Source organism: Brassica napus, chromosome C6, assembly GCF_020379485.1.
Source record: "Brassica napus cultivar Da-Ae chromosome C6, Da-Ae, whole genome shotgun sequence".
Lineage (NCBI taxonomy): Eukaryota > Viridiplantae > Streptophyta > Magnoliopsida > Brassicales > Brassicaceae > Brassica > Brassica napus.
The window spans coordinates 16865170-16937258 of NC_063449.1; the positions used below are offsets into that span (position 1 = coordinate 16865170).

Genomic DNA, 72089 nt, shown 5'->3' on the forward strand with positions numbered 1-72089 from the left:
CACAGTGCCCGACGCTGCCCTCAGTTCCAAGCAACTCAGCCTCTCATGAACCCGCAACAAGCCACGCCGTTTCACCCCTGGCAACCAAGGGCGAACATGGTGATGAACGCTCCATACACGGCAGAAAACTGGCTGCTCGACTCAGGGGCCACTCATCACATTACCTCAGACCTCAACAATCTCTCCATGCATCAACCATATCACGGAAACGACGATGTTCTCATTGCTGATGGTTCGACATTGTCGATCTCGCATACTGGTTCTTCCTTAATACCCACACATACACGTGATTTATCATTGCAGAAAATATTATGTGTTCCTAATATTGATAAGAACTTGATATCGGTATATCGTCTATGCAATACTAATGGAGTTTCGGTTGAATTTTTCCCGGCTTCTTTTCAGGTGAAGGATCTCAGCACGGGTGTCCCATTACTCCAAGGCAAGACTAAGAATGAACTGTATGAGTGGCCTGTCTCACTGTCACAAGTAACAGCCATGGTTACTGCATCAAACCCCAAAACTTCTCTTCTATTGTGGCATTCTCGGCTCGGCCACCCTTCTCCTTCAGTTTTAAACACTATTATTTCTCAGCTTTCTTTACCTCTTTCATCTACCAAACAGAAACACTTATCTTGTTCTGAATGCTTAATTAATAAGAGCCATCGTTTACCTTTTACACACTCGACTATTACTTCACATCGACCTCTTGAGTATATTTTTACAGATGTGTGGTCTTCTCCCATCACATCGATTGACAACTACAAGTACTACATTGTGTTGGTCGATCATTACTCGAGATATACATGGCTTTATCCACTCAAAAAGAAATCTCAAGTGAAAGAGGTCTTCATTGCTTACAAAGCACTTGTCGAAAACAAGTTCCAGACCCAGATAGGAACACTCTTTTCTGATAATGGAGGTGAGTACATAGCGCTACGTGACTTCCTAGCGCAGCATGGGATCACTCATCTTACATCGCCACCGCATACACCACAACATAATGGTCTGTCCGAGAGAAAAAATCGCCACATTGTCGAGACAGGCCTCACACTGCTCTCTACAGCTTCCATACCGAAAGAGTATTGGACTTATGCGTTCTCCGCTGCTGTCTATCTTATTAATAGACTCCCCACACCTATACTGGACATGAGATCGCCATACTACACCCTCTTTGGTACCGCGCCAAATTATGAAAAACTATGGGTGTTTGGGTGCTTATGTTTCCCGTGGTTGCGTTCATACACAACTCATAAACTTGAAGATAAATCGATAAGGTGTGTTTTTTCTTGGATATTTGCAGACGCAAAGTGCGTACTACTGTCTAGACGATGCTACAGGCCGTATATACACATCGAGACATGTCACATTTGTTGAGAGTGTGTTCCCATTTCCCTTGTCCTCCTCATCGCAACAATCAGCTCATGTAGAGGACCTACATCCCCCTTCGAGTTCTATGTTCACGCCATTCAACAATGTGTCATCGCCAACCCCGGGACACCCAAGCTCGAGCCTTCACCAGCCGTCTCCACCGACTGTTCCAACGACAACATCCCCACAGGTATTTCCTTCTAACCCTCTTGATCTCTCCTCTGCCTCTCTCCCTGAGCCCACTGCTCATTGCTCATTCTCAAAATGAGCCTACAACCCCGGCTCAGACTACCCATCTGCCAACAGAGCCTACTGCTCTACCAAAAAATGAGCCACAACCCCTGGCTCAGCTCACACCATCTTCTAATACAACTCCTACCCCATCTACCTTGCCTTCTCAGCCTAGTTTACCACAAAATCCACCACAAGAACCACCACAAAATGTTCACAAAATGCAAACCAGAGCCAAAAATAAAATTCTAAAACCAATTCAGAAACTCACTCTCTCAGTTGCAGGTCGGAAACGAGTGGATACAGAACCAACTACGATAACTCAGGCCCTGAAAGATGATGAATGGAGAGGTGCAGCGAATGCAGAATTTGATGCTCACATCAAAAACCATACATGGGATCTGGAGCCAAACACGAACCAACATAATATCATTGGCTGTCGGTGGCTTTTTACTACAAAATACTTTCCTGATGGCACCAAGCGTTGCAGAAAGGGCCGTCTCGTCGCCAAAGGTTATACGCAGCAACCTGGAATCGACTATATTGAAACATTCAGCCCGGTCATCAAATCAACAACAATCAAACTTGTTCTCAACATTGCGATCACAAAGTCTTGGCCTATCAAACAACTTGACATCAATAATGCCTTTTTACAAGGTGACCTCACTGAAGTTGTCTACATGATGCAGCCTCCTGGTTTTGTTGACAAAGACCGTCCAAATCATGTATGTCGACTTCGCAAACCAATCTATGGTCTCAAACAAGCTCCACGCTCCTGGTACTTATCGCTCAAACAACACTTGCTCAACACTGGTTTTGTGGACTCGACGGCTGATGCGTCTTTGTTCGTCTCCACTCACAACAACGACATCACTTATGTCCTCGTCTATGTAGACGACATACTCGTCACTGGCAACAACCCGATGATCATCGCCAATGTTCTTGCGGAATTTGCTCAGCGCTTCTCGATCAAAGACCCGGCTGATCTGCAGTATTTTCTTGGCATTGAAGCAATTCGTACAGCGGCTGGTCTTCATCTAATGCAACGGAAATATATTACAGATCTCCTACACAGAACCAACATGTTTGAAGCTAAACCTGTAACCACGCCTCTACCCACCTCGCCAAAACTGACGCTGCATGGCGGAACTCTTCTTAACGATGGAACTGAATACCGGTCTGTGGTTGGCAGTCTCCAATATCTTGCTTTTACAAGACCAGATATCTCTTACGCTGTTACTCGTCTCTCACAGTTCATGCACAAGCCCACCATAGATCATTGGAATGCAGCCAAAAGAATCCTCTGCTACCTTGCTGGCACACGCTCACATGGCATCTTCATACACAAGAACTCCAGCTTCTCCTTACATGCACTCTCTGACGCTGATTGGGCAGGGGATACTGATGATTTTGTTTCAACAAATGGCTACCTCATATAACTTGGCAAGAATCCCATATCATGGTCCTCAAAGAAACAAAAAGGCGTTGCTCGTTCTTACACCGAAGCAGAGTACCATGCGGTCGCAAACACTGCATCTGAGGTAACATGGCTATGTTCTTTACTCTCGGATCTTCATCTCTACCTCGCCGTTCCTCTAGTTATCTACTGTGACAACATTGGTGCCACCTATCTCTGCGCTAATCCGGTTTTCCATTCAAGAATGAAACATATTGCCTTGGACTATCATTTTACAAGAAATATGATACAGGCCGGTCAGCTGCGAGTTCAACATGTTTCCACCCGAGACCAGCTGGCTGATACACTGACCAAGCCACTCCCGCGGACTCCTTTCCAGACAGCTTGTTCCAAGATTGGAGTGATCTCAGTCCCTCCATCTTGAGGGGGCATATAAGAGATATATGTAAATACATTAAGTTAGGACTCTCTATTGTAATTAATAGTAGTTAGTATACCCTAATCTCTCTGCTATACATGTATATATATGATTCAATCATCTAATAAGAAAGTATCATTTTCCATAATCTATCACTACAAGAAAACATTGGTATTCTGACGGACATTCCGACGGAAAATGAAATCCTCAGAATTTCCCGAGGAATTTCCGAGGAAATTCCGAGGAAGCCCAAATTTTGGGTTTCCTCGGAATTTCCTCGGAATATACCGACGGAATTCCGAGGAAACATTAATCCGTCGGTATATTCCGAGGAAATTCCGAGGAGAAATGTGTTCCTCACAAAATTCCGAGGAAATTCCGACGAACAAGTGATCGATCGATGCGTTTTTGGACATATACCCATCGATCGATCACATTGTTACGCTTTGGTCCATCTTAGTGATCGATCGATGCGTTTTTGGACATAAATCCATCGATCGATGCGTTTATAAAAAAACATTCGAGATTTTGAAACCCAAAACAGTAGTTCCTCGGAATTTCCTCGGAATATTCCGAGGAAATTCCGAGGAACACTTGATATCCTAGATCGATCGATGGGATAATCTCATCGATCGATCACATTGTTACGCTTTGGTCCATCTTAGTGATCGATCGACGCGTTTTTGGACATATATCCATCGATCGATCCGTTTTAAAAAAAAATTGACGTTTTGAAACCCCAAACACTAGTTCCTCGGAATTTCCTCGGAATATTCCGACGGAATTCCGAGGAAGAAAAGGGTTTCCTCGGAATTCCCTCGGAATATTCCGAGGAAATTCCGAGGAAATAGGGTTTTTAAACCGAAAACAACGTTTTGCGGTTTGAATAACACATATATAACCCTTATTAAGTGTCTTACGTTCATTATGAAGTCAAAAATTTGTTCCTTACCCTATAATAAACACTTTTCCGATTGTATGAACGAAATCCCCACAACATAAGAGAAACACTTATACACTTTAATGAACGGTAAATGGAATACTTACAATTCGTTTTGAAATTTGTTATTTCATGGTTTATGCTCATCTATACAAAGAATCCTCAATGGTATACATTACAATTGTATAAGAAATGAAATACGGCAAAAAAAATTGATGTTTTGAAACCCCAAACACTAGTTCCTCGGTATTTCCTCGGAATATTCCGAGGAAATTCCGAGGAACAATATAAATTAATAGAAATATATGCACAAGATATTCTTTTTCCTCGAATTAATGAAAATATTCTGAGGAAATTCCGACGGATATTTAAGTGGCCGTCGGAATTTCCTCGGAATATTTTCATTTAACCGGGCAAACAAGCCGCCAAATATTTCGCGAAAATTGAAATTGAAAATACTGAGGGAATTCCGACGGAAAATATCCGTCAGACCGAAGGTTTTATAAACTCAAACTGCATCTTCTTCCCCATTTCTCTCTTCTTCCTCTCCGGCGATCTCTCTCTCCTCCCGGCGTTCTCCACCTTCTCTCGCGACGATCTCTCCGGCGAATCCTTTCCATTCCCTTACAAATCATGTAAGGACCCTATCCCACTCTCTTAGGTCCTATTTGTTAGGTTTTTAAGTAGATTTGATGATTTTAGAAGTTTTTTGATAGATTTTTGTTAGGGTGATTGGGTAGGATTGTGATTTGTTGTGTAATAGGTTTAGAATTGTGATTTGGTTGTGTTGAATTCGATTTTTGGATTTATAAAAGATGATTTCATATTTATAAAAATATTTATATTTATTAAAACTAATTTTGTATTTATAAAACATTTTTTTTATTTATAAACACTATTTTTTTTTTTTGTATTTATAAAAACTATTTTTAAATATACAAAACATTCTTTGTATATAAATTCGATTTTTGGATTTATAAAAGATGATTTCATATTTTAAAATTAATTTTGTATTTATAAAATATTTTTTGATTTATAAACACTATTTTATTATTTTTTGTATTTATAAAAACTATTTTGTATTTATAAAAAGATGATTTCATATCTATAAAAATATTTATATTTATTAAAACTAATTTTGTATTTATAAAACATTTTTTTTTATATTTATAAACACTATTTTATTATTTTTTGTATTTATAAAAAGATGATTTCATATTTATAAAAATATTTATATTTATTAAAACTAATTTTGTATTTATAAAACATTTTTTTGATTTATAAACACTATTTTATTATTTTTTGTATTTATAAAAACTATTTTGTATTTATAAAAAGATGATTTCATATTTATAAAAATATTTATATTTATTAAAACTAATTTTGTATTTATAAAACATTTTTTTTATTTATAAAAACTATTTTATTATTTTTTGTATTTTAAATATGTTTTCTATTTCAATTTTAATTTTATATTTTCGAATTTCAATTTAAAAAAATAATTTTATAATTTTTTTTTTTTAATTTTGGAAATATTCCGAGGAAGTGTATCCCTCGGAATATTCCGACGACATCTTCCTCGGAATATTCCGAGGAATTTCCGACGAAAAAATTCCTCGGAATATTCCGAGGAAATGAATTTCCTCGGAATTCCGTCGGAAATTTCCGAGGGATTTCCGAGGAAAGATGAATTTCCGAGGAGTTATTTCCGAGGACTTTTTTCGTCGGTATGTCGTCGGAATAGCGTTATTCCGACGACATACCGACGATTTTTTCCCTCAGTATGCCGCTGTTTTCTTGTAGTGTATAGGTATCACTACCTCTGCCGCCGGGTGGTTAGTGTCAGATTGGTAAGTAGGTATGTACTTGTGATTCTTTGGATTGGTTTGGGAGCAGTGGATCCTTAGGAAGCTATAGGCACTATGCATTCAAGGCTTGAGAGCGCATTTCTCTCGAGCCCGTGGAAATTGCCTGGCCTTCTCACTCCATTCATGTTTCTTTGATCTGAGCTTGCCTCGTTGTCTTTTGTTGCTTTGGCTAATTCTCGCCTCTTACGAGCTCCTTAGCTTCTATTGCAGCTCGTTTTTAGATTTTATTACCGCTTTATGCTAATAGTTTACTTTGTGAAATTTGTCAAAAATCTGAAAATTTTGGTATAATAAATTCAATGTTTTACAAAAATAAACATATGACAAAATTGTTAACGTAGAAATATGCAGTTTCCGAGTAGTTTATTGATCTTACTTTTCTGCATCATCCCGTTACACTGGCTTAGATTAAAATTCGTTTTCATTTCATGGATGCAAATTCACTCCAAAGAAATAAACAAATAGTAAACACTAAACAACAACCTTATGCGTTTTTGGAGCAATGCTATTAGACCAACACATCTTCCCTCGACTTAAAATTTAAACTCTTCAAAATATTTATATATATGAACAAAAAAATGAATGTGTATGAAAAGGATAGTTGGAAGTGGAACAAGCTGTGTGGAACTTTAAAGAAGTATATATTTGGTGATTAGTCGGAAATGGAAAGGGAATAGAAACTCCAACGTTCGTTTTCTTGAGTTTGTTTTCTTATGAGTCTTTTGGAATTTTATTGCGGAATCGATTCTTGAAGCATTTTTTATATTTTCTTGGTAGGTTTGGTTGTGGTTTCAGACAGTGGCAAAACAAATATTTTCAAATTTATATTTTTTGTAAAGTAGCTAGTTTGGAATTGGATGTATAGTTTAGCAGGTTTCTATTTTATTATCCAAACTGAACCAAGAACTAATTTGAATCAAAAAAATTTCTCGTTTTAATGGATCTTAAATAGCCTTACGTGAACTACCTGATACCAATAAATGATCCAAATCGAATTTCAATACCTAATTAATGCTAAACCTATAAAAAAAATTGCAAGCGATCCTATCAAAATTTGTTATTTATTCAAATATTTTTAGCAGTAGAAAAATCATAGAGAGGAAGCTTTAGGAATACATCTTTGGTAGTGTTGGAGAATAAAAACGACCTCTGATGTTAACGTAGAGTGTTCGTGTTCTTCATATTCTCCCTTTTTGTTATTATTATAATAAATAGAAAAAAGAAGTTTGATACTGATTTAATTAGTACTTCACCAATTAAGGAATAAGGTCGTGAGAAAATATGAGTTTCTTCCCTTTTTTTTTGGTAAAATGTTAAAATGTTTCTTCCCTTTTATATACTTTTATGAGTTTATCGTTTAGTTTGGGCATCTACATACTTTTATGAGTTTATCGTTTAGTTTGGGCATCTAAGTTCGCTAGCTATCGCTTGTCTTATTCATGATCTCTTTCCAAAAAAGTTACATCGAATCTGGCTTCATTGCCAATATTAGAGATTATTTTTATAAACTTTAGACGATGCCAATTAAACCACCAGGAACGAGGACAATATTTTAAAAAAATTAAACGGTATGGCTCATAACCAAAAGATTATGATTTGTAATCTTTTCATTTATCTATGACGGTGTAATCTCCTATATAAGGAACTTCTATGTTATGAATAAAGATAGACTTTTCCATTACTTTTATAACACGTTATCAGCACCAAACTCTAAATCTCTAAGCTAATACCCAAATCGAAAAACTCTAAAACCCTAACCCTAGCCGCGACCCTACGAACCCTAAACCCCGATCGCGTCTCTTGTTCCCGCGTCTGTTCCATCTCGTTTCCCCGATCAGCTTCAGCCCAAGGCGTTCCTGATCCTAGCTCAAACGTTCGCAACCCGAGAGCAGTTCCAGCACGCGATCTCTTCCCCGTTCGCGACAGCATCAAACAGCTCGCGTCCGACGATCAAGGCGTTCCCGATCAGTAACAAAGGACGTCCGCGACCCGATAGAAGCAGCTCAATCCGATAGGAGTCAGCTCGCGTCCCCTTCGTGTTCAGCTCGCGGTTCATCCTCCTTGGTGGTCCGGTTCAACAATCATCTAAGGTTAAAGGTAATTCGAAACCTAAGAACCTATAATCGAATTTGGATTTCTTGATAAAGAATGAAACCCTAAAACCCTAATCTTTATGAATCAAAACCATAGGGTAATAAATAAAAACCTAATTGAGTAAATCGAAGCTCAAAAGTTCGATACCCCAAACCCTAAATCGAGATTGATCTATTGATCAATTAAAATCAAAATCTCTAATGGTTTTGAATCTCAAAACAAACTCCTTTTGATCTAAGATCAAAATCGAAAATCCCAAAACCCTAATTTCAAAATCGGTTTGATTGTTTTGAGAATTGAATGTTTTGATCGAATGTTGTTTGATTGTTAAAACTGAAATTGATAAACCCTAAAATAGAATCTGTGTATTGCATAATCCGAATTGAATGTTTTGAGGTTTCATATTATACTAGGTTGATAGTTTCATGATATAATCAAATGTTCTGAGGTTTAAGATTATTTGCTAGAAGCTGATTGATTGATAAAACCCTAATTTCGAATAGAAACCCTAAACCCTAATTTGCGTATTCCTAAAATCAGATTGTTTGATTCCATCTTGCTAATATCAGCCTTGAAACTGATAAATATCAGCCTTGAAACTGATTAATAAAATTGATAGAATCAGCCTTGAAACTGATTGTTTTGGTTTTTCATGATTGAAACCCTATTTTTGGATCAAGCCCCTAAATTGTGTAATGCTTGAATCCGTTTGATTATTTTTGATTATTGATCCAATTGCTAGTCTTGATAAAACCTGATTGAATCTGATTGTTAGTCTAGCTAAATCTCATACCTGAAACTGATTGATTAATTGCTAAACCTTGATTGAATGTTTTAATATTACCCTTGCACATATAGAATCCGATTGCTAAGAATGAGTGCATCATATCTACTTGGCCGTGTGGCCAGTTTGCATCATATATCATCCTGACCAACATGTTTATGTTATGTGCATGATCTGATTATTATCACATTTGCATGATCTGATTGTTTTAAATTGAGGTTCCATAATTTCACTCCTGTACATATAGAATCAGTATGCTAGGTTTGCATTATAACCATATGGCCACATGAAAACATATAGAAATTGCTTGTTTGGTCGATACCCTTGCTTGATAAATCTGTGTGACTTATTATGCATCATATATCACTTTGGCCGTGTGGCCTTATTGCATTGTATCACCTTTGGCCGTGTGGCTTGTTTGCTTATTAGAAATGTATTGACTTGATAGCATGTCTTGTTTATGGCCGTATGTTAAATATTTTATGAGATCTAAAATTGATTGATATATGATTTGAGATGTCGAAAATCAACTTGGATTTTGCTTCCTTAAATCTCTCAGGAGATAATTATTTGAAATGGATACTGGATACTGAGTTTATCCTAAAGTCAAAGGACTTGGTGAATGAATCACAAAAGGCGATAATGCCAAATGAGAAAGATTGATACATGGCAATATTAATTATTAGCCATCATCTTATTAAGAGTCTCAAAGATCAGTATCTGACTATAGAGAATCCTCTAGACTTTTGGACAAAATTAAAAAAATCGAGATATGATCACCAAAGAACGGTGTTATTACCGAAGGCCCTATTTGATTGGAGAAATCCCAGAATCCAAGACTATAAGTCCGTGGATGAGTCTATTGCCAGCTGGGCAAAATAATGGATTACTGATGAGAAACAGTGAATTGAGACCTCCTGGATTAACCCCATTACCTGATACCAATAAGGCCGCTGAAGAAAAAAATAGGTAACCACGTCCAGAATGATATACCACACGGTCATGGCCGTGGAGGGTGGAAAGGACGTGGCCATGGCCACTATAACACATTTGGCCGTGGGAATCACTATGGCACAGGCCGTGGGTATCAACCCAATTTGAGCCATGGTCAAGGCAGTGGCCGTGGTATATCCTTTAAACCACAAAGCTCAACCAAATCAGTGTGCCATAGATGTGGAATGGGGAACCATTGGGCTAAGATATGAAGGAATCCCAAAGAGAGTCTGAAAAGGAAGAATTCTGAAACCCACTTGGTATATAAAGATGGTGAAAATAATTTCGAACATGATCAAGATGATCTTATGGAATGTGAGATTTATGATTGCCTAAAAGAATCAAGTTGATAATCTGATTCCGACATCAAACTTGTGTGATTGCTTTGCTTGTATGTTTTCTCTGATTTTTATCTCCTTGAATTTATTTCTATTACATTATCTGCTTAGATTAAATGAATGAATGATTTTTCTATATGAGAACACTGAAAAACGTCAATATAAGTACTAAAGCAGGTATCGCCAGTCTGAAAGAAGACTATGGCTAGGCTAATATATTATTGTCTAAGGGTATCCATCTAGAAATCAGTGATGCCTTATATTCACCCAGCTCTAAGAGCAAGAGCAGCCTATTGAGTTTTAAAGATATAAGAATGAATGGTTTCCATAATGAAACAATGGGCGAAGGAAACAAAGAGTTCCTTCAGATATATGTATAAAATCACCCAAGACCATAATAAGTCCTAAAGACTATACCTGCATTCTCTATTGACCTAGACTATGCATAGATCAGTATGATAGAGGCTAAAAGCCTGCGAAAATATACACTTTATGGCACGACCGGATTGGCCATCCTGGTCCAAACATGATGCGAAAATTGATATTCAAAAGTCACACATTAAAAGATAAGAAGAGTTATCCCAAAGAATTTCACGTGTGTAGCATGTACACAAGGGAAACTCATTAGGCCATCACCAGTAAAACGGCTACGAGCCCCTTTTTCATAAATAAAGACTATATGTCTAGATAATACTGGTGAATACATGTCCCAAGCATTTAAATGATTATGGTATGTTCATGGGGGTAAGTGTGGACAATTATGTGATACATGTCCATACCAAAAACGGCTTGGCCGAAATATTTTAAAACGCAAATAGCTGATTGATAGACCATAACTTATGAGGTCAAAACTTCCATTCACAGCTTGGGCCACACGAAATTTACATGCACCTAAGTTAATACGCATCAGACCATTTAGTGAGCATAGATATACCCTATCACAATTATTAACAGGTCAAGAGCCAGACATACCCCATCATAAGACATTTGGATGTGCTGTCTATGTACTAATTGCTCCACCACAGAGAACTAAGATGGGACCTCAAAAGGAGGATGGGGATATATGTTGGATATGATTCTCCCACAATAATAAAGTACTTTGAGCCAACTATGGGTGATTATATTTGAGGCCAGGTACACAGATTAATTTTAGACCAGGAAGAGAAAAAAATAATAAAGTTGGTAAAATAATGGTAAAAGAAATAGAATGGAATCAACCATCAATGTCTTGGCAAGATCCTCGGACTAAAGACTGTGAAATAGACGTCCAAATTATACATTTACAAAGCTAGCTAATCAAATGCCAGACACATTTGCTGACCCGAAAAAGAATGACTAAGCCATATATAAACCAGCTTGTAAAGCACCAATGAATTTGATGTCCAAAAAGAGACACAGTCAAGTTGCTACAGAGTCTAGACAACGTATGAAACGTGGTAGACCAAATAGGTTCCAAAAGATAAGAATCCTCGGAAATAAAAGAAAGGTGCAAAGAATGATAATCAAAATCCAAATCTGAGGTTACTAAGGAAACCATCCCAGACATGGAGATAAGGCCGGTCGGCTCTAAGGTACAGATACCAAACAATGTAGCTTGGGACGCCAAACTGCAAAGTATTAAAGGTCATGATAATAATGAATCTCAATCGATTATATCATGTCTGGAACATAATGGAACCAATAAGGAATGTCGACATAAGATGATTTATTTGCATACAAGGTAGCACTTGAATTTATGAATATAAACGAAGATCATGAACCCACGTCAATATAAGAGTGCGCACTCGTAGAACAGATTGGATTGAATGGAAGCGTGGGGTTAAATAGTTTAAAGAAGAAATGTGTATTTGGCCATATGATTAAGACGCCATATGATGTTAAAACCAGTGGATATAAATGGATCTTGTGAGGAATAGAAATTGTGAGATATAAAGCTGATGTTGCACAAGGATTCTCACAAAGACCAATAATAGATTATGAGGAGACATACTCCCATGTGGTGGATGCAACTACTTTTAGATTTCTCATAAGTCTGGCTATATAAGAGAGAAAATTAGACTTGCAGCAAGTTGATGTAGTGACTGAATATTTATATGGTCCACTGGATAATGAAAGTACTAGAGGGTATTGAGCTGAAAGTACAGCAAGTTCTCGAGAACAGTATTGATAATCATCAAAGTATATGATCTGAATATCCTAGGAACCTCTGGATATAATTTTTCAAACAGTTGAATATCTCAAGAAAGAGTTTGAGATGAGAGATCTTGGAAAACAAAGTTTTGTTTGGGATTACAGCTTGAGTACATTAACAATGAAATCCTTGTGCATCAAATAGTATATATAGAAAAGGGTACTCAAGAGATTTAATATGGACCAGTCTTACCCATTATCTAGTACATGGGCGTGAGAACACTTGTTTTGGACACTGATCCATTCAGTCCAAAGGAGGACGATAAAGAAGTCCATTTAGTCCTGAGATGGACGATGCAGAAGTCTTGTTTTAGACACTGATCTGATTGGTCCATAAGAAGGACGATGAAGAAGCCTTTGATTTTGGTTTATTTTATACTAACCAGCCCAAAGAGGGATTATTTGGTTTTGTTAATTTATTTTCAGACAGGTTATGTTTTACACATGGTGGTACACGCATATCACAGCAACATCATCCAAGATTTTGTGTGTGTGTATTTGAGGTCGATGACTCAATATGTTCGATCAGATTGTGGCATGGCCGATGGTAAAGAAGAACCAACTATCATGTTCGAGGAGGAAACATATTCTGCCCAAGATCTTCATCACCCACGGATTGCAGAAAATTGGAGAGGTCCAAGGGACCTTCAGTAATGTCCAAATCAGGGGGAGTAATGTGTGTTGTACTCTTTTTTCTTCACCATGGTTTTGTCCCAATTGAGTTTTCCTGGTAAAGTTTTAATGAGGCAACATTAAAGCACATTACAAGCTCTAAATGGTTATTGCATCCAAGGGGAAGTGTTATGAACCAGATTGTGGATTGCTCATAGCCAAGAGATTATGATTTGTAATCTTTCCATTTATCTATGACGGTGCAATCTTCTATATAAGAAACCTCTATGTTATGAATAAAGATAGACTTTTCCATTACTTTTATAACAATAAATACATTTTATTCTTTTTGTTCAGCAGTTTTCATCATTCCAATGTTGTACATAATTGTCATTCACTGTTGTTTTATTTTTCTTATATTTCTGTTATACATATCATAAATAAAGCTGTATATAGATGACCTGATATGTTGTAGGTGGCTCACCATTACAAAAAATTATCGGCAGGGCTTTCTCTCCCCTTTCTTAGAGAGAGGATTTTCTCTCTATCGTCCTTGTTCTCAATTTAGATCTTTCACAAGGAATAGAGTTCTGAGAGTTTTCTGACTGGTTTTTGTCTCCGGCGTCGCACCTTCTCCATAGGTGGCCGGCTGGTTCTGTCTCCGGGTAGCGGTGGCTCTTTCAGCACCAGCTTCGCCGGCTTTTGTCTCCGGGAAAAGATGGTTTCATCACATCGTCTTCGCCGGCTCTTCACCGAGGTTCTCCCGGTTCCGTTTGATCGTCGCTTCATGTCCTTCGATCTACCCCCGACTCTCGATTGATCCTCTGTCGCCTTCCTTTCCCAGAGATTAGGTCGTTCCATCTTCAAGCTAATCTCAATCTTTAAAGATGGCTGCTTGTTCAAATAGGAAGATCGGAGTTCTTTCAGATTGATTGAAGACGGTGGTTATCTTTCCTGAAGTGGTGTTCCGGTTGCGTCCTGGCCTTTCGTGAAGACTGCTCAGTTGGTCTTTCACTGAATTGTCTCCGCCGACGGCGGAGCTCCGGCTTGGCTCTTTCCGGAGGAGGTGATGACTCTCTCTTGACGTGTGTTCTCAAAATCGTTTGTCGATCGTACATGTGGTGGACGGGAGTCGTTTTGCTTCCTCGACGGTTTTTCTTTTTGGGTTTAGGGTCCAAAAAGTTTGTTTAAAGTTGGCCCGTTTGTCTGGGCTTTATGTGTTGTTATGTTTCGGGCTTTATCCATTTTGGGTTTTGGTCCCTTTAATAAATATCCCGTGGAAAAAAAAAAAAAAAAGATGACCTGATATGTTGTAGCTGTAAACTCGATATTTAAGGTTCTACGAGATTTAGATATGTAATTCAGGAAACACTCCCACAATTCGTCCCTTAGGCTTTAACCCAATGAAAGTATATAAGATCCAATACATCGCAGTATTTCAGTTAGTTGAATGGCATGAAGCCAGATGTCAAATGTGTTTAACACAGCCGGGTTAGCAAATTGTATTTACTTTTTGTAAGAGAATTAGTTTATTGGAAAACTCGCCAACTTAGTTTAGGGTAGAAGAACATATTTATAAGACTTTCTACCAAGAAACATGCATATACATTGTAGTAACCCAACAAAACTATATCATCTAATTTAAGACGAGAATAATTTATTGAAAAGTATCAGTTCATATACTACTTAAAATAATTTGTCACTTGGAGAAGATGGGTTTTAGAGGTGAAAAAGACCATACTTGAAAACTATAGGCATAGTCAAACAAAATGTGTTTACGCCGGCATTTAATGGTTAAAAGACACATCAAGAGACAAAAACACAACTTTGATGTTGCTTGGCCTATCAAGTGTCCATATATATATATATGCGATATCGAAAGAAAGAAACACAAGGCTGCCCTATGGAATTTGTTAGCCTTTTTATGCTCTTATTGCGGAGATCCAACATATTATTCCTTCTTATGTAGTCAATGGCGAATCCAAACTGATCTTTTCACTGAGTGCACACAGTGTAAAATTACCAGTAACAATATGTGTATATATGAAATTAGGCTCAGTAACACACTATTTTTTTGAAAATAATATGGATGCATATGCACATCCTCTCTCCTTACTAGCTTCTCCCTTAAATGTAGTTCTATTGGGAGTTGTTGAAAGATCCCAACTATGGCCAGCTTTCAAGTTTTAAAATAACTCCCTTAGAAGTTTTTTGAGAAAGTTAAAAAGCCATCAACAATGATAGATGGTTTCTCATTGCTTAAAGTGTCTCTAAAACTCAATTCAGTTTGCTAAAAAAAAACACTCAATTCAGTTAGTTTTATGTGGAGTAAAGAGGTCAGTGGTGAATTATCTATTTGTTTGACGGTAAGTTCAAATTTCTCTTGTGGGTTGGCCAAAGGAGGTCAGTAGACTCTAGACTATAGTGAATTATCTATATTAATGTTTTTAAAGGGGTTTTTTAGTTAACAATATACAAAAGGGACGAAAAGCAGAAAAATAAGATGAGAGCCCAACAAACTAATAAAAAGTACTAAAAGCTCAATCAAAACCCATGTGTATATTTTTTTCTTAAAAAGGCCCAATAAGAAGAATAACCAAATAAGAAATGTCCAAAACCGGCAAATAAACCAGGAGCCAGAACAGTTCTGAGTCCTTTGACGTCTTTGTTTGTACTCTCAAAGACTCAAACAGCTGTTTCACGTCTTAAATAAATCAAAAGTTTTTGTCTTCAAGAAAGGTGCAGATCGAAGACATGGCAAATTGACGATAAAAAAGCGTTCAACGCGTTTAGAGTGATCCATCTCAGATCACTTCGTTTTTAATCTGTCTTTTAGTATATTTTTATGTAGTCCACCCGTTTTGATTGCATTAAACCAAACGGCTCTTTCACGTTATTTAAATAATAATAAGTGTTTCTTTACAGAAAAGTGCAGATCAAGACACTGCAAATTGACGATTTAAAAAACGTTCCACGCGGTAAGACTTATCCATCCCCGAAGTCACAATCAACTACGTGCGCATCCACCCAAAATCTCCGTGGATAGCTTAATAAAAGTATATCTAACGTGCGAGATCCTCTTTCACCTCCATGTGTTAAATCGCATCGTAGCAGATCATTTAAATTAAATTTATTAAAATTATATAATTGCGAAACCCTAAAAGATCTATTTATCCATCTTCTTCTTCTTGCTTTCTTTCCTTAAATCATCTAAATCTTCACGTTACTTCCTTATCTGCATTTCAACTTAACCATGGCTTCGATTGTCTGCTGTTCCGCTCCATTTACGATCCGAGCATCTTCCGGATCCGGGTCTATGAAAAACTCGGATCCAAACCGCAAGAAAACTGTTTCTTGGTGGGCTCCTCTCTTCGGCATACCCTCCGAGCCGGATTACCTCAACATCGAAACCTCATCCTCCGTGGCTCCGGAATCGAACGGGTCGGGTCAGGATCCGGATCAAAAGCTTCGTCGTCGCGGGTGTCTCACGGAGGAGAAAGCTAGGGAGTTGAGGAAGAAAATCGCAGAAGCTTCCACGTTCCACGAAGTTATGTATCATTCAGCGATTGCGTCTCGGCTCGCTTCTGATATCTCGGGTCGGGTCAAGGAGTAAAACGGATCCGGGTCGCTATTTTTCAGATCTGGAGATCAATTTGTCGAATCGAAAATGTTTCCTCTTTTAGTTGTCGTGTTTCTGTAGGTTTCAGACCATCTTCTGTCGGTGCTTGTTTTTCATTGGAACCGTTGGATTGGCTATTGTCTTTTGTGTTGTAAAGTCTTGTTTCTAAGAACCGTTGGATCTTTAGTTAATTAATTAATTACTGTTTTCTTTATAAGGCTGATATTACATTTATGAAAGATTAATTACCGTTAATCTCTGTTTAATTTTCTTCTAACTGTAACAAAAGAGATTAATTACGGTTAATCTCTGTTTAATTTTCTTCTAACTGTAACAAACCGTTTGATCACACACACGCACAGTTCTTGTTAATTAGCTCTTTGAAAAGCCATCACTAAAAAACTATATCTAAGTGATGATCTTAGAGCATTAGTCTAAACCGTGAGTGGATCGCACGTGCAGAAGTTCAAATTAAAGTATGATAATGTAATGTATCTCTCTTTGCAATCACCAATAGTGATTAACCATGAAGTTTATGATCTAGATGTTGACATCCTTGGGTGTTCTGTTACCAGAGATTCCATGCCTCTGCGCATTCATAAGAGCATGATATTAATGGTCTCTTTTTGGAGTTTGTTGTTTCTCCACCTTGTCTCAAGATTCTTTTATCTTGACGTTATGTAGAGTAATGAAGATGCTTTGATTATTTGCAGAGAAGCTCATCTCAGGCTGTCCTGTTCTTGAAGATCTGACTGTGTATATGGATTTTGATGATGATGTACCACTTCTGCGTGTGAGATGAGATCTCAGACTCTTAAGAGGGTTTATATTAATCAATACGTCAGATTATATGTGAAGTTTGTTGCTTTTGATCTCAATCTCATCAGCCAAGTGAGTAGTAATGTCAGGAAGATCTTCGGGCCTTGGGACATTTTTAATCTGTAGAACATTTGTCAAAGGACTTTTCTTTCTTCTCTTGAATCCAATGAGTTTATTCGTGGCTCCAATACTGACTCAGTTTCAACCTTCATGTAATCTTATTTTAATTTCTGTTGGCTACTTATTACTTTATTCATCCATGTAATCACACTGCTTTATGTTTATGTACTAGTTTTTGTTATGAGAGAGAGAGATATATGTGTTGACCCTTCTTCTGTTCATGGTTCTAGTTCTAGATTAACTTGAAAATAGAATTCTGTTTCCCAATCAAAGGAATTTCGCTCATGGGCCAAGAGCATTATTTACTCTGCGTCATATGTTATCTTCATAATCAAGTCTCACATTTGGATTGCTTAAGGACATTAATGTTTTACTCTGTGTGTGTGGTCAATGCTGTGCACTGTTTTGCAAAGTCAATCGGATGTAAATTTCATTTTTAAAAGGTCAAAAACTCTTCTTTAACTAAAGCCAGATAAAAATGATTTTTTTTTTTTTTTTTTGAGAGAAGTGGACACATATGTAAATCTGAAAATATAGGGTCAATAATGTAAGACTTGCAAAAATATAGGAAGTAACTTAAAAAAAAAAAGGCAAATCATGTGTGTGTTTTCAACAATACAAGGTCGTTTACCCTCCCCCAAATCCCTAAAAACAAGTAGTTTCTCTCTTCTTCTTTTGTCTGTAAAATTGTGTGGGGAAGCAGCATTCAACTATAGCTGCAGATTTCTCTTTTCAGTTGCAGATTCGATCGAAGTCAAATAGATTCGGGATTTTTCTCCCAAAATATTTGTAGAAAAAAAAGTTTGATCTTTTTGGTTCGTGTTTGAATCGCTTGAATTAGAAAAACCCTACTATTCGATCTGAAAGGATTTGAAAGTTCTTCTTAGGTTTTGGTTTCTTCCACTGTCTGTGTGTTGGATTATATATAAAATGGATAAGAAGAAGGTCGCCGTTCCACTTGTCTGCCATGGCCATTCAAGACCTGTTGTCGATTTGTTCTACAGTCCCATCACCCCTGATGGTTTCTTCCTCATCAGTGCCAGTAAAGGTAACTTCTTAGTTGGAATAGTTTATGAGATTCCGATTGAAACCTACAACTATAAAGGTGTTTCTCTTTTGTTACAAGCACTCTGTATTACATCAATGTTTTGTCTGTTGGGTTTTATGGATTAGCCTTTTTTGTGATGTGAACTGAACAAATCCTATTCTCTGCGTTATGTGCCTATATTGTTTGTGATGTTAACATGCTTTAAATAATTTGCATTTATTTATGTATGAATCTGAGAATAATCATTGCCTTTATGCGCTTAGATTCACATCCAATGCTGAGGAATGGGGAGACTGGAGACTGGATTGGTACATTCGAAGGTCATAAAGGTGCAGTGTGGAGTTCTTGCCTCGACAACAACGCTCTACGTGCTGCTTCTGCATCTGCTGATTTTTCAGCGTACGTGTTTTGATTTGTTTTGTCTTCTTATATATATATATATATATATAGCTTCTCCTAGAACTTAATCATCTTACTGTGGTACTTTCTCGTTCAGGAAACTTTGGGATGCGTTAACGGGGGATGTGCTTCATTCTTTTGAGCACAAGCATATTGTTCGAGCCTGTGCCTTCTCAGAGGTGCGTTTCATGTTATCTACTCTCTATTTCTGTCATCTAGTGTATGCTGTTTCGAGTTTTCTCAATATACATAAGGTTTTATATCTCCGTAGTTTGGTTTGATCGGAACTATTGTGGCGGGTAGGTTTGTTATGAAACAGCTTCCATCTAGCAATTCGTTTACTTAACTTCAAGTTGAATGCTTCGACGATTTGGTTTCCTACTAGAATAGACTATGCTTAACCCTTAATGTTTGTGGATTGGTTCCTTATCGTTCATACTTATGCATTACTTTCTAATTGATTGCTAACCTTGTCTCTCTCACTACTAGGACACAAAATTGCTGATCACAGGAGGGTTTGAGAAGATACTCCGTGTTTTTGACTTGAACCGCTTGGATGCACCGCCTACAGAAGTCGACAAGTCTCCTGGATCTATCAGAACTCTCACATGGCTTCACAGTGACCAAACAATATTGACTTCTTGCACTGATATTGGTGGTGTCAGGTATGAACTATATATGAAAATAAGAAGCCACTGCTAAATACACAAGGCATGCTTTGATAAACTTTGATCTTATACAGGTTATGGGATGTTAGGAGTGGGAAGATTGTGCAGACATTGGAGACTAAGTCTCCTGTCACTAGTGCTGAAGTGAGCCAAGATGGACGATACATTACTACTGCTGATGGGTCAAGTGTTAAATTCTGGGACGCTAACCAGTAAGCTTCTCATTCCATATATACATATATTTTTAAATCACCTTTTGAAACAATCCTCTCTATCTTTGTCTCTAGTTTTGGACTAGTGAAGAGCTATGACATGCCATGCAATATCGAGTCTGCATCTCTGGAGCCAAAGTCTGGTGAGAAGTTTGTAGCTGGTGGTGAGGATATGTGGGTCAGAATGTTTGATTTCTACACCGGCGAGGAGATTGGTAAGTGACTCTCAAAGTGGTATCTGCTTAGTCTTTAGTAAGACCATAACACCAAATCAGATTGTCTTAAAAGCATGGTTCTTTAAAGGATAAAGCAAAAGCTCGTATGAGGTTTTGGATTGTGCCATCTTTGTTAAGTGACACATAGATTGATTGATTGATTAAGCAAAGTAGCTTTGATAAGGAGGATTTGGTTTCTGATTGTTCCTTTCATCTTTGTCTGCCACTCAGGATGCAACAAGGGACATCATGGTCCGGTACACTGCGTGAGGTTTTCACCAACGGGTGAGTCATATGCATCGGGATCAGAAGACGGAACCATCAGGATCTGGCAAACGACACCAAATCATAGTGTGGATGAAGTTGCTAAGAAGATTGAAGGCTTTCACATCAACAAAGAAGGAAAGACCGCAGATAAACTTTCTGATGCTTAGCAGAACTGAAAGTCTTTGTCTTGGTTCTTCTTGATTTGCTATGTTTTGTGTGTTTGTGTTTCCTGACTGACTGAATATACACACAACAAAAAAAAAAAAAAAAAAAAAATACACAAGGACCTTTCCTTATCTGTTAGTTTTCTGGGGTCTTTTTCGTTATTTATATAAAACATTGGGACTTGTTGTGCAATTTATGATATAACCTGACTTATGTTTGGGCTTGGGCCTAGGCTCTAAAGCTGTAATTAAGGTCGGCGTGTAGGGGTAAAATCGTCAGCCGGTCTACCATAAACCGTCATTCTCGATCTATCGACTCGCGAGCTTCTTCCTTCTTCGTCTCTCCCTTCCTCTTCTGGTGCGATCCATCTCCTCCTTTTCTATCTGCGCGCGGGTGTGAGTGAGACTTTTGGCGGGAAAATGTCGGGGAAAGGAGCGAAAGGATTGATAATGGGGAAACCTAGCGGTAGCGAGAAGGACAAGGACAAGAAGAAACAACCCATCACCCGTTCTGCTCGAGCTGGTCTTCAGGTAAACTCCTCGAATCTTATAAGTGGCGGATCGATTAGATTTTGATTTATCAGATATCGAATAGTGACATTAGCTGATTGATATGGACCACTTGGATCTCTTGATTTGCTATGTGTTTTTCTCACATCGCCCATAGGACTAGTCTTTGTTGTTGTACTCGAGTGTATTTCAAGGTCGTACCAACAATAAAATAAAAAAAGCTAACTTTTGTTTCGTTGACCATCTTTTGGTGTTGAAGTTTCTCATTGGTGGGTTCTAGCAATGGAGATTTGAGTTTTTGTTTTCATATAGGATTAGTCGTGGCTATGTTATTTGATGGTACTTTAAGGTCGTAACAGCAACAACAACAACGCTAATTTGATAACGTTATTTGGGTGAGGTTTACTCATTAGTGGGTTCTTCAAACTGTATAGACTCTTTCTAATGATCTTGTTCCATTGTTGTGGCTAATTGGTTCCTTTTGTGCAGTTTATGGTTGACATTGACTGCCTTGATTTGCAGTGTCTTTTGCTCTTTCAGCATATCTTTCCTCTTGTTAGCAGCGCTTAGCTCTCTTGTGTCGTTGTTGTGGTACTTGTGAGTATTTTTTTGGTGTTGAAGCTTGTGAAGTATCTCATTGATGGGTTTTAGCAGTGGGATATTTGAGTTTTTCATCTAGGACTAGTCATACTTGGGAATAGTTTAAGGTCGTAACAGCAACAAAAATGCTAATATTGATTATCAATGTGTGTTTTCTTGAACCTTCTTTTTTTTTCTGTGAGGTTTTCTCATTAGTGGGTTGAGTTCTTCAAACTCTTTGATGTTGTGGCTCAGACCTAAAGAACAATCCAAAAACCCATGCTTTCTAGTGGGTTTTTGGATCATGATCTTGTTTCCATTGTTGTTGCTAATTTGTTCCTTTTCTGCAGTTCCCTGTAGGTAGGGTGCATAGGCTGTTGAAGACTAGGTCCACTGCTCACGGAAGGGTTGGAGCAACTGCAGCTGTCTACACAGCAGCCATATTGGAGTATCTGACCGCAGAAGTTTTGGAGCTTGCTGGGAACGCGAGCAAGGACCTGAAGGTGAAACGTATCTCCCCCAGGCACTTGCAGCTTGCGATTCGTGGAGATGAAGAGCTAGATACTCTCATCAAAGGAACTATAGCTGGTGGTGGTGTCATCCCTCACATCCACAAGTCTCTAATCAACAAATCCGCCAAGGAATAGTTTCTTACCACTCTTTGTTTCTCTGTTTCTTAAGTATTTCGAGAGAGAGTCTGTGTTTCATAAAGAAGACGCTAGAGTGCTCTTTTGTAGGAGTCGTTTGTTATTGTTCCATCAGCGTACTGTGTTAGAGACGCTTGTTGATTTATCTATCTTTATGCATATGTATTCGATGATTGTCTAAACCCCATTTCTGACTTACCTTCTGGTTTGCTCTTACCAAAGTTGCATTTGCATATCATCGTTGTTGAAGCTTGAAAAAGCAAATCTGTGGTTTGAGAGAGTGGAAACTAAGTTAAGAGGATGTGAGTACTTACTGAACTGGTAAGTTTAGAAGCCAGAACACTGAACTGGTGAGTTTAGAAGCCAGAACTTGTGCGGATTTCAAAGGAAAAACAAGAGCATCCTCAGCACCAGGAAGATCTCCCATGGACTTTAACAGACTTGATGTGACTTGTGGTGAAAGGATAATTGATAAGCTAGCAGTGCCTCTGGCATTTGTTCAGAAGAGGTTGAGATCGAAGAGGGAACAGAAGAGTGGCTAAAGAGTGATGAAGAGGAGAAGGAAAGACTCCCTTTGTGAGAAAGGGTTAGAGTCAGAGCATTATGAAATAAGAGAATACGTTGTCGTTTTTATTATTCACATTTACTACTTAAGTCTGAGCCTTGTAAACATTTACGGTTATCAAAATTGATCACAACAATATCTTATCTTCTTATCCTTTCTTCTAAACTCTCTCCCCTTTCTAGTTACAATCGGATAATCCCACATCTGGGTTTATCAATAATCTCATCCGATAACTTGCTTATCTCACTGAGTGCTTCATCCCAAGCTTTTAATCGTAGAGGAGCCTGAAATGTTATATAATCCACGAAAAGGTCATTAGATATAAGGTAACTTCTTAATCCTAATATGCAAATTTTATTTGGTTATAGAGTGAGACTAATGGATTACCTTGTGGAGCATGATGACATCAGTGGTTCCATGCACGCCGGTACATCGATTGGGATATTTCTGTTCGCAACAAAGGACGGACCGACAGTCTAATCTATGGGGGTAGGTAGGCATACGAGCGAACCAAACCAGGGGTATGTGAAAAAGTGACTTATCCGACATGGACCAGGTCGGGTCGGATCCTCGCACCAACTTTCCGCACTAACTCTACTGACCCCACCAACCCCTATCGACCCCACTCCAGCACAGTTGGTGAGCTGAATAAACCAATCATATATCTCTCTAGTTTAAATAAATAACTAGGATACTACCCGATATTTTTCATTTTATATGTGTATATTTTTGGTTTCTAGTTTTCGTTTGCTCTGCTTTTTAGGTTTAGTGATTTCAAAAGTTGTTTTCTTCGATCTACTCGTGGATTTTGTGATTATGTATACTATCTAATAAGTAAGTTCGCTTCTTAGATTCTTCGTATCTTTATTGCTCGTCTTTTATGAGATATTTTTTTTTGTTTTCCAAGAAGGGAAAAAGAGCAGTTGATGCTAGTGACAGTAGTATTAGCAGCGACGAGGAAGATGAGAAACCTGTTGTTCTAACAATGGTAGACGTAGCCAAGTTGTTCTGGATAAGGATATTGATGAAAGCACATGCTTAGTTATTTTGGGAGACCATGGTAGTGATTCAAAGGAAGAGAAAGGAAATTTCTAGTGCTCCAAAGCTCAGATGTGACCATGGAAGAGATCATGGGTGGTGTTCAAGTGATTACAAAGAAAGGATGGATGACTAACTTCTTTGCTCAATGGAGATTGTAGCCTTTTAATTCCTCGACGACCTATAACAAATATGACAAGTAGGTCGAGGCATTTTATACAGGACCCAAAAACCCGAATCGGAACCGACCAAAAATACACGACCCGGAACCGAACCAAAAATTTATAAGTATCTTTTGGGTCTAAATTTCTTTTACCCGAAATAACCGGAACCGAAAGGAACCGACCCGAATAGACCCGGATCCGAAAAGACCCGACCCGAACAGACCCGACCCGAACAGACCCGATCCGATAAGAACCGATTTGGACCCGACTTAAAAACGAGTTATTCTTGGGTTCACCCCCTAGGGTGGACCTCTAGATTCACCAACCAATAGGATTTCATTATTTCAAATTCGATATCTTTTAAAAAATGAAACAAAATATTGTCAAGTTATATTATGTTTTTAAAAAAAAAAAGTAAAAAAAAAGAGTAGTTACGGAAAAATAATTTAAAAAAATATATATTTAACGTCATCAGCAAAACACTAAACCCTAAATCCTAATCCCTAAACCCTAAATCCTAAACCCTAAACCCTTGGGTAAACCCTAAACCCTTGGGTAAACCGAAAACCCTTGAATAAATCCTAAACTCTAAATAAAAAAACACTAAGATCCTAAACCCTAAACCCTAAATCCTAAATCTTAAACCCTAAACCCTAAACCCTTGAGTGTTTTAGTGTTTAGTGATTTTGATTTAGAGTTTAGGATTTATCCTATAATTTAGAGTTTACCCAAGGGTTTAGGGTTTAAGATTTAGGGTTTAGAGATTAGAATTTAATGTTTTGCTGACGACGTTAAAAATATTTTTTTGTAATTACTACTGTTTTTTTATTTATTTATTTTTACCTTTTAATTTCAAAAACATAATATAATTTGACAATATTTTGTTTCCTTTTTTAAAACATATCGAATATGAAATTACACAATCATATTGGTCGGTGAACCTAGAGGTTCACCCTAGGGGGTGAACCCAAGAATAAGTCCTTAAAAACATGTATATCTAAAACTATGATTTTTTGTGTTCTATTTTATATATATTATTTTATGATGTAGTTGAAATCTACGTTACATGGAAACGGAAACGGGTACACGGAAGCGGGTACGCGGAAGCAAAAGCGTATGGAAGCACAGAAACGAGGTTTTTTGAAAAATTAGGAAGCGAGTACGTATTGGAAGCGTATATCCATATGTATATATATATATATATGTGTATATATATATATTAAAATATAAGTTTAAAAAAAAAATTAGGACTAAAAATTATATGTTATAAATTTAAATAAATTATTTATTCATTTGTAATAATTTTGTAATGATTTCATATTAAAACTGTGAAAATAAACATAAATTAAGTTTAAAAAAAATTATTATATTAATTATTGTTAATGCTTCATAAATAATTGACACAATATATTTGAATATTTGAATATATGATATATGTTTAATAAAAACCTCAATACATAAAGATAATTTATAGTATTAATTTTAATATTTATATATTTATATCCTCTCTATTCATTACTATTAAAATTTTGATTTTACAGAAATTAATAACTACGATTATATTTTTATTGATATTCAACCTTGTATTTTTTTTAAAGAACGGAAGCGTGATTCCAAAACGGAATCATAAGCTTCCAACGTGTTTTTAAAAAGAATATTTTGGAAGCGTTTTGGAAGCGAGATTCCGTAAGCTTCCACAATGTTCCGATTCCGATTCTGGTTCCGAAGCGGGAAGCGGACGTCCGATGAAGCTTCCGTGCAACGTAGGTTGAAATATCTTTTGTTAACAACATTTGTTATTATTTCGTAAATTTTTTTAAGTAATATGAAGCTTTAAAATGTATTAGAATTTAAAAATGTTTTATTTTAATTATTAATAGTTTCATTTAAGTTATTTTGTAAAATTTTAGATATATATGACAAATATCGACTAAATTTGATGGTGTTGGATATGCTATGTCCTTTTTAGATCCTAAATACCCGAACATGACCCGGACCCGATATGAGCCCGAAAAATTACGGATATTTTATGGTTATTTTAATTATAAACCTGAACCGACCCGGACCCGAGAAAAACCGACCCGAACCCGATCTGAAAATTTCTAAGTACCTATTAGGTTTAAATATTTAGGACCCAAAAGATCCGGACCCGAAAAGAACCAGCCTGAACCCGATCCAAAGATCCCAAGGCCCAGGGCTGATGAGAAGTTTGTATATATTTGTTTAATACAAAAATAATTAAATATTTTATTGACAGTTTGATGTAAGCACAATTTTTTTTATATTAGAACTATCTCATGGCGGATTGAGCGCATCATCTGGAATTTCAAAAATAGTATGGCCGATCGAAGATGGTTCAGGCTGTTTCTTGCGGACGGCCTCTCCTGACAAATTCTGGCTGCTCTTGTTGTTGGTTTTGTGGTTTTTCATGATTACTGTCTTCTCTTAAATTCTTGAAGTTCTTTTTCGCAAGTTCTTGTGTTGCTGTACCTGCAAGAATCACACTATTTCAGAAAAAAATGGCATTATAAATCAAAGAGAGAAAAAATTAAAAGATAAGTGTCAATTGTACACAGTGTCTACTGAATTGTATTCATTTCATTGTCATATTAAAAACACATCCCCTAAATAAGAGAACATGGAAAGAAGCAAGATTTATCAGAGAATGACACTTATTCAAACACTAATTTGACATGTACTCAAACTGGGAGACAAATTTAAATTTAAATAGACCAATAGTTACTTCAAGTTAAACACAAGTTCTGAAACAGACGAAACATAACATGCACACAAACAACACCGAGCATTAGTTTTCCCGAATCCATAAGATGCCAAGTAACAAAACTTTCTGTAGCTACCAGAGAAACTTAGCATATGACAAAACAAAACAGGAGCAAACTCAAACGCATCAAAAGCATCCAGGACAGAACCTGCACATAAAGTTCAGAGCTAAGCATTGAGGAGTTGTCTAAGGAAAAGAAGTGCCTCAAATTGTTCAAAACTGGAATAAGCTTCATCACTAATTTCATCTGAGTTTATGTCGAATATGAAATAATTGAGTAGCCCATAAAAAGAAAGAGTCAGAACACAAACTTTAGCCACGAGAGGATGAAAAGACATAAGTGAAGGTGAAGAAGAAGTCTTAGCAGCAGCAGCAGCAAGTGGGAGCGTTCTCTGCATTGGGAACAACATAACTGATTCAGAAATTTCCAAATTGCTCCACGAGTCTTTCGTAACTTCTCTATAACAGCTTCTCTGTCAAGAATTCATGGTAAATCTTGGTAACATTGGGATTTGGGAATAGCTCTGGTGAGATCTACAGAGATCCAACGGAAAATAATAACGGGAAGGTCTCGTTCTGCGTCCTGCTCGCTCCGCATCGCAGAGCTTGATAACATTGTGAATGGCTTTTGGGATTTTTAAATTATAATTAATCAGAACTGGTCGCTTACAAAATCAACCCAAAATATAATCAACATGGATGTGATGGTGGTGGTAAATGGACGGTTGTGATTGAGGGATTATGTATGGTGGTCGGAGATCATGATGATGGAACAGAGGAAGATGACGACGGTCATGGATAATTAAAGTTGGATGGATTTCAATATTAATCACAAACTAGACCTGGATTATGAATTTTCGGTTTTTGATTATTTAATTTATTAAATGATCTATTTGTAATATTTAATTTATTAAATGATCACTAAATAAATATTTTTTTGCATCTTAAACTATCTATTTTTTGACGAATGTGCGATATCATATAAAAAATTAAGTATATAGAGTTAATTAGAAAAATTGTAAAAACATAATTTTTTCTTTCGTGCGCGATATCATATAAACAATAACCCGCCCAATTAACAGAAATCATGATTTCTTTCATGCATGATTTTTTTTATTTGAATCATTTCGTAAAAAATATATGAAATTGTTCATATTTTAATTAGAATATTTTTAAATATCTTTACCTTTTTATTTGAAATGCAACTCAATATTTTTTAAACAACAAATGAGTTATATTATGCTAAAATTTTGTTTAAATTTATACTACCAATAGGAGCAAATACCATATAATTTTTAAAAAAACATATCCATTCTTAAATATTTTTTGAATAAATAATAATTTTTAAATTTAATAATACTCGAACGATTATGTGGGTTAAAATCTAGTTTTATTGATGCATGTTATATATTAGTGCTGCAAGTTTTAGATAACATTTTAATGATGCACGTTTTAAAAATCTCCATTATTAAAATTATGCACGTAAAGATAACTTAGGAGTTTTTTTTGTTGATTAAATGACATTAAGTCCAAATTCATTTAAAGATATTTCATTAATGTAACTGAAAAAGACAATCAATAAAATAGGTAGTTTAAATTCATTTAAGGATATTTCATTAATGTAACTAAAAAGATAAGAAATAAAATAGGTAATTTAAATTCATTTAAGGATATTTCATTAATGTAACTGAAAAAGACAAACAAAAAATAGGAAGTTTAATTAATAAAGTAAGTGTATTTTCAAATGGATACTTCTCTTTTAATAATATAGGTAGATGAGATGACCTAGATTAGAGTTGGTTTAATTTAAGTATGTTGGTTACCATATCCCCTATATATTAATTGGGAAGCATTTGAAAAATTAGAACTTTAATTTTGTATTAATTAAAAAAACTCCAAATCCTAGGTGGCACTCTAAATGCCTTCTAAATTTCATTTCAAAGAATTCTAAAGCATCTAATATAAAGTATAGTTTAATCTAATGGTGTCACATTATTCCATAATTATATAACACTAGAAAACATTATATTAACCTAAAATATAAGAAGTGTGTATTCTTTCCTTAAATAAAAGCTACGGAATTACCTAATATGATTTACATATATATGATATTTAATTATTATGAATAATAAAGATTTGATAACAATTTTTGCATCCTTCTTCATTTTTATTTAAATTTATATTATTAAAAATAATTAAATAATCACATTACCCATATAATAAAAAAATTAGATTTTTTCTTATAAGTTATATTTTTCTATTTTTAAAATGACTTTAAATTACAAAAATGAGGAAACCTTATATGTTATATATTTTTTTTAAACGACTTTAAAATACAAAAATGAGGACACCTTATATGTTATATTTTTTTTATATATTAGAATTTTCTTATATGTTATATTTTGAATTTTTTTAAAACGACTTTAAATTACAAAAATGTAAGTTTTCCTTAAGTATACGACTAAAAACATTAAAATGACATATATACATTCGACGGTTGATTTGAAAGCTTCAAAACCATATGGAAGATAAATGTCAAAATAATTTAACTGTGGAAACAATACTGTTCACTTTTTTCAAGAATTTGTCGAGGGAAAAAATAAGGTTTTTATGTCATAATTTGTTTAATGTCCACTAGAGAACATTATATTAATCTAAAATATAAGAAGTGTGTATTCTTTCTTTAAATAAAAGCTACGGAATTACCTAATATGATTTACATATATATGACAATTAATGATTATGAATAATAAAGATTTGATAACAATTTTTGCATCCTTCTTCATTTTTGTTTAATTTTATATTATTAAAAAAAAAACAGTCACATTAACCATATAATAAAAAAAAATTAGATTTTTTCTTATATGTTATATTTTAAATTTTTTTAAAATGACTTTAAATTACAAAAATGAGGAAACTTAATAAGTTATATTTTTTTTAAAACGACTTTAAAAAACAAAAATGAGGACACCTTATATGTTATATTTTTTCTTATATGTTATATTTTGAATTTTTTAAAACGACTTTAAATTATAAAAATATAAGTTTTCCTTAAGTATACGACTAAAAACATTAAAATGACATGTATCTGTTTGATGGTTGATTTGAAAGCTTTCAAAACCATATGTAAGATAAAAATGAAAATAATTCAACTGTGAAAACAATACTGTTCACTTTTTCAAGAATTTGTTCGAGAGAAAAAATAAGATTTTTATGTCATAATTTGTTTAATGTCCGTTAGAGAACATTATATTAACCTAAAATATAAGAAGTGTGTATTCTTTCCCTAAATAAAAGCTATGAAATTACCTAATATGATTTACATATATATGGCAATTAATGATTATGAATAATAAAGATTTGATAACAATTTTTGCATCCTTCTTCATTTTGTTTAATTTTATATTATTAAAAGAATAAACAATCATACTAACCATATAATAAAAAAATTAGATTTTTTCTTATATGTTATATTTGGAATTTTTTAAAATGACATTAAATTACAAAAATGAGGAAACCTTATATGTTATATTTTTTTTTTAAAACGACTTTAAAATACAAAATTGAGGACACCTTATATGTTATATTTTTCTTATATGTTATATTTTGAATTTTTTAAAACGACTTTAAATTACAAAAATGTAAGTTTTCCTTAAGTATACGACTAAAAACATTAAAATGACATGTATCAGTTCGATGGTTGATTTGAAAGCTTTCAAAACCATATGGAAGATAAAAGTCAAAAGAATTCAACTGTGAAAGCAAGACTGTTCACTTTTTCAAGAATGTGTTGGAGGGGAAAAATAAGGTTTTTATGTCATAATTTGGTTAATGTCCAATCCGATCAACCCATGATGTATTAATTATAATTTTATTCCATCATTTTTAATAAAAATTGATTTGATCCATAGGAAAGAAATGATATAATAACAACAAAAAATATTGTATATATATATAAATAAAATTATCAAATATATAAAAAAATTATCGATAATATATAGAAATAAACTCACCCTGCGCAAGGCGCATGTCTTATCCTAGTAAATTTGTATATGAAACATGTTTTGATATTAAGTCACGACATTGTTTAATAAGTCCAAATTTAAAACATGCCATAGTAATTTCAAATAGGATTCTATTTTAATAGAGTAAATAGTTTATTCATATAACCCATTTAATCCTTGAACAGTCGCGAGGAAAGCTTTTGTTGCATTTGACCACACGTTCTAGTTGAAATTTTAAATTTGCATATTAAATATGTGACGAAAATTATTTGCCATCATTTCATCTTTCCTAGAACAATATTTTTCTTAGTTTAAGATTTTAAACTTTTCATTCAAGTTTATATCGATATGCTTCAAAGAAGTATATATTAATATGAAATAAAATTAGATCAACCTTTTAATTCATCTCTCACTGTCTTGAGACTTTTATCACTTATACTTTTATGTACGTCCATACTTTTTATTGTTTTCTACCACTGTTTAACTACTAAAAATGAAGGGAATGAAACCCACCGACTTTTGAAATATATTAATTATCGTTTAATCACGTTTAATTAATATTCCATATATATAAACTCATTTGTCTCCTCTTCTCTTCGGGCATCAACCAAATTTCCGAAAAACAATCCAAAACGATGTCGTCTGAGGCGGAGACAGAGGCAGACTCAGGAGTAAATATGTGTGGGGTCAAAAAGAATTAACGATGACACTGCTGGGTTTTGAACCTGGGTTTTGAAAGGGCCGGTCACTATATTTTACCAACTCTGGTACTGAATTTTTAACAATTTCTTATACGAAAACAACTTATTATCATATTTCTTTGGTGTCAAGTGACCACACTAGCTATAATGTGGGTCCGCCCCTGGACGGAGATCCCAGTGAATTCATCTCCGACACAGAACTTCTGGGAAACATGCCGGAGGAAGAGTACTACACTTCGCAAGTTGTACGTAACAGAAAATCCTACTTCGAAACACCCAAGGAGAAGCTCTTCACTCAGAGTTTTCTTCCCTTAGAAGGTGAAATCAAAGGCACTGTGTACTGTACAGGGGCGGACGAACATGTACGTCTACGGTATCACGTGCCCCCTACTAATTTTTGTTTTTTCTTGTATAATCTATGTAAATTTTACTGAAATGTTCTTATTTGAGTGAATAATTATGAGAAGTGCCCCCGGTTAAACAAAGTTTTGGTTGTTTTTAGTAGTGTGCCTCCGATTGAAATTGTTTCTGGATCCGCCCCTGGGTGTACATGTATCACGGCTACGGTTCCAACACGAGCTGGATGTTTCAGAAGATCTGCATGAGCTTCTCCACTTGGGGTTACGCCGTTTTCGCCGCCAATCTTCTCGGTCACGGCCGCTCCAACGGAATCCGCTGCTACATGGGTTTGTTTCTTTCATTTTCTGTTTTTGTAACGTTATGCAAAATTGGGTCTTGGGTTTTGGTTCGGTTTTGATATGCTCTGGTTCCCTATATAGGAATATTAGGATAGTTATGAAATTCAGTCCAGTTTCAATTCAATTATATTCGTTTGTGGGTGGTTTAAGATAACAAACTTAAAATCAACTAATATTTGAGAAAAAAATTGAATCAAATTAGGTATAAGTTCGGTTCTAGCTTTCAAATAATTTTGGATACTATTTGTAAAAATGTTAGATAATTCTTTTTTTTTTATTGAATATCTCCAGTTACACATAAAATAACAAAAAAAATTAAATAATTTTAAATATTCTGAACAAAAATATTAAGATAATTTTATTCTTTTGGATAATTTAGATAATATTTTCTGGTAATTCGGCTCTCTAGGATAGATCGCTTTATAAATAATAGTAATTTAGAGTGTTTATTAATTTAAATTTAAATATAATTAAATTTTTAGGTATATAAACTATATTTTAGATATAAGAACCATTGGGATATTTGTAAACATCAGTTAAACTGTTACAATTTTTCGGGTTGATTTTTGGTTTTTTGTTTAAACGCCCAAGGCTAGTCAAAACAGAGAGATTACTTGAGATTCATGTCTCGCTGCAAATTAGGGTTTTAGGAGGAAGAACTGAATATCTTTTTTTGTTTGCTTCCTCAGGTGATATGAAGAAAGTTGCAGCAACATCGTTGTCTTTCTTTAAGCATGTTCGTTGCAGTGATCCGTATATACATCTCCCTGCTTTTCTCTTTGGTGAGTCCATGGGGGTCTTGCTAAACTTCTCATGTACTTTCAGTCTGAGCCTGATACTTGGCTCCTCTATTTGTTATCCCGGTTTGATATTCTCGGCTCCTCTATTTGTTATCCCGGAGGATATGAAACCGAGCAAGCCTCACCTTTTTGCATACGGTCTCCTCTTTGGCTTGGCTGATACTTGGACTGCAATGCCGGATAATAAAATGGTTGGCAAGGCAATCCATTACACAGAAAGGCTCAAAATCATTGCATCTAACCCGCAAAGGTAACAAAACAAAATTTGGTTTAGTCAACCAAGCCAATTGTGGAAAGTCTAATAAAACATTCGAATTAGCCTCCAAATTTTAAAGAGCTAATATGCATAGTTTTATGGCCTAACAATTTAATTTTATTAATGTTACTTTAAAATTGTTTCTGGCCCCTTCAATTTATGGGACGACCATGTTAATAATATAATCAGGGTATCATATGGTCTCTCTTACAAGTTGGAAATCAGTGCTCTTTAAACCAATACTTTGAGGAAAAAGTCTGGATGTTGTTGCTTTACAGATACACCGGGAAGCCTAGAGTGAGAACAATGAGGGAGATACTAAGGAAGACCCAATACGTGCAAGAGAATTTTGGGAGAGTGATTATTCCGCTAATGACGGTGCACGGGACATATGATGGAGTAACATGCCCTTCATCGTCAACGCTACTATACGAAAAGGCATCGAGCGCTGATAAAACATTGAAGCTTTATGATGGGATGTACCATTCCCTGATTCAAGGAGAGCCTGACGAGAATGCTGCGATCGTGTTTAAGGATATGAGAGAGTGGATCGATGAAAAGGTAAAGAGATATTGATCTAAGTAAACCCGCTTGAAACCTACATTTGTGAAGAGAAGTGTACATTGATATCATGATCTATGCTTATGTTTGTTTGTATTTCGTCCAAGAACATGACTTTGTGAACACATTGGCTAACTACAGATGTATTATCATTAAAAAATGTCTTTGGTCACAACAAGTAAAAAGCTACAAACCTTGTAACTGAACGCCCCAAAGACAGTGATGAAACTAATACATGTGTAAAGGATCAGTTTTGGCATTTCCTTTGGAGTTTTGCCGTTTGAGTCATGATGAGATGACGAAAAAGCCTTTGGACCGTTTTCCATCATCGCTCATCAACAGCATAGCTCTCATAAACTTCTATGCAGCCAAGAAAAAGCCGGGACGCCAAGTCGACTCTCAAAGCGTATTGTGGAATCTAAAAAGCATCTATACAAAGAAAGATTGATGACCAATGCGATAATATTTTACAAATCTGAATCCCGTTGATCAAAATGATAATGTTTAAAAAATTGGAATGTTATCTGATTAGTTCTCTACATACAAAGTTTCATTTAGTATAATCAGTTCAGATTTTTAAAATTTTATTTGAACCAATCAAACTGTTCTCTAAGTATATTACAACAATAAGAGTGCGAAATTACCGTTTTTCTACATTACAAGGATTTAAAAAAAAAGTGTCGCCAGGGACCATAGATATATAGTGAGACCTAAAATGATGATAAATGTTATTTAAAGAATCAAGTGGTCTTCAAAACCTAACATAAGAACACATAGAGAGACATCTAAAACAGGACAAGTTTCTAAAAGGAGAAACAATGGTTAGCTTGGAAACCACTCTTGCTCTTCATCTGCCGGTCATCGATTTCGCAAGTCCAAACCTAAAACCAAGAACTATTGAATGGGACTCGGTGAGAGGCGATGTTCGAAGAGCTCTAGAAGAGTATGGATGCTTTGAGGCCTCATTCTATAACTTCCCAGTCAAACATCGAAAGGATGTTTCTAAGGAGGTTTTCCAGCTACTTTTAGAGACCAAACAGAGAGTTGTGTCAAAGAGAAAATAGAGAGGATGTGTGTGTCAGATTCCAACGTTACTTCTGTTGGAAGTCATGGGCGTTGACTTTCCAGACAAAAATGAAGATAAAGTCAACGAGTTTACTCATAAGCTTTGGCCCCAAGGAAAGAAAGTTTCATGTAGTTCTGAATGGTCGGGTTCTTATCAGTGATGAGGATGGGAACGAACACAAGATTCTCTGCTGGGTTGTTTTCTTTATTTTGATAGATATTACACCGTCTATGCCGCTTTCAAAGGAGAGCAACACACCGTTTCTCAAACCATAACGTCTTTTGAAAATAAAAAAAATAAATCCGACCTGCCGGAATCGAACCAGCGACCTAAAGATTTGCTGTCACAGACTACAGTCTTCCGCTCTACCAACTGAGCTAAGGTCGGTTGTTAAATTTCTAGTTCACCTATTTGTACATATCTACGTTCGGTATTGATTACCGTTTACTAATTAAGTTTATGAAGACTCATTGATTACCAACCATGTTTGATTAATGATTTTATATATAAAAATAAAATTACTTATGCGTTGTCCTCCAGTTAAATATAGTGTTTTAAGAACTGAACATTTTATGGGCATAATATCATCATTCAAAAGTAAAGGGAGAAGAAATTTCTATTACTTTCAGGTTTGATAAGTGAGTATTTTTGTGACGTAGATAAAAGCCTAAATTAATTCTTTTAATTTTTTGCATATACCACAAATCATGATGTTATAATTCACCACTTTTCGAAGAACGCAACATCTTTGTTGCATCCAAGATCATTATCCATGTTAGTGTGAGCCACACGTGACTCCACACTCGTCTAGGTTCGGCTATGATACCATTTGTAAGACCTAACCGCATGTGCCTAATTGGCCTTCCACACATGTTTCCTCGCCCGAGCCTCATTCAGTGTGACAAATGATGTATTAATTTTTTAAAGCTCCAAAGGATGTTATTTTTAACGTCTACAACAAACATTCACACTGGTTTTTATTTCTTTTAGTACCTACTGTAGATAGGTTTTCAAAAAACGTACGTATAAAAAAGTGAAAAGATGGTATTTGTAAGTCTATAACAAACATTTTCGGTAGTATAAGACCATCAGTATCGCTAAAAACTGTTCATGGTTTTGTAGGCAAATTTTTTATTTTTTGTTTGAAAAAAAATTTTAAAAAGCGAACCAATCGTGGGCCGCACGTTTCGGTGGGGCCCGCAAACAGTGCAAAAAATCTTCCACAATCGTTTTTTAATTCATGACTTTTGAGATCGGTTTTTACAAGAAAAGGGAGATCCATCACCTAAGAAATCCACTAAAGACTCCCGTTAATTATGTCCTAAAGAGATAATGTTTTTATATTTATTGAGCTTACAAAAGCATAGCAATTACGTACTAGACCCTTAAAACAAAAAGAAAAAGAAAAAAGCAATTACGTACATGGAACACACACAAAAGAATTACAAAGAATAATGGAGATTATAAATCCTCATAAAAAAAATTGATGTCTCTTCTATATATCAACTATCGATTTCTTAGGATATACTGTATATATATGCACGAATGAAATCAATTAAATTTATCAATCATGGGAAACTAAAAAAAAAAATATATGCTTGAGTGAAGCGTTTGATTTGGAGTTAATTAAAGTTCCGCCAACGCCTAAACATCTTCATCTTTAGCCTCTAACTCCACCAACCTCTCAACGATAACATCCGACGCAATTGTAACAACCTCCGATAAATTCCTATAATGTGCCAAAAAGAAGAAGAATAAAATGTGAGTTTAATCAGAAGTTTTTATATAACATTCGTTTATATAAAAATGTTATCTCAAAAATTACCCTTTACAGGAATCGAACGCAAGCCCAACGGTATCTTTAGCTTCTTGAAGAGCCCATCTAAACCGTTGTATTTCATTATCAGAACATGTCACCTTTTCGATCATAACATCGAGTTGTGAAGGGTTGATGTCGAAAAATATCGGTATGACCCTTTTCTTGGACTCCATTATAAGAGCAAGCTCGTGCAAACAGAAATAAGAATCGCAGTAGTTTGGAGAAAACACGGTTACGGCGACTTTAGAAGTGAGAATGGCGCGGTTTATATGATCAAAAAGCTTATCTCCAGGCTTCATGTTCTTGCTATCCAAGAATGGACGTAAGTTACGGGCATTGAGATTGTCGTAAAGCAATGTTGCGATGTTTCTCTTTGTGTCGGATCCTCTGTGGTTGATGAACACATCATGCAAAGCTTTTGGTTTGGTTGATGATGAAGAAGGGAGAAGATCGAGGAATGATGTGTTGTTTAGTTGAATGGACGATTTAGATTTCTTCATGAAGTCAAAAACCCTAGAGATCATGATTTTTTATGTGTAATGAAATAAGACAAGATCGTTGGGATGATGAATAGGAGTTTTGTAGTGTGTGTTGGTAGATGTAGTTATGTATTTATAAATATGAGGTTGGAAGTATAACTGTCGTGATATAATGGGCTTGAATACGAGAAGACAAGAAGAGAAGTGGTGGATTTTGAACAGCACAAGAGGAATGTTTACTAGACGTTGTCCGCGTCAGGAAATTGTTTTGACTAGTATACTATAAATCAGTTTTGACAGGAAATATATCATAAAATATGTATAATTTATAATTTCCCATGAGCGAATATATATCATCATCATCAGTGTACAAAAATTATGTTACATGACCCGTTTTTCTCAATAAGACTTTGCCATATAAAGTTTAAATAGTTAGAGTTGTAGTTAAGTAAACTTCTTATCTCTTGAATCTTGATAAAAAAAATCTTATTTATTTTTCAAATTAAACCTTTAATTAATCAATTAATTATTAGGTTCTAAATAAGTAATTAGAAAATTTTAAATAATTGTTTTGGGGTAAAATGGTAAATTTTATACCAATTTTTTTTTTTAATTTTGACAGAAAATAAAAGAGAATACTAATAACAAAATGCAAAAAAAAAAAAAAAAAAAACTTTATTGAAACAAAACTACGCACCACTAACAAAGGATAAGACTGAAGGGAAATACAAGATATGAAGCTAAGTGGTTCAACAACGAAATGATTATGAATGTACAAACTCTAGGAACTAGATGAGAAGATCAGGCGATTGCTTGCCGTAAGCTACCGAGATATGGGCATCCTCAAACCCTGAATGCAACATTGCTCTCGAACCCTCAAATATTTTAAATAATATTTTGATCAATCATAAAAGTTTAAGACACAATTTTTCATGTGGCCAATACTATATTGAGATAATAGTAAATTTAATTCAATTTTTAACAGAGAATGACCTAATAGTTACATATAAAATTATATTATATATTACAGAATGAGAAAATATAATGTATATTGTTTATATAATGTAGAGTACTGCTCGATAATCTAAAGCTAGATATATGTCTATGCTAACTTAATAATTAATAATTTAATATACAACAATAGGTAGAATAATGTTTAAATGTAAGTTATAAAGACGAATGTGAAGAACAAGAAAGGTTTACTAGACGTTGTCCGCGTCTGGAGAAACTGTTATGACTATTAGTTTCTCTCTAGTAGTATAAATTAGTTTTGACAGGAAATATATCATAAAATATGTAACAATAGTTTATAATTTCTCATGTGTGAATATATCATCATCACCGTCTATCTATTATTATAAAAAAGAGTTTATTCTCTTCTCATTAGGACACATAGAATTGCACCTAGGAAAGTCAGTTCATGATGTCGCGCCACGTGTCCACCCATTCAAAACGCGCCGTACCACTTGAACTGAGCGTGATGGCTTCGTTTTTGTGTGTTTTTGTTTTGTGTTTCAAAGTGAAACCGGCCCATAATGGTGAAACGATAAACCCTAATTCGGCTTCACCGAAAACACAAAATCGTCCTTCTTCTTCTTCGACACGACAGCAAGAGGGGACTTTCGCGATTCCTCTTTCGATCTAAAACGGTGTTATTAATGGCTGCATGATAAATCGAATTGATTCAACTCTCCACGATTCATCTTTAGTTCTTGGCTTAGATGTGAAAGGCGGTGTGAAACAATATAAATAGATGTGAGTATTGCTCTTATTGAACTCAACCTCTCTTTGTATCTCTTGAATCTATCTAATTCACTCTGACATGGCAAATTCGAGGGTTTTCTTTTTCGATGAAGTCCGGCGGCAAGCGCTCATCCGTTGTCGAGGCTAGACTTCTGCGATACTGGGAGGCCCGGAATGTCAAATGCGGCGGTGATCTAATGTGGGTCGACATGCTGATGGTCGACGTTAATATAAGTTTCTTTTTCAGTTTCTGATAGTTCTCTATTCAGATATAATTCCGGCGAGACTGTTCCTGTTTGTTTTTTTTCCTGTCTGGATGTTGTTTCTGTGATGTTTCCTGTCTGTTTTTTTCCCCTAAATCTTCATTTGTTTGGATCGTAATACTCAAAATATGATCTTCGTATAGAATGTGCAGGACATTGAATTTTTCTGCACCGATAAAGTTGTTCGACTTAACGTGGATAAGGGATGGTGTTATGTTGTCTGCTCCAAATGCATAAAAAATTGCAACGTACAGTAAAACATCTATAAATTAATAAGGGCTTTTTGCAATATTGACTCAAAACTCAAAGTCAAACCTAAAACTAACTCATGCTTTTTTTGGATTTTTCTTTTGTCCTATTCACCCCACAAGTTCATAATATTCACGAAAATGCCATCAAATTTTTTTTATTTTTTTTTCCGAAAATGACATTTTTACTCTCTCACCCTCATCATCTTCAAGTAATTACAAGATTGCCATTGTCATCAATACTCCAACCACCATGAACAACCAATTTGAAGCTCTTAATGCACCTAAAATCGATTTACACTCTCTCTTTCTCACTTGTTATGAACTAAAAACAACATCTCTTTCACTTTGTCTCCATATTCATCCAAAAAACTCAAGCTTTTGATTCAAAATTTTTTATGGTTGATAGAGCCATTCAAGCATACTATTCTTGGTGGGTTACTTTCGTTTGAGATTCTGGGTGGTTGGAGAAGACTTTGTGTGCTAAGGAAGTCATCTCACTAGTTTAAGATATGAAATTGAATTTTTTTCCAGATCTGTTTGTGTAGAAGACTTACCCGTAAGTAGTCTGCCTGTAGAAGACTTACGGGTAAGTCTTCTGGTCAAACGGATGACTTACTTTTAAGTCGTCATCTTTGTTTGTTAAAAAAAAAATCTAGAGAATATCCTGATAAGTCGTCTAGGATAAATGGGTTAGTTTTGCATTTGACCAAATTGTGTCAGATATTTGACTTTTCCTGGATGACTTACCAGTAAGTCGTCTCCGGGAAAACAAAATTTTCAATATTTTATTAAATCTGGACGACTTATCTGGAAGTCGTCTCAGGTTACTTTTGCAATTGGAAAATAAAACTTAAATATTTAACTTTTCCCAGACGACTTACGCGGAAGTCGTCAAGTAAGACGACTTACTTAAAAGTCGTCCAGGATAAGCAAAGTTGTCCAGATTTATTTCCTAGTTTATGGTCAAACCTTGCTTATCTCGGACGACTTTCTCGTACGTCGTCTGTCTGGACGACTTTTAAGTAAGTCGTCTGGGTAAAGTTAAATATTTAAGTTTATTTTTCGAATTGCAAACTAACCTGAGAAGACTTACAAATAAGTCGTCTAGCTTTAATAAAATATTGAAATTTTTGTTTTCCCGGAGACGACTTACTGGTAAGTCGTTCAGCAAAAGCCAAATCTGACACAGTTCGGTCAAATGCAAAACTAACTCGTTTATCCTAGACGACTTACCAGTAAGTCGTCTAGGTTTTTTTTTTTAACAAACAAAGCTAGACGACTTACTTGTAAGTCGTCCTATTTAAAATTCAATTCCAAAAATGACCTGTTTGGACGACTTACTGGTAAGTCTTCCAGACGACTTACTGGTATGTCGTCTGCGTCAATGTTTAGTAAACTTTCATTTTCTCTATGTTTACTAATGTGTTTTATTTTGAATTTTTGCAGATGATGCGTCAGTTACATGCAGTGGATGGAGAATGGTTGTTGAAAGATTACCGTTGGGATTTTGTGGTTGATAATGTCAAAGGTGCGAGAATCATTTTTTTGGGAGAAGGTTCGACACATGCTGAACTTCTTGCAATGGCTCAAGAAGATTATAACCTGGACATGAGCACAGAATCTGTGGAGATAACCTACTCATTAGTAGCAGAAATGATGCAGGCTCCAGACACCCCTCCTATTCATGTTACAAGTGATAGACAAGTTCGAAACTTGCTCGAGATAACCAAAATGCATGGAGTACGGCTTTGTGTATCAAGCCGTAGCAAGGTGGAAACGGTTTCAGAGTTCAGGGAAGAAGATGATGAAGCTGATGAATGTTTTGAAGATAATGATGATGATTTGGTTGAAGATGGAAATCATGATGGGGAAGAGGACGATGGGGATGAGGATGCTGGTATCTCTATTGTTGCTGAAACGGACGAGAATGGTGAGGATTACAGTGTTTATGGAAAGGTTGAAGATGAGGATGAGGAAGATGATGATATGTATTTTGAAGATATCAAAAAGATTGAAGGAGGAAGATCAAATGATAACAATATCTATGTCAACCAGAGTTTTGTTAGCAAGGATGCACTGCTTTCAGAGATGCGGTTGACAGCAGTGAGGTTTAGGTTCTCCTTCAGAATATACAAGTCAACGAAAACTCTCCTTGTGACAACATGTCCGGTTAGTGGTTGTCAATGGAAGGTCAGAGCGAGTGTGAAACATGGGACAAACACGTTTTGGGTAACAAAGTATGTGGAAAAACATACATGCTCGGTGGGAGACCGACTCGCTCAGCGGAGACACTGTACTCCGAAGTATGTTGGTAGGCTTTTCATTGATCGTGTTGGAATCATTGATGGGTTGAATCCGCAGCATATCACTGATGCAATGAAGAACATGTTTGGCATGACGCTTGATTACACCACTTCATACAGAGCACTTTTATATGCACAAACATTGGTGAGAGGATCAGCAGAAGATGGGTATTCGCATCTGCCATCATATCTCGAGCAAATCTCCTTAGCAAATCCCGATTCTATCATGGCTATAGAACTTGATTCTATCAATAGATTTATGTATCTATTTCTCTCTTCTGGAGCTTCTATCAAAGGTTTTAAGTATCAGAGAAGGGTCATTGTGGTGGATGGGACTCACCTAAATGGGAAGTATGGAGGTGTTATGTTAGTTGCAGCCGCACAAGATGGGAATTTTCAGATATTTCCATTGGATTTTGGGATCGTAGATGCTGAAGATGAACCTTTTTGAGAATGGTTTTTCACAAAATTGGCTAGTTGTGTATCTGATGAGAAGCCTCTAGTGATAGTCTCTGACCGGCACGCGGCAATTAAAAGGGCGTGTGATAAGGTGTTTCCTTGGGTAACCCGAGGAATATGTTATTATCACCTTCAAGATAACATTTTCAAAAATTATAAAGGGAAACATCTCTTGTACTTGGTGAAAGGTGCTGCTTATGCTCATACGGTTTCAGATTTTGACCGGTACATGGCTGAGATACGGAGTGCAAACCCGGACCTTGCAACGTATTTGGAGAATGCCGACATCAGCCTATGGTCAAGGGTTTATTGTCAAGGGGACATGTATAACATAAAGACAAACAACATCACTGAATCTATTAACTCCGCTCTGAAGCGAGCTAGAGGATTTCCGGTTCAGTTCATGTTGGAGTTCATAAGGGAGAAGCTAGGAAAGTGGTTTTGGAAAAGGAGAGAAGATGCTTTGAGTCTCCCAACTCAACATAGTCGAGGTGTTGAGTACTTGCTTGCTGTTCGATCGGAGATAGCGGATACGATGACGGTACAACCAATTGATGGATGGCGATTCTTTGTGAAAGGTGGGAAAATGGACTGTGTGATTGATTTGGAACATGGAAAGTGTGATTGTGGTGTCTATGCAGTGGAGAAAATACCTTGCTTTCATGCTATAGCTGCTGGAACATCTGCTGATTTGCATATCTCCACACTTGTATGTCCAGTATACTCAAAGGATTTTCTGTTTGTAGGATACTCAGAGAATATATATCCTTGTGTTGGACAACAAGTTGAGGAACGCCCATGCTTTCCTCCGGATGTAAAGCGTGGTCCGGGAAGACAGAAGAAATCAAGATGGCAATCTTGGTTGGAGCTATCCAGGATGAGAGGACGCAAACCCCGGAAGCAACACAGGGTTTATAGATGCTCAAAATTCAAGGAAACTAGCCATACGAAACCATAATGTAAGTCATCCAGTGATTAGTCTTCCAGAAGACCTTCCATTAAGTCATCCAGACAGTTGTCCAGTTAGTCGTCCAGGGTTTTTTCTTCCAGAAGACCTTCAAGTTAGTCGTTCAGTGATTAGTCTTCCAGAAGACTTTCAATTAAGTCGTCCAGTTAGTCGTCCAAGGTTTTTTTCTTCCAGAAGACCTTCAAGTAAGTCGTCCAGAAGGTCGTCCAGTTAGTCGTCCAAGGTTTTTTCTTCCAGAAGACCTTCAAGTTAGTCGTCCAGTGTTTAGTCTTCCTGAAGACCTTCAATTAAGTCGTACAGAAAACCTTCAATTAAGTCGTCCAGAAGACCTTCAATTAAGTCGTCTGGTGTTCAGTCTATGTACTAAAAATTTGTGTTATGAACTTATCTGTGTCAACTTCTTTGTCAAATTGCACTACCAAACAAATTTGATATGATCTTGTCCTTTATATTATCCGAAATATAGTTACAAAAGGTCACTGCTCAGAAGACTGCGCAGAATATAGTTACAAAATAGGGATCAAGTTCAAATATAAAATAGGGATCAAGTTCAAATACACACATAAGCCTAATCTATCATACAAAATAATCTAACGTGGCCTGTTAATCACCCGTCATACGCATCCAGGTTGCCATCCATGTCCTTGTTTTCGAACTCATGCGCGTCAGGAAGCTCTTGAAATATATCCACCACCATCTTATCCCTCATACTCTTCCCGTTGGCCTTAAGAAAGTCTTTTTACTAAACTCTATCCCAAGAGCATGACATTCAATGTACTTTAGAGTGTACACGCCACAATCACCAGCTCGGGCTGGAGGTATATTGGTCGGTCTCTCATATGTGAATGGCTCCAGGCTGTATTGGGTATGTTGTTCGTCTGAGGAAGCACACTCTACAAGCAGATAAGGGACCATGTAGAGAAAATACTCCATTACCACATCGAGTTCTTCTGGGGAGATACTGGAACAAATGCTGTCAAAGACGACTATGTGCCTCTTAGGGATTGATATCCACATAGCAATCCAATGAGTGTCGGTGAAGCTCACTGGCGCATAGATATCATCAATATCCGTCCCCCAAACCTTGTTCGATTGGAAAAATGATGGTATAGTGCCTGCATAATAATTCCACGCGCCACTAGGGAGTATTCTTCCTAAACCGTTCTGATCGGACTCTGAGTCCTTAAAATCCTTGAAGTTGAATCTCCATTGCTAAGCAAAGAGATGATCAAGGAAGCACATTATCTCGCTCCTGAAATGTTGTGGGTTATCGTCGTACCTCTTCCTCAGCACATTAATCCAAGCATCAATATGCTGCATATAAAATAGAGTACAAGTCAGAAGATATCAGACGACTTACCAGACGACTTACAAGTCATTCGTAGACGAATTAAGTCGTCTGATAAGTCGTCTACGTAGACAACTTATCAGTAAGTCATCTAAGTCATAGCAGAAGACTTACACAGTCCTCCAGCAACTCTAAGGAGGTTCGGAGGATTTGATACCACCAAGTTCTACTTTTACGTGGTTTTTTATCGAGTGTTGTTCTATAATGACTGCAAACACAAAATGTTGAAAAGCAATCAGTTTTTGTAGACTAAAGCAAGATATTATGGGAAAAGCAAGCTATTGTGGGAAAATCAAACACCTACGAACAAGTTTTCAACCAATCAGCGAGCTCCTTCAATTTCTTCTTGTCAATTGGTGCAAAAGGATTATAGCCTGGATAAAGCTTTCTGTTTGAAATGATCACTCTGGCCGTGCTGTTTGCCGTATAAGGAGATTGCTGTGAGGCAGCAAGTTTCCTTGTTCAATCACTCTTTGCACGACAAAGTGCCAAAGCAGCATCCCTCTTTTCCTGATATCTAGCATCCTTCTTCTGTAAATCCGAAACAGTGGGTTGATTTTTGTCCAATAGAGCAAGGCTCGGTTCTGGAGCTTTATCTTTCGAGGAACTAGCATCTGCGGGCACAGCTGCGGGCACATCTTGACCTTTATCCTCCGCCAAGCTCTTCCTTCCCGCGTTCATCCCATTAACACTTTCACTATACAAGATGGGTTTATACAATAATAACCAAAGATCCATTTCAAACAATAATAACCAATGAGTGTCTTCAAACATGAAACAAAATACATATATAAAATCCATACACTATAAACAAAGCACACATGTTCTGACATACAAGAAACAAAGCAAATGCAACTTTTCAGTTCTTATTCTTAAGACTTTGTCTAGTCAATCTCTTGTTGGGAGAGGATTCGTTACTAACCCCAGGTTCGAGCGTCAGTTTAGGTGGAGAGGTAGTGTTTTGAGATGATGTCCCTTTCCGTTTTGTGGTGATACCAACCTTCTTCTCCACAGCTTCCACCCTTTCCGACAGATACTTGATTTCCTTAAGGCACGTCCCAAACCCTTCCCTCATGGCATCATCAATGTCATTGAACATGGTTTTAATATCCTCTTTGGTCAACCCACCAACAGTCGTAGTCACCTCTTCACTAGCCTCTGCAGCTGCCTCTTCACTAGCCTCTGCAGCTGCCTCTTCACTAGCTTCTGCAGGTGCCTCTTTACGAGCTTTCTTTCGAGGTCTTGGACTGTCTTCCTTCACTACCTTTTTCTTCGCTGGACTCACAATCGCCGACTTTGTATTGACCCAAGTACCGGTGACTTCCCAGTAATCCATGGTCCACTTCCACGGTTTCTTCACAAACATGAGTTTAATTATGTTCTCCGCGAGCGTGTCCTCAACATCAAACTCCCATTTTGGAAACATTTCACCAGTGTCCTTCTGAACAAAGTTGATCACCCTAGTCTGCAGTAAATAGAAGATATGAACTTAGATATTTGATGGATTAAGAAAGATAAAAAGAAAAGACTTCACAGACGACTTATAATTAAGTCGTCTGGAAAGTCTTCCAGATGGACGACTTAGTAGACGACTTATAATTAAGTCGTCTGGAAAGTCTTCCAGCTGGAAGACTTAGTAGAAGACTTATAATTAAGTAGTCTGGATAGTCTTCCCAGACGACTTAATTATAAGGCTTCTACTAATTCATCCAGCTGGAAGACTTTCCAGACGACTTAATTATAAATCTTCTACTAAGTCGTCTAAGTGGAAGACTTATCAGACGACTTAATTATAAGTTTTCTGCGAAGTCGTCCAGATTGAAATAAATACCTGACTGAGGATAGCCTCTTTAAACTGTCCGCGTCCTTTGCGACCCTTGTAAGCCAGTATCGGTGGAGACGGATTGTTTGGGAGAGGATTACCAAAAGTAGCACCCAATTCCAGAAGAGTTGTGTACACCCAAACCAGGAGAGCTTGCGCAAACCCATTAATAGTGTAACAACCCGAAATATCTATGCCCTTCACAGAGTCCATCAGCACCTTAAACGCGACTCTCCCCCATGGATAATTCTCAAACCGTTCTAGCTCCATCACTAGCCTTGCCAGACTAACCCGTGTAGGGGTTGAATACTTTCTCCCTTCAATGTATCCAGTGAAGATGGCAAGGTACGCGAGCCGCTTGCGATCATCCTGAGACCACCCTTTGCATCTCTCAAGTGCTTCTATTATCTCCTGAATAGATGGCCCAGGTTCGACATGAACTCCCGGCATCTCTTAAAAAGAAGTCAACTCCTTTGTAACAACAGAGTGAGGTCTCTCAAGGTCCTCGATGTACTCGTAGTTTAGACCAGTGAGGTTTTCAAACTCTAACAGTGAAAACCTCACAGGTTCTGAACTAACGAGACTCCACAGCTCATACTTCTTCTTTATGTCCAGCTGGAAACCTAGCATGTAGTGAACCAGCCTTGAAGCCCAATCAAATCCCAGCTCTTGAAACTTGATGAAAACTCCCAACTTCGACTCCTACAGCTCTTCATATTCGTCATCATGAAGAGCTTTCTTTAAAGCAGCATGCAACGTCCAACAAGTATGATATGAAATGCTATGCACTGGGGGGGGGATCTTCCCCTAATGTATATATCCTACGGGGGAGTTTTGGCATCTCCATTTTTTTTGCCTGCAAAACAATCAAAGACAACCATCTCAAACAATCAAAGACTTATAATTAAGTCGTCTAGCAAGTTTTCCAAGACTTCCAGTTTTATGTTCATCGTTTCCTCAATCAATGACTCGACAGTAAGAGATATAACTTACCGGCGGCGGAGTTCAAAGAGACGCCTCTGAGATAATGCGCGCTAGGGTTTCCTCTCGGATCTTAAATAGAGGAAGCGGCTGTGAGAACGGTGGTGAGAACGACGGTGATAACGGCGGAGAGATAATCAGCGGTGAGAACGATGAGAACGATGAGAATGATGGATTAGAGAGAATCGACGGAAATCGCCTTTGAAATCGCCTTTGAGAGAAACGGCTTTAGGGTTTTCTGATTTTCGATAAACAGTGAAAAAAACACCTTATATATGGCCGGTAAATAATCCAGTTAGGTTTAAAAGTACATTGTAAAATTAAAGGTTTGGTCCGGTTTGGACGACTTACTAGTAAGTCGTCTGTTGAATACTGTACATTAGACGACTTACTAGTAAGTTGTCCCAGACCCTAAATTTAACCCGTAAACTAAATTGACTAAATTAACTAACTAACCACGTTATAAACCCGTAGTTATACTTAAATAGTGTTTACTATACACAGAAATAAACACACTTAGGTAAATTTTAAAGTTTTCAAAAAAACATTTATGCATTCCAAAATCTAACACTAAGAACACATACAATACTAAAACATATGTTGGCAAAACCTAAACCAAAGATTATCATGACTCACTACTTTCACTCATCTATGTTGAAAACAATTAACTTTTGTTATATTTTAATTTATATCTCTTAAAACATATGTTAATTACATGATTTTAATTTTTCACTTATCAAAATATTTTTTGCAAAAATTTTAAATTATTTCTAAGTAGAACTAGTCCAGACGACTTACGGGTTAGAAACGTAAAAAAATTTCGGTTTTTTTGTTTGTTCAAAAGGGGTTGGTTGTAATTTCAATAGCCTTTTAGGTTACTTTTGCATTTGATTCAAGTTTGGGTTTACTTTTGTGTTTGAAATCAAGTTGTGAGTCATATTTGGCAATTTTCCCAATTAATAATGTTGAGACTTTATAATTTTATTAATTTATAGAGATATTAATTTACAAAAGTTTTCTTTTTAGATTTTTTTCTATTTTTCTATTTTATTTATAAAATAAGAAAAATATTTGATTTTACCGTATATACATTATTTAAATTTTATAAATTTGACTTTCATATTGTTTTATTATCTTATTTGGTGTATATTTTTATGTTTCAGAGAATTATTATGTGGTTTTCGATATAATTTTACTAAATATTATCAAAATATATTGAAATGTTAAGAAAAATAGAGGTGTTTTCATTGTGAATATAAAATCAACAATATAATGTTTAGTTTGTACTTATATAAAAAAAATATATAGATTATTAATTTATATTTGTAATGGGACTATATATTTACATGAGAGTTTTTAAAATATTATTATTTTATTATCTTATCGATTTGTGTTATATTTTACATCGGCCCAAGTTGGGACCAATGAAATTTATTAATTTATCGAGATTATTAATTTATAGAGGTTCCACTGTACTGTCTCTGCTTTGGAGTGTGTGCGATGCAGTAATACTAATGCCGTCGGAGTTCTCCAGTATGTATTGTAAACTATTTATATAAATAGGTGTGTCTGTAAGTATTTACATGCGTATCAGCACTCTAACTTAGAGATTGTTTATTTTTTTCCCATTACATTTGTATCAGTACTCTAACATAGAGTTTGTTTATTTCTTATCTTTTAGTTATAGTGTGGAGATGGCAATTGTGGATGATACTGTTGAATGTGTGTTCTTTTTTTTTGATGGTGTAATGACTAAGCTGCACAGAAAGTGAAGCCGGTCAAGTGTTGGTAAGATATGCATTAGCCTTCTTACATGGTTATTATATACAGCTGCTAACGTACTGGTGACTTCAATCTGAAAAATAGGCTGACGAAGGAGTAAATCCTGAGGACTCTAGAGTGCCTCCGTTTATCACAGACATGGAAGGAAAAACATTCACTTTCCAAGTCAGAGTTAGTGCATATAACTTCACTGCGCACCATCAGACATTCACTATCACACGCATCATCAAGCGTGTTCCAGTTCCTGACTTGTCGTCAATGTAAGAATGACTTTAATAGTCTTTGATTATCTATTAATAGCCTTTGTCGTCGATGTAAGAGTTATTTTAGTAATCTTTAAAACTGACCAAATGGACTAGGGAGGAGACGATACTGATGATGACGACAAGCCAGAAGGTATTCCATTTCCTGTTCAAGTTGAAACTGGAGAGGATCCTGACGAATAGCAGTGATGCAGTTAAGGATGCTGATGAGAAGGCAGATGATCCTGAGCCTAAAAAGAGGATCCATTCATCTACCAATGCGGCTAAGAAAGCGCGTGTTGTTTGAAATGAAAGTCCAGTAGTTATGGTTTCATATGCTGGGTCTAAATAATGTTTCTTATTACTCTGCAGTTTCATCGAGTCTTTGATTATCTTTGTTTTAGTTTCGTTATGTTTTGGTTACCAGTTATTTGACAGTCGGTTTCATTATGATAAAAAAATATTTCTATTTGTTTCAACTCATATATAGATATTTAGCTTTTTGCTATATATGTAGATGAATTTTGTATATTCAATAGATTTTGAGAGGAAAATAATCATTATAATTATGATCATATTAGATTGAGCAGTGATAAAGTAATTCCATCCACTTTGACATTAAGATTCGTGGTTCGATGGTTTTTTGTGTAGTGAAAGAGTGTACTATTAAAATGTTTGGTAGTTTCAAACCTTCCAAGATAATTACGTAATTACCTTCTGTAAAATTCCAACCAACCACCTCTGATTTTGTTATTACCTCTAAAATAGCAATTTTAGCTATTTGTTTCAGTTACTGAAAAAGAAACTTACATTGACGTCGACCATCAGCATGTCGACCTACAGTAGATCACCGCCGCGTTTGACATTCTGGGCCTCCCAGTATCGCATAAGTCTAGCTTCGACGACGGATGAGCACTTGCCGCCAGACTTCAGATCGGAAAAGAAAACCTTCAAATTTACAAAATCAGAGTGAATTAGATAGATTCAAAAGAAACAAAGAGAGGTTGAGTTCACTAATAGCAATGCTCATATCTATTTATACTGTTTCACACTGCCTTTCACATTTAAGCCAAACATTGAAGATGAATCGTGGAGATGTTAATCACTTCGATTTATCATGCAGCCATTAATAACACCGTTTTAGATCGAAAGAGGAATTTCGAAAGTCCCCTCTCGCCGTCGCGTCGAAGAAGAAGAAGGACGATTTTGTGTTTCTGGTGAAGCCGAATAATTAGGGTTTATCGTTTCACCATTATGGGCAGGTTTCACTTTGAAACCCATAACAAAAACGAACAAAAACGAAGCCCATCACGCTCAGTTCAAGTGGTACGGCGCGTTTTGAATGGATGGACACGTGGCGCGACATTATGAACTGACTTTTCTAGTGGAATCATATGTGTTCTAATGAAGAGAGAATAAACTCTTCTTTTTTTAAATAATAATAGATAAACTATGTAGAATAAATGAATTTTGAATAGTAAATAAAAAATTGATATTAGATAAAGTCGTGCAGGGATCAAAGTAACTCTACACACTCTTTTTCTGAATTGTTGATAATTTAGAATACTAATTGTTTTTATACAATATTCAGGAATACTTGAGTATTAAACATTGCTTAACTATTGAGTTAATTATATTTTTCCATCTCAGCAAAAATCCCTACTTATCACACACAAAAAAAAAAGAATGAAGAACAAGAAATGTTGGGTAACTATTGTAGTCGTTTTTTTCAAAAAAAAAAAAAAAACTATTGTAGTCGTTGAAAGAGGGCTGACCATTTCCCGTCAAAGAAGGTACCAATGTGGTTGAAAGTTCTTTTCCTCTTCTACGAGTTAAAAGAGGAAGATCGACGTGACCATTTTTGTTAATTTGTTGTTGTCCTGACTGTACACCAAATAGTGTCACACAATATGTGTACTTTTGGAGTGGATACAAATTGAGTTTGGATCTATTAGGGCAAGTGGAGTCCCCTTCAATATATTTAGGTTATGAATGGAGACTTGGTCGTGGTGCGTATTTGTAATAACGAAAGATAATAACGAAAGACAAAATTCAGAAAGTCACCATTCACACAAATACTCTAAAGCGGGACGTATTTTACTTAAGAAACACACTTGCCAAAAACAAAAATAATTTGTTTTTTTGTTTGTTCACCACTTGCCAATAACGCACTTGGTATTGTAAATTCACTCTTCATCTACCCGAAAGTATCTATCTAAACTAAAGTACGTTTGAGAAACAACTATTCTTTCATATTAATATTATAACTTATGCCATTGAAACAATAACTATTAGGCTAAAACCCGCGCCTTGCGCAGTATGAATATGATATATATAAATGATTTTCTGTATTATATGTTTTTACATATTACAAAATAATAAATATATATTGAATAATTAAAAGTCATTAACTATTACATATATAATTAAATTGGAACAAACATATAAATAAATTTTATTAATCCAAACAATATTTTTATTTATTTGATATGATATATAATTAAATTTAAATGATATTAACATACATACTATATTTTTAATATTAATGTCTATTACATGATAATTTCTACTCATACGTTTTTTTGATCATTTGTATCGTTAATAGAAAAAACTTTAAATTACTGATATAAAATTTTATTGTGGGATTGATAGTTTTAGTAATTTTTATATATATTTTAAATTAAGTTTTTCAATGTTCGTTCAAAGCTTTTATCAAAAATATTGTTCAAAGTAAATTTCGAAACTAAAATGTTTATATATTTTATATGGGTTATAGTTTAATTTAAAACGGTATATGTATATCAATCTTTACAATTAACTAAATTAAAATTTTTACTTATATGATTTTGTAATCATTTGTATTTTTTCATAACAAAATTTTTAAACCGTGGATCACAAAATTTGAATGTGTGACTTTTAACAGACTTAGTAATTCATAGTCGTTTTTAAAAATTTTAAATATAACATATACAGAAAAATCTAAATTTTTATTATATGATTTTTTGTGGTTGTTTAATTATTTAAATTTTTTAAATTAAAAAAAAATATGATTGAAGATACACTAATTTTCATCAAATCTTTATTATTCAAAATTATTAATTGACATATATACTTTAGTCACATTAGGCAATTTCGTAACTTTTATTTAAGAAAATAAAGAACATTAATAATGAATTTATGGTTAGTTTAATAGAAAAATTATTATATAATTAAATGAACCAACTTATTTCTCTAATGATTCTAATAATCATGCTAGTGATGACATGACTACAAAAAAAGTTATAATGTTTTTTCAATTAATATATAGGAGATTAATTAATTAATCACTAATCATTTATTTTGTTAGATTTTTCTCTATCCAAGCTTACCAAATTTAATTAATTAACCACAAATCATTTATTTTGTTAGATTTTTCTCTAAGCAGATGTACCAAACTTAGACTTTGATTGGTAGAGCATTAGCATTAACATTATGCTCTACATTATCCAATCAACAATTGTTAGAAAAACATTTAGAGAAGCATTTACTAAATGCTAATGCTCTCCAAATGCTCTGTAGACAATGCTCTCATATGAAGCTTTTAGAAAAACATTTGCATTTATAATTTATAAAATTAAGGAAAATATATAATTAATTCATTTATTTTATTTAATAATATCATAAAATTATTTTATCCAGAAAATAAAATTTTGATTTCTAAAATTAAATAATAAAAATACATTTTTAAAAAATAGTATTTCACCTTTAAAATATAATTTAATTTATATAATTTATTTTAAAAATAGATATTTTAATTATAAAGTTTATTTTAAAATAATATTTTTCGATATAAACATAATTTTTAAATTATTAAATAAAATAAATCAATTATATAACATTTTAATTTTATATGTTAATATATTTATATATATATTAGAAATATATTCATTAAAAATAAATATATTATATATAAAATAATACTTTTTTTAATAATTTTAAATAGCATACTCATACTGCTCTACCAATCATCTAATTACACAGTTTAGCAAAAACATACAGCTCCTGCAGCATACTACTTCTATAGCATACTGCTACTGCTAATGCTAATGCTCTACCAATCAAGGCCTTAGAGTTATTTTCTAACTAGATTATTCTCTAACCAAATTTAGCAATAAAACTAAACAAATTTATTTAAAATGTGACTACAAACTTGAGATGTTATATATTCACGTATATTATTTTTGAATATATGTTAAATAATGTGATAATTAATATATTTTACAATTATATTTGAATTATAAGAATACAACAAATAAGTTTCAATTTAACATTCTCAAAAATAAACATAGAAGTGGAATTTATCTAGCATATAAAAATTTAAAGACATATCTACCTATCTTATTAAAAAATAAATAATTTAATTTATAAATACATATTTATTAATATACATAAACATAATTGGTGTTTTAATTTTTAAATAAATACATCAAAAATCGTTATCAAAGCTATAAAAATATTAATTGACAAATATATTTATAACATTATTTTGATTGGTTCAGTATCTAGCCGCAATATGAAAAATTAATAAATTACACTTAATTAAAAATCACTGATCTATCAGAAATATTATATATTACAAATCGAACGTCACATGAATTAAACTTGTTAATAATTATGAAATATATTTTATTCCAAAAATTTCTTGTTTAATTAATTTTCTTAGTTTATAAATATATTATTCAATTTTTTAATATTAATATATTTATACTGTTAACTATTCATAAACTGGATAATTTTGTTTGATGTTTCAAATTACTGATAAAAGAATATCCAAAATATTTAATAACTCAAAAGCCCAAAATATAAAACTAAATGAATCATTCAATATTTTATGAACCATCTAGAATAACCAAAATAAACCAAAAATCAAAAATAAACCAGAATTATATTGAATATTTTTGGATATTAGACGGTTATAGGCTTATTTAATGAATCAAATGAAAACCAAACAAATTGAATCAAAATCACTTTCTGATATTTTTTTCACCAATCAAACACAAAATGTTAGTTATATTTAATTTTAACTTGTGCTTTAAAAACTGGATCGGATCAGCCGGTCGAACCGCGACTCGTTCCTCTAAATGATAGTTTTTATTATATTTAATTTAATTTTATTATATCTATAATTTTTTAGATGAATTTTGGTATTTAAAATTTATAAATAATAATGAAAATTTGACACAAATAAAACTAAGTAGACAATTTCAATTTTTACTTATATTAATTACATAATATATCTATTTTAATATGAAGATTAATAATCGAACAGAGGATATACTAAATCCTTTCCAGTTTTATATTCACGATTTTAAGTGGTTTATAGCGTATACGACCTTTAGTATCTATGTCAAGTACAATATCTATATTTACGTCTATCTATTTATTTATGAGCTAGGATAAGGCATGCGCCTTGCGCAAGGTGAATTTATATGAAAAATATTTAAGCAATATCGTATGAAAAATAAAATTTATATTCTTGATCGAATTAATATATTTGACCCTTAAACAATTTTTTTAAATTTTTTTTTGTTAATTATATAATTTGTTTACTGATGAGCTGATCCCATTTTTAAAAGTATTTTAGGTCAAAAAATCACTTATCGCATAAGAACCTAACGTTTAGGCCGAAGAAGTCATTTTTTGTTAATTACATAATTTGTTTACTATGCCAGCTCGGTTTTATATCATGATTTAGGAATTTAAAAGTTAATTATGGTTATGAGAAGTTAACGTGACAATCTTATCTATCTTCAATATTTTTATCATTTTTGTGTCGTTTTTCTTTTTGGTTATTGTTCGATATAAATATTGATTTTTGAGTTTATTCTCATTTTGTTATTTTGTTTAGGTCTGAGATTTAGAAAATGTTTAAGAATTAATTTTATTAAAGCGATACACTTAGGTTAAGATCTGCACCTTGTGCAGAATAAATATTTTATATTTATTACTTATTTTATGTTTTGTTTCATATTATGAAATAATAAAATAATTATTATATATTAAATAACTAAGAAATCAGTTACTAATGTATAATAAATTTGTGTGAGCGTATAAATCAAACGACCGCTCTTGTTTACAATCATTTTAGGATAAATAAATCAAAACAATCAATCTTATCTATCGCATATGATATATAATTAAATTTAAATGATATTAACATAGATATATAGTATATTTTTAATATGGATATTTATTAAATGAGGTTTCTACTAATATGATTTTATGATTATTTGCATATTTGTGTAAATAAAATGTACACCAACGATTTTTTTTAATGTGGAATGTTTAGTGGTTTCAAAAATTTATAATCATTAAAAAAAACAATGAAGATTTCAAAATTAAAATAATAACTTTTCAATATATGTTCAACGCATATATCAAAATATAAGTATGTATTTTCAGATGATGTATAGTTTAATTTAAACGATATGAAATATATATATATATATATATATATATATTAACATAAACACCTATTAAAATAAAATTATTTATTCATATGATTTTATAATCATTGTATTTTATTATAGAAAAAAATTAAAACTTTGATCACAAAAGCTTATGAGAGACTTTTAACAGTTTTAGTAATTTATACTCGTTTTGAAAAATTCAAAATACAACATATACAAAAAAAATTAAATTTTTATCATATGATTAATTTAATTGTGTTATTTATTTTAATAATAAATAATTAAAAAACGATAAAAAGTATATACAAATTGTTAGCAAATCTTTATTATTTAAAATCATTAATTACCATATATATCTTAAATTTTGTATATTTCATTTAAGGAAAGAATCTATAATAATTTCAATTTGATAAATGAATGGTTCATGATGGACATACTATATAATATAACATTTCCTAGCAAATTAATTCTGGACTAACAAAATTTTCAATTGATTCTCAATCTGCCACGTAAGCAAAATTAGCATTCTAATTACGTGACAACTTAACATGACACTTTTTTAATCAGTACAAACTACGGATTATAAATTTTTAAATGTTTTTCTATTAATATATAAGGGAGTAGATGCATTTGTCGGAGATTCATAACAATCTGATGTCACCATTCTATGGAATGGTGCAAAATCATTTCGTAAATATACTTTTGGGGAAATTTCGTAAATAAAATATGACAAAAATATAATTGTATTGACATGCTTTATATTCTTGAAAAGTCCAGAATTTTAATGCAAAATTTGATCATTGTGTTGAAATCTCTAAATTATATAACAAAATTAATTAATATGTAAAAAGATAAAATTACACCAAAATTTAAATGTTTATCCTAATTTTCATCTCCTAATTACTAAATTCTAAAGTCTAAAGTTTAAACTTTAACGACTAAATCCAAACTTAAATACAAAATAAGTTTTCGAAACCTTTTGGTTAGTGTTATTTTGATTTTTTTTTGGTATACGTTATTTTTAGAATTGAAATATGTTTTAGTCATATATTTTTGTTAAATTTGTTTTTTTTTATATTGAAAGAATTTATGTTAAAGTTGTTTTGTTTTTGTTATATTATATGATCACTTGACCGGGAGCTTGTGGTCAAGTGTAAAGGAAAAGGTTTGGGATGTCACCACATTTCAAGTTCGATCCACCTACCATGCGAAACTAAGTCACATTTTCCTGGTCACCTACACGGATATGGGTTATTGCATTTCGGTCCATTTGAATACCCGAGAGAGGATCTATCCGTGGGTTGTACCTCCCATTCGGGGGTTAGATCTGTGTCTTTAGACCTGGGTTTAACCCTTTTAAAGTTCAAAAAAAAATTATTATATGACCACTCTTATTATATAATAATTTAGCGACAAAGGTTGCATACTTTCCACAAATACGCAGAGAGTCCAGTCACGATGGAGACAAGAAAACATTTTTTCTTACTATTTTCTTTTTCTAATCACAACGCATGGTCAGTTGAATAAGTCCAATCGTTTGATAAAACAACATACGTAATTTTCACAAACCCGCTTTTCTAGAGAACGATGAGTCAACCGATATACTTGTCCTTTGAATCGGACAGAAAACTGGATTGGGTCAAAAGACAAAAAAAAAGCTAGACAGCAAAACAATCGAACAAAAGAACTTTTTGAGCCGAACTTACTAAAGCCCATTTGGTGTTATTATATCAAAAGAACATTGACGACATGGACCAATACTAAAATCATGAAAATCCAAAACTTTTTTTTAGAGCACCTCCAACGTCGATCTGTAAATATCAGAGCTAAATAAAAAAAAAAACCCAGAAAAAAACAGTAGATGAATTGTGTCAGAACCGATTCTAATAAAAAAACTTTTGAAAACTTGCTAGATATTATTTTTGACAAATGTTAATTTATAACTGGTTCATACTAAAAAGTAAAACAATTACATAATAAATTTAATATAAAATATTATTATTAGTTGTCAGAAATATTGCTTTCGGTATGTACTGATAAATTGATAACGCTGCTCTTATGTTTATTACTCTGTTCGGGAACGCGCTAGGCGCTAGTTAGATGGTCGGGTTGGACCTAGCGTTTAAAGAGAAAATTGGAGATTAAGCAGAAATGATGCGGGTGAAATTTTTAGATTGTTTACTATGTTACAAAACATGTTAATCTTTAATTGTGTATAATATTAATACATTTTCATGTTTAAGATTATATAAAACAGACAAATAGAATATATAAACTTAATATAGTGTAATTTTCATCAAAATTATGAATGCAAATGATATTTATAAAATTTTAAATCAAATAAATAAATAAAAATATTATTAAAAAAATAGATTAGGCGGCCGCCTAGGCGGCTAGGCGGTCATTTAGGCGGTCTAGGGGGAGAAAATCGGATATCTAATTTTTTAAACCGATTTGGCATAAATCTGGACGAAAAAGTGACGCGTAGCGTCCAGACGGCCGATTTTTAGAACATGGGTTTATTATGGTTGTGATTGTTTGTTAGATATAGCAAGATATTTTAAAAGTAAACATATTTACTCTGATTTATTACATAATTTCACCAGTCAAATAAAAATATATATACTTTACTTTTTCGTTGACAATAGTCAAGAAGGAAAAAATTAGTTGTGTTTTTTCCTTTTCGTTTGTGTAAATAAAATGTTACGCTAAAGTCCACTTTTTCTTTTTCTATTTCCTCTATTATTTTTTCTTTTATTTTCTTATCTTTAATTAATCTGAGTTACTATACTAATAACCAATCAAACTATATAAAGTTGGACTTTTAACTTTAATTAGTTCTGATCATCATGTGATATCTATCTTATATTTGAATCCACCTTACTATTAGTGAGACCCTCAGACAAGAAAATCATAAACTTTGAAATTGTTTGTGCTTTTAAACAAACAATCAAATCCGTGGCAAAGCAAACAATGAAACCCATCTAACTCAAACAAGCAAATAAATCAAACATCTCAAACAAACAAATAAATCAACATCTCAAATCGCAAACAATGAAACCATCTAACTCAAACAACTAAATGAATCATCATCTCAAAATATCAAACCAATCAAAATGCAAACAAGTAAAACAAATCAACATATCAAATCGCAAACAAGTAATACAAATCAACATATAAAATTGCAAACAAGAATATGAACAAGCAAACAAGTAAAACCCGTAGCAAACAATGAAACTCGTAGAAAACAAACAAGAAAATGAACAAGCAAACAAGTATATGAACAAACAAACAATGAAACCCATAGCAATCAAACAAGAATACGAACAAGCAAACAAGTAAACAAAGAAAACCTGTAGCAATGAAACATTTATGAAACATGTAGCAAGCAAACAATGAAACCTGTAGCAAACTAACAACGAAACCCATCTAACTCAATGTAAACGAATCAAAACAAGCAAAACGAATCAACATCTCTAGTCTCAAACAAGTAAACCCATCTAAACAAGTAAAACAAATCAACATCTCAAATCGCAAACAAGTAAAACCTATCAGATCACAAACAAGTAAAACCCTTAGGATCCTCTGCATGTCTCTCAAAATCAACAATATATGAGCAAACAAGTAAAACCCATCGATGTTGAGACAAGAGGAAGATGAATCGAAAAGTTTTGGAGAGATCGACGAGTCGACGGAGAGAGTCGAGAGATCGACAGACGAAGATACGAATGATGAAGGAAATCACCAAATGAGTAGTTAAAAGAGAGAATTTGGAAGAAAATTAGAGAAAACTACGAAACAAAATTTTATCCTCAAATGACAAAACCTTAACTTTTTGTGTATTGGGCTAACTATGCCCGTCCACGGTAGATCAATTGGTTTATAATTCTTAACCAATTAAAACCCATATAAAAAGCATATAGATGTAATGAAAATAAATCCAATTATATTTGGATATGGACAACCAATGATCAGCCCCAACATTTGACACAAACCATATGAACCAAAATAAAAACCATCATAACCTCAGCTACAGATCCAAACCTCAATAACAGCCAAAAAATCGCATGACCCCGCAAAAATTGGTATATCAGGGCCACCAATGGCCATCACATAGATTTAGATGGGCGTTTCTGTTACAATGCTGATATGCTTATGGGCCGAGTTGGTGTAGCCCGTGAAGATATTTAAAGCCCATATGAAGAGGAGAGTGATTATAAAGTAAAACCCTAGCCACTCTCTTCCTCTTCTATCGTTAGAGGGAAACAAAAAAAAAGGAAAAGAAAAACGCAGAGATGGTGAAGAAGGAGAAGAAAGCTAATGTTTCCGGCAAACCCAAGCATTCGCTCGACGCGAATCGTGCCGATGGGAAGAAGAAAACCACCGAGGGGCGTACTTCCGCCACAGTCCGCCGTCTCAAAATGTACAAAACGAGGCCGAGGAGAACCCCCGGCGGTAAAATCCTCAGCAACGAGTATCAATCGAAAGAATTGCCGGACACGCGAATCCAACCCGATCGGAGATGGTTTGGTGCGTTTTCGAGTTTCGTAATGCTTCATATACTTAGCTGAATCATATGCTTTATCTCCTCTTTGATGTATCGTATAGGGAACACGCGTGTCGTGAATCAGAAGGAGCTTGAGTACTTTAGAGAAGAGATGAAAACTAAGATGTCGAGTAACTACAATGTGATTTTGAAGGAGAGGAAGTTGCCTATGTCTCTTTTGACTGATAACAAGAAGGTAAGGGTTGTGACTTTATTGCAATTTTGATCATCAAGTTTTGATTTTTTTTGATTCTCTGTGGTGCTTCTTTGTAAAGCAAACGAGAGTTCACCTACTCGATATGGAGCCGTTTCAAAACACCTTTGGTAAGAAGACAACGAGGAAGCGTCCCAAGCTTGTAGCTTCTGATTACGAAGCCTTGGTGAAGAAGGCAGCTGATTCTCAGGGTAAACATTTTGATTTTGATTTTTTTATTTTTTTATTTTTTTAGAGAGTGTTGTAACGAAATCATGTGTTCATTGAGACTTTTGGTTTTGAAGATGCGTTTGAGGAGTTGAATGGGGCAGGTCCTTCTGGTGAAGGAGGAGAAGAGGAAGACGGGTTTAGAGACCTTGTTAGGCATACTATGTTTGAGAAAGGACAGAGTAAGCGTATCTGGGGTGAGCTCTACAAAGTCATAGACTCCTCTGATGTTGTTGTCCAGGTATGTCATGATTCAAGGAATGAGCTTGTGAAGGAGTCATCTTTCTTTTCGACTTATCTGGTTGTTGTGCTTTACAGGTTTTAGATGCTAGGGATCCACAAGGTACTAGGTGTCATCATTTAGAGAAAACTCTGAAAGAGCATCACAAGCATAAACACATGATTCTATTGTTGAACAAGGTTAGTTGTTTTCATCTTTTGGATACTCATCTAGCTCTAATTTAGTTTACTGTTCAATGTTGAGGAAGTTTCTTACTGGTTATCTATTTGTCTTTCGTGTTTGTGCTTTTAAGTGTGATCTTGTGCCGGCTTGGGCTACGAAAGGATGGTTGAGAATATTGTCAAAGGAGTATCCAACTCTAGCATTCCATGCAAGCGTTAACAAGTCATTCGGAAAGGTATTTTTTCTTAATTGATTTCTGTTTTCTGTTTGTGAAGTATTGTAATCATCATAGTTGTTCTCTTGATATATCTTTGCCTTGTTATCGTTTATTACAGGGGTCTCTTCTCTCGGTTTTAAGGCAGTTTGCTCGTCTGAAAAGTGACAAGCAAGCCGTATCCGTTGGATTCGTCGGGTATCCAAATGTTGGGAAATCATCAGTTATCAACACATTGCGTACCAAAAATGTAGAACTTTGCTTTGTTAAATTCCTGGATTGTGAATTTACTTGTTGTTCTCACTTTTTCATTTTCTTCTCTCTCTCGTACAGGTTTGCAAGGTTGCTCCAATTCCAGGGGAGACAAAGGTTTGGCAATACATCACACTCACCAAGAGGATTTTCTTGATTGATTGTCCTGGAGTTGTATACCAGAGCCATGATTCTGAAACAGATATCGTCCTCAAGGGAGTGGTATGCTTCTTGTACTTTTAGCCGGTTCTTTCATGTATTAACATATTTGTGATACTCAAAATGCTTGAAAGATTTGGTTCTCTTTTTGTCAAAACGTCTAGGTTCATTTTTTCTCACATGAAAGTCGTCTTATGATTGAATGCTTTTTTGGCCCATCCTGTTTGGTTCTCTGCAAGTAATGCATTATCTTACTGATTCGATCTTTTCGATATATAGGTAAGAGTTACAAACCTGGAAGATGCATCTGAGCACATTGGAGAAGTCCTGAGGCGTGTCAAGAAGGAGCACTTGCAGAGAGCCTATAAAATCAAGGACTGGTAAGAAAAAATTCACTTTTAATGCTTCATCAAGCGTACTTTTAGAGACGAAGATTTAATCCGGTTTTGTTATATATAGGGAGGATGATCATGACTTTCTTCTTCAGCTATGCAAAGCGTCTGGCAAACTTTTAAAGGTTTGTACAGTTGGAATAGGCTGCATATTTTGCATGGTAACTTAAATCTTACTCTTGTTTTCGTTGCAATGACAACCTTGACTTTGATGGATTTGTTCAGGGTGGAGAGCCTGATTTGATGACAGGAGCAAAGATGATACTCCATGACTGGCAAAGAGGTCGCATACCATTCTTTGTACCACCTCCTAAGACAGAGGACAAGGCTTCAGAAGTAGAAGCAGAAGTCACAGTGCCAGGTATAGACCAGGAAACTATTGCTGATAACAATCAAGCAACTGCTGCATTGGAAGCTATCGCTGGCATCATGTCTTCCCAACAACAGAAGGATGTTCCTGTCCAACGGGATTTCTTCGACGAGAAAGACCTCGAGGGTGATGATAAAGCGAAGGGGTCGACTGAAACAGACGAGGAAAATGGAACAAATGCTCCAGAAGATGAGGACATGGTCTCAGAAGATGGAGAGGAAAGTGACAATGATTCAGATGAGGATCTGGAGTCGGAAAATGAAGAAGAGAACGAGTCAGACTCTGCCGAGTAATGAATGTTACAAAATTTGGTTTTGATACTTGTAGCTTTGTGTTAACTGAAAATTGAGAGTCTTGGTTAAACCAAATCTTTGTTAAACTATTTATTATTCACAGAACAAGATATTATTAGGATGATGTCTAATGATTATTACCGAAGTTGGTAGTTTGAAACGTGACGAGTGTTAAATTTGTGGCCCTCACGTCATAACGTTAACGGTGGAAGCCACCACCAATGCCTTCATCAGCACTAGGGCCTTCACCACAGGTACCGCATGCGACACGACCAGGTCCAAAAAATCATAGTCTAGACTTGTGACCTTTCCAAATTTCCCGTTGCCACTGAAGTTAAATCACTATGGGATTAATCTTAAGCACAAACTCCATCTTCAAGTTCCAACTCGGGAAGCTCATGATCTTTCTCGCCCACCATAGGGTTTAGTACTTTAATGGCACAAACCCAGTGAAACACTGGTCTTGACCTCCAAAATTTAGAAAGTGACTTCAAGGCAGTAAAGCCTACAAAAGTCACACTATTAAGTTGAGTTGATTATGTATGTTTCTGAGAGTGAAAAGACCACTCATACTTTTCTAGGTTAGAGAAATGAGCATAGTGATTCCTATGACCGCATAATGCTCTGCTAAAAAATGTGCACAAAAAATGGGTTCAGTGAGTCGTGCACATCGCATGGCCGCCGATGAAGACAGGAGGAAACTCGATCGCGGCATCAAAAATATGTTGAAACGAATAACTTTTTCCTATTTAGTAAGAAACATGATCAAGAAATGAAGATGAAAAACGAGTCTTAGTTAAGTCAAAAGTGAGAATCTTACTAAACCATTTTGTCATTTACAAAACCAAATTTATTAGAATGAATGTATTGAAAAATGGTTAATTCCGACCTCAACAATTTCCGTCGTGCCTTTTTTACCTGAAATTTGTTACCGTGTCTATTGCATCACACACTAACAATTATTTCAAATAAACCACCTTAACTATCAAACTCAAGCTGAAATCTAACTTTGACTGAAATAATGTTGGTCAACCATCTATACATATAAAAAAACATTCGGATAGCTTGTGAACACTAAAAATCAAAATATACCCGAGATCCATGATAAATTTGGATAGCTCGAAAACACTAAAAATATATAGAAAATCAAAATATATCCAAAATATGTGATAAATTATAAACATCCAACATCCCAAAAATATATCCAAAACAAAAATTATATATGAAACTCCAAAATACGAAAAAATTGAAATACAAAAATATAATGTAATACATGAAAACATCTATCAAATATACAATTTATTATTATTTGAATATACAAACAGTTTTTTGTTAGGAAAGAACATAAACGATATCCAAAAATCTGAGAATACATGACCTATGTTCACATGTGTCTATTTTACTCGATCGAATACATAAATAATCTAATTTATTACATACTTTTGGTATCACAATATATTTTAAAATTTTAGGCTTTTTATTTATTTTCGTTTTGGGTATATTTTGGTAAAAACCATTTTTGTCATTACAAAACAAAATTTATTAGAATGATTTCATAATGACACCAAAGTTTGTAGAAAGAAAGGAACGTGACGAATAGTTAACAGACTATTGCATCTATGGCAAGGGAGATGCAACAGGTTGCCTCGTTATATTCGTGGTCCCTTTGTCTGATTTTCTTCCCTCATGCCCTAACTTCAACGGTGGAAAGTAGCCACCACACCGCTACCTCCACCAGCACAAAGAATCTTGATTTCTGTACATGACAAAAAGATAAGGGTTAATTTGCTGTATGTCTAAATTTTAAATGGAAATTAAAATAAGAAAATGATTTTGACATAATTAATTCAATAATATTTAACCCTTATTTGAGCCGGTTTTACTCTAACCATTTGCACATAGCTGGTGAAAGAGGGAGTGTGTGGATGACTTCGCCGGTTGTAGATATATACATGAGTGAAACACTACTATTTATTATTTTATCATATTATGTCATCCACATCACATATTTATTTACTGCATATATATGCATTGTAAACAATAAAATGGATAGTTAAAAACAGATATGGTGTCATCTCAAAAGAAGAATGACATGAATTCGTGGTATCTAAGAATGTGCCTCAAACGTGTATGATTTGAAATTTTGGAGTATTCTAATCCATATCAGCGACGTATTATACGACTTCAACCCCATCCACAACCCCTCAATATAAACCCTACCCCAACCCCAACCCCAATCCCAACCCCTAAATACTAAACCATAGACTCAAATATAAACTATAATATATAGTTATGATATTTTAAATAAAATCAAAATATGAGAAAACATATAATGTTTTGTAATGTTTTGTTTTTTCATATAGAAGATATAGTAAGGACCCTCTATAAATGGTACATAAAAGCGAAGATGCCGTCGATGATGTTTTAAATGTGCAAGACAATAATATACACCCTATAAAAATAGTATATAATAGAAGATGAGATGATGGAGAAGGAAATGGAATTGTATGATAAACAAATCATATTGAACTTATTTGTAACATTTGTCCAACATTTGGATTAAATGAATCTCATATTAGAAGCAATCACACAAAATTAAATAAAAGATAACTATCAAATTTGAAAGTATAAAAATATGCTCTGTTTCAAAGAAATACTATAGCAATCTTACATAAATAACTACAGTACATAACATATATTATATTATAACTTAATTTTATAGTCTGCGAGTCCATATTCTTCACCGCCTTCTCTTTTCCAAACATGGCGACACTCATTAGCCAATCTACCGTCAATATTCCTTATCACCATTTATTGTCGGCGAGTTATCTTTTTCATTTCCTCTTTTTATCGACACGGTGACATCCATTCACCAGTCCGCCATCGTTATTTCTCACCACGAGATTTGATTCATATCTAGAGTCAGCATTGATTCAACGATATATCCAATCTGCTTTGCAAGATTCAAAATCAAAATAGAGTATGAGCTGGGTTGTGATATTCAGTGATCTGAGAAAGAGAAAAATGGAAGATAAGAGAAAATAGGAAACAGTTGCAATCGGTAGTTTTAAAGTGTATTTTGAATATATTGAATATAATGAATATTATTTTTAGCTAAATAGTGAATATTAGTTTTATTAGTTATACCATGAAATTTCCCAAAACAATTAGAAAACTGTCACTTGGTCATGTATGGACAAGTTATTTAGTTAAACGGTTTGGTATTGAATTATGATTTTGTTTATATCTTACGAATATAGATGAAAAGAAAATCTGGAATTGTTGCAGAGTGTCTAGCTCTTTTTGACTCACAAGTTGCAGCTATTCTATTGGGTATCTCCTTTCAGAGAGTTGGTCTTTTGATGTTCCTTGGATAATATTCGCTATTCGATCTCTTATCCTGTCTTTAAAGAATTTATTTGTTCTTTTGTTTTGTTGTGCTTGTAATATGGCAACTCCTTTGGCTAGTTGTGCCTTCCTATCTTGTATGTCCTCTTTGAATGGAGTTTGAACTTTGGAATGAATGAAGTTTGGTTTGATAAAAAAAAATTCTGGAATTGCAGTGAGTCACACAAAATGTCATAGTTATTTGGTTATACTATTTATTTCTCTTAACTTGCTATGGAAATTGATTATGTCCACTAAACCTTCACTCACTTATAAATGTATAATAACCGTGAAGATACTACTTTAGCCATTCATCCGAAATCAAATATTTTTATCATTACTATAGAAATACGTAAGATAGGGGTTTTGGGATGAGAGTCGATTCAAGAAGACTTGGTGTTATTGGATTCACACAAGGGAAAACTAGAGGATTCTACAGATCAAGGCAAACTATGGGAATAATCAGAAGGAGTATGGTCTTCTGAAGGAAGTTCAAGGATACGAGATTCGATTTTGCGGTATCAAAGGAATCAATTTCGAGGGGATTAATGTTCGGTTTCAATGGATTTGTTGGGGAATCTTCGGTTCTCAGATCAGATCATAAGATGGGAAGAACATGTGAGGCTCGATCCGTGGACTATTTTTTTCCCATAATGTGGTTTTTGAGAGACTCAACTTGCCACAATAAACAACACATGACTATATGAGGAATGCGAAGTTTTCGTATACAAGAATGTTGAGGAAAGAGGTAGAGGTTGTAATATTTTTTACCTGGTGGGATTTAGTTAGGATTTCGTGGATATTGGTTAGAATCTGTCCAGAACAAGAACATGACTATTCTCATTTAATAGTGATTAATGATTCTAAGGTTTGTAGGCTCCTGGTAAAGGGTTTGAATGATTTTATGGAAGGACTCTTAGACTCTTTGAGCTTTATCATGATCTTCTTGATGGAGAATTAGGTGGTTTAATTTCTTTTAACAGAAGTGTAGCTTTCCTCTTTGGTATTTTTCAGTTGGATTGTGACGTCGATCTCATTAAGTTGAGTGCGTCCGGTGGGAACAGAAAAATGCGTTCAATGCTATTGAAGCAAGGAGGTATTAACTTATTGATTGGTACAAGCGGTCGTTCCATGGGACTAGACAAATGCAGAGGATACTATCAAGCTTCTTTGGTTCTTGTCTGATCATTATGGAAACATGGATCATTATAACTGTAGTTCACCTACAAGGGATGCGTCCTAGGGGAGGAAGAAGCTTGAATGATGTCTCATTAAACACATTCGAAATTTTCAAAGTGAGGTTCTCCCGTTGCAGCGGAAAGAATATTATAGAGCACTCTGGGAGCATAACAGAGTTGTGAAAACGAGGAAACATGGGAACATTTTTTTGGTGACACTGGATGAAGGCTTCTTCAATAACGATGTACGGGGGTCCTGGTGGGTCTTTTTAAAAAATGGTGTATATTCACAAGGTATTGGTTTACTGATAAACAGATAGGGACCCTTATTTTTAAAATGTAGGAAGAAATCGTGCACAATAATTGGACACATACAACATCTTCCTATCTTAGTCTCATACTTATCGGTTTCACTAAACCCATGTGTGTAGCTCGACAGAGCATTAATTCATGATTTTATGTGGATACTAAGCTGGAATTGTAAAGGGCTCAGTAGTAAAAAGACAATAAGTTATCTCTGTGAAATTTGATATAAGCACAACATAGTTCTTACTTTTATCGAAAACCAAGCAAGATTTTAATTTTATCCAAAGTTTTCAATCTCATTTTGGCTATGACAAGTTGGTAACGGTTGACCCACAATGTTCGAGTGGAGGGTTGGTTCTTTATTGTAATGATGACCACAAAGTCAATATTCTATTCATAAGTAATAGGATGATTGATGTGGAAGCGGAAGTCTTAGGAAAAAAGATTTATCTCACTTTTTTTTATGGGGACCCAATAATAAAATTGCGAAAACAAGTTTGGGAAATGCTAATGAGATACGGTTTACAACGTACGGAACCTTGGTTTATAATTAGAGATTTGAATGAGATAACGAGAAACCATGAGAAGATGGGGGAGCCATGCGAAGCGCAGCCTCCTTTATGGCTTCTAATGATATGATCATAAATTGCGGTTTCATTGATTTCTGGGCATTGGGTAATACGATGTCCTGGCAGGGACGTAGAGGGAAACAAATGATAAGATGTAGAATAGATAGAGCTCTTCCAAATGAAGAATGTCACACTTTGTTCCCATGGTCCTTTACGAAGTACTTAGGACTTGTAGGGTCGGATCGTAGACCGATCATAGCAACAGTAGAAGATAAGGTAATTAAGAAATGGCGAAAGTTTTAGTTTGACAAAAGGTGGATTGGTCAGGACGATTTCACGGAATCAATAACTAGAGGATGGGAAGATTCTAGAGGACATAGCAACTCAGATTTTGTAACTAAATTGGGGATCTCCGACATAAGATCGCCAAATGGAGGAAAAATAATCCACCTTACGGGAAAGAGAAGATAAATGAACTTTAGAGAGCATTGGAAGAGGTTAAAACTGATGATAATAGAACTCAAAAAGAAATTTTGGAAATTTCAAAAAAAATTACAAGAGGCATACAACGATGAGGAAACTTATTGGCACCAAAAAGCAGGAATATGTGGCATACGGAAGGAGATTCAAATTCTAAAATTTATCATGCTTTGACTAAAAAAAGAAGAGCTCGAAATAGGATGTTTGGATTACCTGATGGAGGAGAACAATAGATAGCAGATGGAAAAGGTCGCAGTCGATTATTTTGACAATCTTTTCCAATGTACTAATCCCTCATAGTTTGAAAGTTTCTTACAGTAAGTATTACAGATGAGATGAACAGTATTTTAATGGCAGCAGCAACAGAAGAGGAGGTTCGGAAATATCTGTTTATGATTCATCCAGAAAAAGCACCAGAACAGATGGGATGACCACTCTATTCATCGAACACTCATGGAATTTAATAAAGGTGGATGTACTGGAATTAGTGAACAACTTCCTGCGATCGGGGAAATTAGACGAGTGGATGAATATAACAAATATATGCTTGATCCCGGAAACAGAAAGACCAACCAAGATGACGGAAGTGAGACCAGTAAGTCTGTGTAATATGGGTTACAAGATTATTTTAAAGGTTTTTTTTGAAAGATTAAAGACGTGTGTTACCAAAGCTGGTCTCGGAGACCTAGTCGGCTTTTGTGGCGGGACATTTGATCTCAGATAACATTCTGATAGCTCAGGAGATGTTTCATGGATTATGGACAAATAAGCCGTGTCATAATAAATTTATGGCAATCAAGATATATATGAGCAAGGCTTAGGATAGAGTTGAGTGGACTTTTATCCAGGCTCTGCTTCGTAGGATGGGTTTTGATCCTTAGTGGATTCAATTGATAATGGAATGCATTACGACAACACATTAAAAAGTAATTTTAAACGGACAACCAAAAGGTAATATCATTCCTCAGAGGGGGCTCATACATGGTGATCCGCTATCTTCATATCTCTTTATCATGTGTACGGAGGCTTTGATTGCCAACATTCGAAGAGCGGAGCAAGAAAAACAGATTACATGACTTAAGGTTGCGAGAACGTGTCTACCAATCTCTCATCTTCTCTTTGCAGATGACATCCTTTTATTTTGTAAGACACAAAAGGAGGAATGTCAAACCATACTAAAGAATTATAAATTGGTATCATGTCAACAAATAAAATTTTCAAAATCTTCTATATAGTTTGGCCATAAATTGAGGAAATAGCTAGGAAGGAGATGAGAGACATTTTAGGGATTCAGAAACTGGAACGAACATGGAAATATTTGGGAATCCCATAAAGTTTGGGAGGATCGAAGACTTAAATTTTTATATTTCTAATGCACAATAGAGGAAATGGATGTACATTCAAATATTTGACAAAAGGAAAAGAGGTGCTTATAAAATCAGTGGCAACGGCAATGCGGAATCATGTCATGCCATGTTACCGACTGCCATAAAGGTTGAAACCAAGTTGACAAGTGTATTATCTCAATTATGGTGGAGCTCTTGTGGGAACAGAAGGGTATACATTGGCTTTCTTGAGATAAACTATGTTAGCAAAAAGATGAAAGGGGAATAAGTTTCAGGAATATGATGGATTTTAATACAACAATGTTGGAAAACAGCTATGGCGGCTAATTGACAAACCCACATCGCTATTTGCTAGGGTTTTTAAAGGCCGATACTTCAGGAACTCGACTCCACTCGAGCGAGATCATACTCACCATCATATGGCTGACAAAGTATTGTATCTACTAGATCTCTGGTTAATAAATGACTAATTAAACAGGTGGGAACATGATCATCCATCTCAGTATAGAATGATCCTTGGATCCCAGCCAACTGCCCAAGACCAGCGAACAACAATTTCAAGAACATGTATCTACACTTACGTTCATCAACACTACATCACGTACATGGAACAAGCAGGTTATTAGAACTTTGGTGGATCATGCATATGCAAAAATTATTGAAAGCATCCCAGTGAGCAGGAATATTTCGGAAAAGGATAGTTGGCATTTCCCACAATGAGGAAACCATACAGTTAAATACGGATATCATATAGAACATATGTATCTGGATAGTACTACACATGAACCACTCTTTGGACCTGACACTAAGGAACTAAAAGCTTTTGCCTAGAAAATCATATAATTTCCAAAGATGAAACATTTTCTCTGGCAAATTTTCTCTGGGTGTCTACCGGTCAAATGAATTCTTAATAAGATAGGAATTAAATGTGATATACAGTGTATCCGATGCGGAGCAGAGGATGAAACAATAAATCATGTTTTTAGTGCCCTCATCGATTCAAATATGGGCTTTATCAAGAGTTCCTACACATCGAGGAAGTTTTCCCATGCAATCCTAATTTTCCAATATGGACTATTTGTTTAGGAGAATAGGAAGATATGTGGATGATCATCACTTTTCATGGATGCTTTGGTATATATGGAAAGAGCGTAATGATATGGTCTTCAATGGTATCGACAAGGAACTCCACGATACTTTACAGATGGCATAAATAGAAGCTACACTATGGAATGAAACACAACTGTTACGCTCGCAAAAGGAGAAGAAACACTACCTATCTCATGAAGGTATTGCGCAAATCACAGTACCGAGGGTAGGAAGATGGTGTTTCATGGATGAATCCGTGAAGGACAATGATTTATTATCTGGTCAATGCTGGTATAGCACATTAGAAGGCTTTGAAGGTTTGATGGGGCAAGAAATACCAGAGCCAGTCTCTCACCCTTTCACATGGGTGATGGAATGTATGACAACTCTCAGATAATTTCAAGTTACTTTTGCAACATATTGTTCTCAATTGGTAAAGATGGTTTTAGTACCAAAAGAACCTCCCGCTTTTGCGACGTATTTGGATGACATACAAAGACTGAAGGAAGGTTTCAACACATTTGAAATCATACACATCCCCCGGACTCACAACACATAGACGGGATGTCTTGCGCGCGGTTCTCGGAATCAACCATCCTATCTTGTCCACATTAACAT

At 34.8% G+C, this 72089-nt stretch overlaps 6 protein-coding genes and 1 non-coding gene across 7 annotated transcripts; 5 read left to right on the top strand and 2 right to left on the bottom strand.

The window, feature by feature from the left end:
- The first annotated feature begins 16130 nt into the window (after window positions 1–16130).
- On the top strand, window positions 16131–17089 carry LOC106405855. The gene has a single exon (XM_013846407.3). The coding sequence runs from the start codon at window positions 16510–16512 to the stop codon at window positions 16867–16869; it is 360 nt and encodes a 119-aa protein (XP_013701861.2). The 5' UTR covers window positions 16131–16509; the 3' UTR covers window positions 16870–17089.
- A 1339-nt stretch (window positions 17090–18428) lies between these two features.
- On the top strand, window positions 18429–20970 carry LOC106405853 (serine-threonine kinase receptor-associated protein). The gene is made up of 7 exons (XM_013846405.3): window positions 18429–18862; window positions 19126–19261; window positions 19359–19440; window positions 19751–19926; window positions 20004–20141; window positions 20217–20356; window positions 20588–20970. The coding sequence occupies exons 1-7, from the start codon at window positions 18745–18747 to the stop codon at window positions 20788–20790; spliced, it is 993 nt and encodes a 330-aa protein (XP_013701859.1). The 5' UTR covers window positions 18429–18744; the 3' UTR covers window positions 20791–20970.
- An 87-nt stretch (window positions 20971–21057) lies between these two features.
- LOC106405854 (probable histone H2A variant 3) lies at window positions 21058–22696 on the top strand. The gene is made up of 2 exons (XM_013846406.2): window positions 21058–21318; window positions 22227–22696. The coding sequence occupies exons 1-2, from the start codon at window positions 21208–21210 to the stop codon at window positions 22521–22523; spliced, it is 408 nt and encodes a 135-aa protein (XP_013701860.1). The 5' UTR covers window positions 21058–21207; the 3' UTR covers window positions 22524–22696.
- Window positions 22697–31931: 9235 nt separating this feature from the next.
- On the top strand, window positions 31932–35171 carry LOC106405424 (caffeoylshikimate esterase-like). The gene is made up of 3 exons (XM_048760675.1): window positions 31932–32463; window positions 33165–33525; window positions 33810–35171. Exons 1-3 carry the CDS (start codon window positions 32328–32330, stop codon window positions 34105–34107), a joined length of 795 nt encoding a protein of 264 aa, XP_048616632.1. The 5' UTR covers window positions 31932–32327; the 3' UTR covers window positions 34108–35171.
- Window positions 35172–35459: 288 nt separating this feature from the next.
- On the bottom strand, window positions 35460–35545 carry TRNAY-GUA. Its single transcript is given in 2 exon segments — window positions 35460–35495; window positions 35509–35545. It is a non-coding gene; the product is annotated as a tRNA-Tyr (tRNA).
- An 897-nt stretch (window positions 35546–36442) lies between these two features.
- LOC106405660 (TIR-only protein) lies at window positions 36443–38024 on the bottom strand. The gene has a single exon (XM_048760676.1). The coding sequence runs from the start codon at window positions 37499–37501 to the stop codon at window positions 36980–36982; it is 522 nt and encodes a 173-aa protein (XP_048616633.1). The 5' UTR covers window positions 37502–38024; the 3' UTR covers window positions 36443–36979.
- A 22282-nt stretch (window positions 38025–60306) lies between these two features.
- On the top strand, window positions 60307–63276 carry LOC106425667 (nuclear/nucleolar GTPase 2). Its single transcript, XM_013866380.3, has 11 exons — window positions 60307–60596; window positions 60675–60808; window positions 60888–61017; window positions 61111–61274; window positions 61352–61453; window positions 61567–61671; window positions 61772–61900; window positions 61984–62124; window positions 62341–62441; window positions 62521–62578; window positions 62679–63276. Exons 1-11 carry the CDS (start codon window positions 60362–60364, stop codon window positions 63114–63116), a joined length of 1737 nt encoding a protein of 578 aa, XP_013721834.2. The 5' UTR covers window positions 60307–60361; the 3' UTR covers window positions 63117–63276.
- The last annotated feature ends 8813 nt before the right edge of the window (window positions 63277–72089 follow it).

Bases quoted from the DNA above. Each gene is read 5' to 3' on its own strand.
- LOC106405660 (XM_048760676.1), bottom strand. From the start codon at position 37,501: ATGATCTCTAGGGTTTTTGACTTCATGAAGAAATCTAAATCGTCCATT.
- LOC106425667 (XM_013866380.3), top strand. From the start codon at position 60,362: ATGGTGAAGAAGGAGAAGAAAGCTAATGTTTCCGGCAAACCCAAGCAT. The intron at 61,018-61,110 runs GTAAACATTTTG...TTGGTTTTGAAG, and splicing joins GAAGGCAGCTGATTCTCAGG to ATGCGTTTGAGGAGTTGAAT. The intron at 62,125-62,340 runs GTATGCTTCTTG...TTCGATATATAG, and splicing joins ATATCGTCCTCAAGGGAGTG to GTAAGAGTTACAAACCTGGA.
- LOC106405424 (XM_048760675.1), top strand. From the start codon at position 32,328: ATGTATCACGGCTACGGTTCCAACACGAGCTGGATGTTTCAGAAGATC. The intron at 32,464-33,164 runs GTTTGTTTCTTT...TTGCTTCCTCAG, and splicing joins CGGAATCCGCTGCTACATGG to GTGATATGAAGAAAGTTGCA. The intron at 33,526-33,809 runs GTAACAAAACAA...GTTGCTTTACAG, and splicing joins ATTGCATCTAACCCGCAAAG to ATACACCGGGAAGCCTAGAG.
- LOC106405853 (XM_013846405.3), top strand. From the start codon at position 18,745: ATGGATAAGAAGAAGGTCGCCGTTCCACTTGTCTGCCATGGCCATTCA. The intron at 19,441-19,750 runs GTGCGTTTCATG...TCTCACTACTAG, and splicing joins GAGCCTGTGCCTTCTCAGAG to GACACAAAATTGCTGATCAC. The intron at 20,142-20,216 runs GTAAGCTTCTCA...CTTTGTCTCTAG, and splicing joins AAATTCTGGGACGCTAACCA to TTTTGGACTAGTGAAGAGCT.
- LOC106405855 (XM_013846407.3), top strand. From the start codon at position 16,510: ATGGCTTCGATTGTCTGCTGTTCCGCTCCATTTACGATCCGAGCATCT.
- LOC106405854 (XM_013846406.2), top strand. From the start codon at position 21,208: ATGTCGGGGAAAGGAGCGAAAGGATTGATAATGGGGAAACCTAGCGGT. The intron at 21,319-22,226 runs GTAAACTCCTCG...CCTTTTCTGCAG, and splicing joins CTGCTCGAGCTGGTCTTCAG to TTCCCTGTAGGTAGGGTGCA.